Here is a 72,089-nt window from a genome sequence, read left to right as displayed (position 1 = left end):
TGTGTGACTAATTGGGATTCAGGCAGGCTGCAGTGGATAAAAGGCTCTGTGGAAGACTGGAGTGGATGGCAGTGTGGAGGGAGGAGAGTGTAAGTTATGCATAAGACAAAATACACACCATTTGTGTACAGACACACACCCACACACACACACAAATGCACACACACAACGTTCATGCACAAACACACACAGCGTTCAATTCATACACAGTGACAAAACCATGTGATGAGGTGTGTATGAAGGAGTCAGGCGCAGGAGGTAAAACACCGAAGTCCAGAGTTTATTCCGTTTATATAAATAAACGCACCAAGCGTCAAAACGAAACTATCACAAGGGAAATATTCCACCTTGGCAATAACAAATGGAAGAGTAGCTCAACCGAGCTACTCGCTCTCACAAAGAAACAATCACTCACAAAGACAAGGGGAACAGAGGGAACACTTATACACATACTAATTAGGGGAATGAGCACCAGGTGTGTGTGATTGACAAGACATGACAAGTGGAGTGATGAGAATGGGGTCGGCAGTAGCTAGTAAGCTGGTGACGACGAACGCCGAAACCTGCCCGAACAAGGAGGGGAGGCAGCCTCGGCGGAAGTCGTGACAGTACCCCCCCCACCCTTGACACGCGGCTCCAGCAGTGTGCCGACCCAGCACCGTTCCTCCGGACCGTAGTTCTCCCACTCCACGAGATACTGAAGGCCCCCCACCCGACGCCTCGAATCCAGGATGGAACGGACCGAGTATGCCGGGGCCCCCTCGATGTCCAGAGGAGGTGGAGGAACCTCCCGCACCTCAGACTCCTGGAGCGGACCAGCTACCACCGGCCTGAGGAGAGACACATGAAACGAGGGGTTAATACGTTAATCAGGGGGGAGTAACAACCTCCTTTGTAACCTCGTTTATTCTCCTCAGGACTTTAAACGGCCCCACAAACCGCGATCTCAGCTTCCGGCAGGGCAGGCGGAGGGGTAGATTCCGGGTCGAGAGCCAGACCCGAAACCGGGGCCTCCCTGCGGTGTCGGTCAGCGTTCACCTTCTGACGACGCACGGTGCGCTGGAGGCGGACGTGGGCAGCGTCCCAAGTCTCCTCCGCGCGCCGAAACCAGTCATCCACCGCAGGAGCCTCGGTCTTGCTCTGGTGCCACGGTGCCAGGACCGGTTGGTAACCCAAAACACATTGGAAGGGTGTTAGGTTAGTGGAGGGGTGGCGGAGAGAGTTCTGAGCGTATTCTGCCCATGGCAGGAACACCGACCACTCCCCCGGCCGGTCCTGACAGTAGGTCCGCAGGAACCTACCCACATCTTGATTCACCCTTTCCACCTGCCCATTACTCTCGGGGTGAAATCCAGAGGTCAGGCTGACCGAGACCCCCAGATGTTCCATGAACGCCTTCCAGACTCTAGACGTGAACTGGGGACCTCGGTAGGACACTATATCCTCTGGAACCCCATAGTGCCAGAAGACGTGAGTAAACAGAGCCTCCACAGTTTGTAGGGCCGTGGGGAGACCGGGCAGAGGAAGGAGGCGGCAGGACTTCGAAAAGCGATCCACAATGACCAGGATAGTGGTGTTACCTTGGGAGAGGGGAAGATCAGTAAGAAAATCAATACTAAGGTGAGACCATGGTCGTTGTGGAACTGGTAAAGGTTGTAGCTTACCCGCTGGGAGGTGCCTAGGTGCCTTACTCTGGGCGCACACCGAGCAGGAGGAAACATATACCCTCACGTCCTTAGCCAAGGTAGGCCACCAGTACTTCTCGGTCAGGCAGCGCATTGTACGACCGATACCTGGATGACCAGAGGAGGGTGACGTGTGTGCCCAGTAAATCAGACGATCACGGATAAGCAAAGGCACGTACTGCAGCCCAGCTGGACACTGCGGTGGAGATGGATCTGTGCGTAATGCCTGCGCTATATCCGCGTCCATCGCCCATACTACCGGTGCCACAATGCATGAGGCCGGGAGTATGGGGGTGTTGTCTCTGGGCCTCTCCTCTGTTTCATACAGCCGAGTGCGTTTGCCTTCACGTTCTTCGTACCCGGAATGTATGAGAGTGTGAAATCAAACCGGGTGAAGAAGAGGGCCCACCTGGCCTGGCGAGGATTCAGCCTCCTCGCTGCCGAATGTACTCCAGGTTACGGTGGTCTGTCCAGATGAGGAAAGGGTGTTTCGCCCCTTCGAGCCAATGCCTCCACACCGTCAAAGCTCGGACAACAGCCAGCAGCTCCCGATCACCAACGCCGTAGTTCTGCTCCGCCGAGCCGAGCTTCTTCGAAAAGAAGACACAGGGGCGGAGCTTGGGTGGCGTGCCTGAGCGTTGGGATAAGACAGCGCCTATCCCTACCTCGGACGCATCCACCTCCACTACGAACGGTAGTGATGGATCGGGGTGAGCCAGTCCCGGGGCGGAGGTGAACAGACCCCGCAATCTACTGAATGCCAAATCAGACTCAGCAGACCAGCGGAGCCGGGACAGCCCACCCTTCAACAAGGAGGTAATGGGAGCTGCGACCTTGCCAAAGCCCCGAATAAACCTCAGATAGTAGATGGCAAAGCCAAGGAAGTGCTGCACCACCTTCACAGTGGTTGGAGTCGGCCAATTATGCACGGCTGAAATGCAATCTCCCTCCATCTCCACACCTGTGGTAGTAATGCGGTATCCGAGGAAGGAGATTGACTGCTGGAAAAACTCACACTTCTCTGCCTTGGCATAAAGATCATTTTCCAGCAGTCGGACCAGTACCTTGCGAACCAGGGACACATGCTCGGCGTGCGTAGAGGAATACACCAGGATGTCATCGATGTAGACCACCACACCGCGACCAAGCATGTCCCGAAACACCTCGTTCACAAAGGACTGGAAAACGGATAGAGCATTCATCAAACCGTAGGGCATCACCAGGTAATCATAATGCCCTGATGTTGTGCTGAATGTTGTTTTCCACTCATCCCCTTCCCGAATACGCACCAGGTTGTAGGCACTCCTGAGGTCTAATTTGGTGAAAAAACGGGCCCCATGCATTGACTCAATCACTGAAGGAATGAGGGGAAGAGGATAACTAAATCGTACCGTCACCTTATTCAGCAGTCGATAATCAATGCACGGGCGTAAACCGCCATCTTTCTTCTTCACAAAGAAGAATCTCTAGGAAGCAGGTGAAGTGGAGGGACGTATTTACCCCTGCTGCAGGGACTCGGTGACGTATGTTTCCATAGCCTCCGACTCAGCCTGCGACAGAGGATACACATGACTCCTGGTAGGTACAGCGTCTACCCGAAGCTTTTATCGCGCAATCCCCCTCCCGATGAGGTGGTAATTTAGTCCCTTGCGTCTTGGAAAACGCGAGCGCCAGATCATGGTATTCAGGGGGAATGCGCACGGTGGGGTTACCGTCTGGACTTTACACCGTGGTCGCACCAACGGAAACACCTAGACACCTATCCGGACACTCACGCGACCACCCCGTAAGAACCCTCTGCGGCCATGAAAAATTGGGGTTGTGAAGTGCTAGCCACGAAATACCTAAGACTACAGGGTAAGCAGGAGACTCAATAATCAAAAAGTGATCTGCTCAACATGCGTCTCCTGTGTAATCATGGTGACTGGTACAGTAACCTCCTTAACCAACCCGGACCCTAATGGTCGACTATCAAGTGCTCTGATGGGGAGTGGAATGGATAGGGGAACCAATGAAATGCCTTGACGGCGTGCAAATGCCCTGTCCATAAAGTTCCCAGCTGTGCCTGAATCGACTAGCGCCTTACACTGGGAAACTACCAGGTGATCGGGAAAGGAGATAGATAAGGTACAGTGCGCCGCAAAGAGCTCTGAACAAGTTTGGGTGTTCGTTACCTGGGGTGATGCGTGAGTACCCTGCCTACCGCCTCCAGATCCAAAGGAACGTTGACTGCGACGTGAGGTGGATTGTCCCTTCGTGCCACCAGAGTGGCACTGTCGCTGTCCTCCTGCGCTCTCTCGACCGACGGCTCACCCCAGCTCCATCTGCTCGGGGTTAGAGTCGTCCGGAGTGGGAACGGGCAGACCCCTACCAGGACGTCCTCTGGCTGCTAGCAGATTGTCCAGCCGGATGGCCATGTCCACCAGTTGGGAGAACGATAGCATGGCATCACGGCAGGCTAGCTCCCGTCTGACGTCCTCCCTTAGGTGGCACCGGAAATGGTCGATCAGTGCCCGCTCGTTCCACCCGGACCCCGCTGCTAGCGTCCGGAACTCCAGCGTGTAGTCCTGTGTGGTCCTCGTCCCCTGCCTCAGATGGACCAGTCGTTCGCCCGCCTGAGGAAAACGGCCCGAAAACGGCCCGAAAGAGGTAAGCAAACTCCCCGTAGTCCTCCAACGCGGCACCTCCCTCGTTCCACACCGCGTTGGCCCACTCCAGGGCTCTCCCATAAAGGCAGGAAACGAGGACGGATACCTTCTCCCGCTCCAGTGGCGCCGGCCTGATGCTGGAGAAATACAACTCTAGTTGGAGCAGAAATCCCTTACATCGCGCAGCCGTCCCATCAAACGCCGGTGGCCGGGATATCTGGATCCCTCCAGGGGCTGGGTTGTAGGTGGCTGGATCCGGTTGACCAGCTGGTCTTGATAGATCGGGTCTTTTCCTCTCCAGGCGTTGTACTACCTGAAGAACCCGATCCATCGCTTCCCCCAAGCTGGCCAGCATCGAGGAATGCTGCTGGACCCTTGCCACAACTCCAGGCAGGCAGTCTTCTCCTGCTGACTCCATTCAGTGGGTGAGTGATTCTGTGACTAGGTGTGAATGAAGGAGTCAGGCGCAGGAGGTAAAACACTGAAGTCCAGAATTTATTCTGTTTACATAAATAAAACGCACCAAGTGTCAAAACGAAACTATCACAAGGGAAACATTCTACCTTGGCAATAACAAATGGAAGAGTAGCTCAACCGAGCTACCTGCTCTCACAAAGAAACAATCACTCACAAAGACAAGGGGAACAGAGGGAACACTTATACACATACTAATTAGGGGAATGAGTACCAGGTGTGTGTGATTGACAAGACAAGACATGACAAGTGGAGTGATGAGAATGGGATCGGCAGTAGCTAGTAAGCCGGTGACGACGAATGCCGAAACCTACCCGAAGAAGGAGGGGAGGCAGCCTGGGCGGAAGTCGTGACAGGTCAAGTCAAGAGCAAACATTTGGTACAAATACAATCTACTATTACCATGTATCCATGATTCTATTACGGTTACATTTATATTAAATGTTTTATCTTTGCAGGCCATTTGTCGAGTAATATCTTCCAGTGAATGTGTGTTTGGTTCTGTCTCCCTGTCTGCCTCCCTGCCGGTACCAAATGTCTGATGCTTCTCTCTCTATAAACAGTCTCACACTAGGATGCATTCATTCATTTAAGTGTAAAATGTACTGGCAGGGATTCTTGCGACCAGATGCAGTGTGTGTGTGTGTGTGTGTGTGTGTGTGTGTGTGTGTGAAAAGAGAGAGAGAGAGAGAGAGAGAGCGAGACAGACAGACCGAAAGAGGAGAGCAGTGAGAGACTGGAAGCGGGATAGAGAGAGAGTGAGAAGAGAGGGAGAGTTTGTGTGTACATCTGGGCCTGCTGGCTAAGGGGCAGACGGTGGATGTCAATGTTGAAAAATTCATGATGCTATGTTTGGAAAATCCTTGGGGAGCTGTGTTGTTTAACTGGCCCAAAACAGCTGGGATCTGGAGCACAGGAGAGTGTGTACAGGAACAACACTCCCTGAGTGTGTGTGTGTGTGCATGCGTGTGCATACATACAATATGCACACATGTAATGAGAGAGAAAGACAGTAGTTGTGTTGTAGTGCATGTCTGTGCGTGACTATCCGTGTGAACAAAAGGAGAGAGGAACTCAGTGCATTACACCAGATACATCCCTGAAATGTCCTTTGTTCAACAGAAAACAGCATTGAGAAAGGCTTACTGTGTTCTACCCAGCCAATACATGAGTCAGGCTTTGTTCTGGACCTGGTAATGGAAACTGGCTATAAAGAGACAATCTAAGGCCACAGACACTGCTGACTGTGTTGATATTTTCATTGAAACTAGATTCAGCTCTTTTTAGATCAAATCTCTACAACAAGCTGAAATAAATCTCCAATAAAGATTGGAGATACTGTATGTGTGATGAGGTGGTGTTGAAGGAGTCAGGCGCAGGAGGGTAAATCACAGAATAACAGGCTTTAATCCGCAAAATACAGGTTTACGCAGAAATGCGTCAAACACACTCCAGGGCACAAAACAGGCGCACTGGAAAATACAAGGCACACAGGAAATACTCCCGTCAATACACAATACACGAGCTCCACCGAGCTTCACAAACCTCCACAATAAACAATCACCCACACAGACAAGGAAGCAGAGGGAACACTTATACAATGACTAATGAGGGAATAAGGACCAGGTGTGTGTGATTGAAGACAAGACAAATGGAGTGATGATAAATGGATCGGCAGTAGCTAGTAAGCCGGTGACGCCAAACGGCGAAACCTGCCCGAACGAGGAGGGGAGGCAGCCTCGGCGGAAGTCATGACAGTATGTTACATGTTTACATTTTTAGATTAACCTAGATCAGTACATTCCTGTGGAGGTCAGAGGAAAGGTTCCATCCACAAACCTGTAACAGATTAACACTGCAGGCTCTGTAGAATGAGATACCTTTTTATCTTCATCTCTAATGAAGTCTCTACTTTAGTGTGAGTCAGACAGTTGATTCAGAGCCATCCTAGACTCAGAGTTTGACCCCAAGCCATATCGCTACTCCCCCACACACCATATCCCTCCTTCCCCCTCACACCGTATCCCTCCTTCCCCCACACACCGTATCCCTCCTTCCCCCTCACACCGTATCCCTCCTTCCCCCACACACCGTATCCCTCCTTCCCCCACACCCCGTATCCCTCCTTCCCCCACACACCGTATCCCTCCTTCCCCCACACACCGTATCCCTCCTTCCCCCACACACCGTATCCCTCCTTCCCCCACACACCGTATCCCTCCTTCCCCCTCACACCGTATCTCTCCCTCCCCCACACACCGTAAACCTCCCTGGCCGACACACCGTATCCCTTTCTCCCCCACACACTGTATCCCTCCCTCCCCCTCACACCTTATCCCTTCCCAGCCGTATCCCTCCCCCAAACACACCATATCCCTCCCCAGCCGCATCCCTCCCCCAAACACACCGTATCCCTCCCCAGCCGCATCCCTCCCCCAAACACACCGTATCCCTCCCCAGCCGTATCCCTCCTCCCCCACACACATACATGATGAGCTGTTTAATCGTTACATGCAAATCATTAATATTGTTTTGTTTTACAGAATGGAAGTAAAGATGAGTAAATGGAAAGATAGGTCTGACAAACAGATTAGGTATTATACCCCCCACCCCTCATCTCTTTCCCTCTCTTTTTTCTCTCCTTATCTCTCTTTTCTTCCCCATTCTTCCTCTCCCTATCTCTCTTTCTCCATATCCCTCTCTCTGTGCCTCTCTCCATCCCTCCCTCTCGCTCTTCCTCCTTCCCTCCCTCCCTCTCTCTCTCTCTCCACACACAGCTGTGGAATGGCCAGGCAGGTTGGCTGGGTGCCTGGGCCATGTCATGCCAATTAAGTTCAGCAGCTAAAAGTCTTCCATCTGGGAATTCCTCCTGTTACTGACAACATTAACCCTTCCCTGAACTGAGAGTAACGAATACACACACACACACTGTGACGAACATGCAAATACACATACATAAATATTTATGCACATATACATTTAGAACACACGTAAACACAGCCACAGCAATTTATACTCAAACTGACACATACAGTTGAAATCGGAAGTATACATACACTTAGGTTGGAGTCATTAAAACTCGTTTTTCAACCACTCCACAAATGTCTTGTTAACAAACTATAGTTTTGGCAAGTTGGTTAGGACATCTACTTTGTGCATGACACAAGTAATTTTTCAAAGAATTGTTTACAGACAGATTATTTCACTTATAATTCACTGTATCACAATTCCAGTGGGTCAGATGTTTACATACACTAAGTTGACTGTGCCTTTAAACAGCTTGGAAAATTCCAGAAAATGATGACATGGCTTTAGAAGCTTCTGATAGGCTAATTGACATCATTTGAGTCAATTGGAGGTGTACCTGTGGATGTATTTCAAGGCCTACCTTCAAACTCAGTGCCTCTTTGCTTGACATCATGGGAAAATCAAAAGAAATCAGCCAAGACCCTGGTTCATCCTTGGGAGCAATTTCCAAACGCCTGAAGGTACCACGTTCATCTGTACAAACAATAGTACGCAAGTATAAACACCATGGGACCACGCAGCTGTCATACTGCTCAGGAAGGAGTCGCGTTCTGTCTCCAAGAGATGAACGTACGTTGGTGTGAAAAGTGCAAATCAATCCCAGAACAACAGCAAAGGACCTTGTGAAGATGCTGGAGGAAACAGGTACAAAAGTATCTATATCCACAGTAAAATGAGTCCTATATCGACATAACCTGAAAGGCCGCTCAGCAAGGAAGAAGCCACTGCTCCAAAACCACCATAAAAAAGCCAGACTACGGTTTGCAACTGCACATGGGGACATAGATCGTACTTATTGGAGAAATGTCCTCTGGTCTGATGAAACAAAAATATAACTGTTTGGCCATAATGACCATCGTTATGTTTGGAGGAAAAAGGGGGTCGCTTGCAAGCCGAAGAACACCATCCCAACCGTGAAGCACGGGGGTGGCAGCATCATGCTGTGGGGGTGCTTTGCTGCAGGAGGGACTGGAGCACTTCACAAAATAGATGGCATCATGAGGAAGGAAAATTATGTGGATATATTGAAGCAACATCTCAAGACATCAGTCAGGAAGTTAAAGATTTGTCGCAAATGGGTTCAATGTTTGCCTTTTCGACTGGGTTCAATGTTTGCCTTTTATTCAGTGTGTGATTTAGTTAACAGTAAGCAGATGCCTGGACTTTGTGGTGTTGAGTAAAGCTTAAACCATGTATTTAGATCGTAGGTAGGTAGTTTATTTGGGTGGTTGTTGTAGGTTTCCGTGGGCAATTATTGTAGGTAAGTATTGTTTACGTATTGTTTAAGTATTGTTATGGCGAAGCACGAGGCTAGCTAGCTAGCGGGTAGCTACTGGTAACGTTTATTGGTTATTATCTGTTTAGTGCAATGGTGGAGAGTGGTTTCCAATGTTAATGTGCTAGCTAATGTACTAGCTAGCTAGCCAACGTTATTTTTTTTTGCTGCGTTATGAAAGGAACTTGACACGGACATGAATGATCTGTTTTGTGTGTTAACACACTCTCGGTATGCTAGCTAGCTAGCGGGTAGCTACTGGTAACGTTTATTGGTAATTATCTGTTTAGTGCTACGGTGGAGAGTTGTTTCCAATGTTAATGTGCTAGCTAACCAACGCTTAATTTTTGCTGCGTTACGAAAGAAACTAGACACGGACATGAATTATCTGTTTAGTGTGTTAACACACTCTTGGTGGTTTGTTGTAACCAAGTATTGGTGCTAAACTGTGTGTTATTGGATGCTAGCATGCTAGTTAGCTATGGCGTCATAGCTAGGCATCGTGGGCTGTTGTGGTTAGTTACTGTGGGTTGGCATTGTTGTTCGGCGGTGCCGGGTAGCACGAAGCTAGCTAGCTAGCCGTTCTTCAAACAAGGTCAACACAGTGGCCATTGCTAGCTAGCCAACAGACACGGACACGAATTATCTGCTTAGTGTGTTAACACACTATTGGTGGTTTGTTGTGACCAAGTGTTGGCGCTAAACTGTGTGTTTTTGGATGCAAGTGTTGGTGCTAAACTGTGTTTTTTTGGATGCTAGCATGCTAGTTAGCTATGGTGTCATAGTTAGCTAGCTGAATAAAGTGGGTTGAGTCTATTCCTTTAAACATTGAACCGCTGTGGTTCACAACAATTCTGATTTCTAAAGGTGGAAGTTGGTAGAGTTTTTGTTCGGGTGGTTCAGTGAAACAATTATAGTTGTTAGAAGTAGAAGTTTTTGGTGAGGGAGGCCCTGCTCTCTACTGTCCCAGATGTTTAGTTCATTTCATTCCGATCTCCTCTGCATTATTGTAGCCATTTGCTACAGCCTGTCAACTATGCCTCTGCCTATCCCTGTTCTCTCCTCTCTGCACAGGCTACACAAACGCCCCACACCGCGTGGCTGCTGCCTCTCTAACCTGGTGGTCCCTGCACGCACCCCCACACCTGGAGTTCCAGGTCTCAGGCAGCCTCTTGAACTGCCGTTCTGCTGCCAACAAAGCTGACTTCATCCCAGCCTATGCTAATCTCCAGTCCCTCGACTTCCTGGCGCTGACGGAAACATGGATTACCACTGAAAACACTGCTACTCCTACTGCTCTCTCCTCGTCTGACCATGTGTTCTCGCATACCCCGAGAGCATCTAGTCAGAGGGGTGGTGGCACAGGAATCCTCATCTCTCCCAAGTGGACATTCTCAATTTTTCCCCCTAACCCATCTGTCTATCTCCTCATTTGAATTCCATGCTGTCACAGTCACTAGCCCATTTAAGCTTAATATCCTTGTCATCTATCGCCCTCCAGGTTCCCTTGGAGAGTTCATCAATGAGCTTGACGCCTTGATAAGTTCCTTTCCTGAGGATGGCTCACCCCTCACAGTTTTGGGGGATTTCAACCTCCCTATGTCCACATTTGACTCATTTCTCTCTGCCTCCTTCTTTCCACTTCTCTCCTCTTTTGACCTCACCCTCTCACCGTCCCCCCCTACTCACATGGCTGGCAATATGCTTGACCTCATCTTTACTAGATGCTGCTCTTCTACTAATCTCACTGCAACTCCCCTCCATGTCTCCGACCACTACTTTGTTTCCTTTTCTCTCTCGCTCTCCTCCCACACTACTCACTCTGCCCCTACACAGATGGTAATGCGCCGCCGCAACCTTCGCTCTCTCTCTCCCACTACTCTCTCCTCTTCCATCCTATCATCTCTTCCCTCTGCTCAATCCTTCTCCCTCCAATCTCCTGATTCTGCCTCCTCAACCCTCCTCTCCTCCCTTTCTGCATCCTTTGACTCTCTGTGTCCCCTATCCTCCCGGCCGGCTCGGTCCTCCCCCTCCAGCTCCGTGGCTTGATGACTCATTGCGAGCTCATAGAACAGAGCTCCGGGCAGCGGAGCGGAAATGGAAGAAAACTAAACTCCCTGCCGACCTGGCATCTTTTCACTCCCTCCTCTCTACATTTTCTTCATCTGTTTCTGCTGCTAAGGCCACTTTCTACCACTCTAAATTCCAAGCATCTGCCTCTAACCCTAGGAAGCTCTTTGCCACATTTTCCTCCCTCCTGAATCCTCCCCCCCCGCCCCCCCCTCCTCTCTCTGTGGATGACTTCGTCAACCACTTTGAAAAGAAGGTTGACGACATTCGATCCTCGTTTGTTAAGTCTAATGACACTGCTGGTCCTACTCACACTGCCCTACCCTATGCTTTGACTTCTTTCTCCCCTCTCTCTCCAGATAAAATCCTGCGACTTGTGACTGCAGGCCGCCCAACAACCTGCCCGCTTGACCCCATCCCCTCCTCTCTTCTCCAGACCATCTCCGGTGACCTTCTCCCCTACCTCACCTCGCTGATCAACTCATCCTTGACCGCTGGCCATGTCCCTTCCGTCTTCAAGAGAGCGAGAGTTGCTCCCCTTCTCAAGAAACCAACACTCGATCCCACTGATGTCAACAACTACAGACCAGTATCCCTTCTTTCTTTTCTTTCCAAAACTATTGAGCGTGCCGTCTTTAGCCAACTCTCTTGCTATCTCTCTCAGAATGACCTTCTTGATCCAAACCAGTCAGGTTTCAGGACTGGTCATTCAACTGAGACCGCTCTTCTCTGTGTCACGGAGGCTCTCCGCACTGCTAAAGCTAACTCTCTCTCCTCTGCTCTTGTCCTTCTAGACCTGTCTGCTGCCTTTGATACTGTGAACCATCAGATCCTCCTCTCCACCCTCTCCGAGCTGGGCATCTCCGGCGCGGCTCACTCCTGGATTGCGTCCTACCTGACCGGTCGCTCCTACCAAGTGGCGTGGCGAGAGCTGTCTCCGCACCACGTGCTCTCACCACTGGTGTCCCCCAGGGCTCAGTTCTAGGCCCTCTCCTTTTCTCCCTATACACCAAGTCACTTGGCTCTGTCATATCCTCACATGGCCTCTCCTATCATTGCTACGCTGACGATACACAACTAATCTTCTCCTTTCCCCCTTCTGATAACCAGGTGGCGAATCGCATCTCTGCATGTCTGGCAGACATATCAGTATGGATGACGGATCACCACCTCAAGCTGAACCCTGGCAAGACGGAGCTGCTCTTCCTCCCGGGGAAGGACTGCCCGTTCCATGATCTCGCCATCACGGTTGACAACTCCGCTGTGTCCTCCTCCCAGAGTGCGAAGAGCCTAGGCGTGACCCTGGACAACACCCTGTCGTTCTCCGCCAACATCAAGGCGGTGACCCGCTCCTGCAGGTTCATGCTCTACAACATTCGGAGAGTACGACCCTGCCTTACACAGGAAGCGGCACAGGTCCTAATCCAGGCACTTGTCATCTCCCGTCTGGACTACTGCAACTCGCTGTTGGCTGGCCTCCCTGCCTGTGCCATTAAACCCCTACAACTCATCCAGAATGCCGCAGCCCGTCTGGTGTTCAACCTTCCCAAGTTCTCTCACGTCACCCCCCTCCTCCGCACACTCCACTGGCTTCCAGTTGAAGCTCGCATCCGCTACAAGACCATGGTGCTTGCCTATGGAGCAGTGAGGGGAACGGCACCTCTGTACCTTCGGGCTCTGATCAGTCCCTACACCCAAACGAGGGCATTGCGTTCATCCACCTCTGGCCTGCTGGCTCCCTTCCTCTGCGGAAGCATAGTTCCCGCTCAGCCCAGTCAAAACTGTTCGCTGCTCTGGCACCCCAATGGTGGAACAAGCTCCCTCACGACGCCAGGACAGCGGAGTCACTCACCACCTTCCGGAGACATTTGAAACCCCACCTCTTTAAGGAATACCTGGGATAGGATAAAGTAATCCTTCTACCCCCCAAAATTGTAAAGTGGTTATCCCACTGGCTATAGGGTGAACGCACCAATTGGTGAGTCGCTCTGGATAAGAGCGTCTGCTAAATGACGTAAATGTGCCCTTGAGCAAGGCACTTAACCCTAATTGCTCCTGTAAGTCGCTCTGGATAAGAGCGTCTGCTAAATGACTAAAATGTAAATGTAAATGTTCTAAATGGTCAATGACCCCAAACATACTTCCAAAGTTGTGGCAAAATGGCTTAAGGACAATAAAGTCAAGTTATTGGAGTGGCCATCACAAAGCCCTGACCTCAATCCTATAGAACATTTGTGGGCAGAACTGAGAAAGCGTGTGCGAGCAAGGAGGCCTACAAACCTGACTCAGTTACACCAGCTCTGTCAGGAGAAATGGGCCAAAATTCACCCAACTTATTGTGGGAAGCTTGTAGAAGGCTACCCGAAATGTTTGACCCAAGTTAAACAATTTAAAGGCAATGCTACCAAATACTAATTGAGTGTATGTAAACTTCTGACCCACTGGGAATGTGATGAAATAAATAAAAGCTTAAATAAATCCTTCTCTCTACTATTATTCTGACATTTCACATTCTTAAAATAAAGTGGTGATCCTAACTGACCTAAGACAGGGAATGTTTACTAGGATTAAATGTCAGGAATTGTGAAAAACTGAGTTTAAATGTATTTGGCTAAGGTGTATGTAAACTTCCGACTTCAACTGTACATATTTCTTCTCCAAATGGAAACACACATTTCTGTTACCTACCCTTCCCCACATTCTATTTAAACATGTTCTCGATATCATCAAAGCAGAACGGAGGAAAGGCGATACAGTACATTCAAAAAGGAGGTGAAAGATATAGAAAGAGAAACAAAATATGAATGTGGGGTGGATGGATGGATGGTGGTGGGGTATGGAGAGGGGGAAGGGGGTGTTGAGAGAGGGAACCAGAGAGACATCTACATCATTTGGCCAAATGACACCATCTGGTGGATAGCTGGGACATCATGTTCACACTCACACAGCGAGAAGAGGAGGGGAGGGGTCGATGTGTAATGTTGGCTAGAGAAAAGGACTCATATGAGAAGATTGTGGTCAAAATATACCTGTATAGTGGCCTTTTTGTTTTGTATTGAATTGTTATAAGCATGTGCTGCCATTTTACATTGAATTCCCTTCAGTGTGGATGTTTCCCTGTGAGAGTAAATGTCAGACTGACATTGAGCGGGCAGTAGCAGCAGGAGCAGCAGTGTGAGGCTCTGTGGGTAGGACCAGCCAGTGATTCCCTCAGGACTGGAGCACTGTGACTGCATGTTCCATAGCTGTCAGCAGCCATTGACTCAGCACTACACACTCACTGACTCACACACACACTGCACACATACACAGTACTCAGGCGCAAATACAAATACACACGCCATGCACACGCACACGCACACACACACACACACTCTATGACTGCAGAATGACACCCCTTGCCACAGTAGTGACCTCCATCCTCACACATCAGACCCCAAAGCCCTCACACACACACACTCACACATGGAGACACACACCATACACAGGACACATTCTCCACCCCAGAATGAGACTAAACCTACCCAGACTATGACAATGAGGTATCATCTCGGTAGCTGTAGACATATGGTACTTTCAGGAGGCTTATGGGCTTTGTTGAAGACTCTGCACATAAAACTTTACAAATATAATTAAATCAAATCAAATTAAACACACTACGCTCTTTATTACATCCTGCTCAATCTCTCCGTTTCCAACTGCCTCCCAGCTGTACCTCTCCCCTCTCTGTGACCCTCACATGCCTCCCTCTCCCTCTCTCCCCATCCCTCTCATTCTCTCCCTCACACTCTCTCTCCCTCTCTCCCTCCCCACCCCTCTCTCTCTCTTCCTCCCTCCCTCCATCTCGCTCTCCCTCTCTCCCTCCCCACCCCTCTCTCTCTCTCTCTCTCTCTTCCTCCCTCCCTCCATCTCTCTCTCCCTCTCTCCCTCCCCAACCCTCTCTCTCTCTTCCTCCCTCCCTCCATCTCTCTCTCCCTCCCCACCCCTCTCTCTCTCTCTTCCTCCCTCCCTCCATCTCGCTCTCCCTCTCTCCCTCCCCACCCCTCTCTCTCTCTCTCTTCCTCCCTCCCTCCATCTCTCTCTCTCTTTCTCTCTCTTTCCCCATCCTCTGCCCTGTTTCTGACCTCACAGTGTGGCGTCTCTGTGCTGCACCTGACTTCCTGGCCGTCTGTCTCACAAATCTCCAATAGAGCTTCTTATGGCTTCTACACATGCAGCAGAGGCTTGGACAGGAAATTAAACATGACTACACTACCTGTACACATGAGACCCTAACTGCTGCTGTGCAGCAGTTAGTCCACTGTGGATAAACTGGAGCTATAGTAGTGCATGGCTCTAGTCGCACCTGTCTTCACTGTCCTAAATCACGCTGTTACCTAGGACCAGTTTAAAAACGTATCAAATAAATTATTCCTTCCTTCTTTCATTCCTTCCATCCTTCCTTGATTGGCCCTAACAGATCATTACTAATCAGTTATTACATAAAGGAAGGGAGTGAGGAAAGATGCACTTTAAACTATTGGAAGTAGGCCCTAGTGTTCAGTCTAGCTTGGATAAGATGGTTCCTTCTACTGGGGGAGATAATCAATCAATCAAATGTATTTATAAGCCCTTTTTACAATCAGCAGTTGTCACAAAGTGCATATACAGAAACCCAGCGTAAAACCCCAAAGATCAAGCAATGCAGATGTAGAAGCACGGTGGCTAGGATAAACTCCCTAGAAAGTCAGGAACCTAGGAAGAAACCTTGAGAGGAACCAGGCTTTGAGGGGTGGCCAGTCCTCTTCTGGCAGTGCCGGGTGGAGATTTTAAGAGTAAATGGCCATTAAGGTCAGATCGTTCTTCAAGATGTTCAAACATTCATAGATGACCAGCAGGTTCAAATGATAATCACAGTGGTTATAAAGGGTGCAACAGGTTAGCACCAGAGGACTAAATGTCAGTTGGCTTGTCATAGCCGAGCCTTCAGAGGTCGAGACAGCAAGTGCGGTAGAGACAGAGATCGAGAGAGAGAGAGAGAGAGAGAGGGTCGAAACAGCAGGTCCGGGACAAGGTAGCACGTTCGGTGAACAGTTCAGGGTTCCATAGCCGCAGGCAGAACAGCAGACACTGGATCAGCAGCACGACCAGGTGGACTGGGGACGGCCAGGAGTTGTCAGGCCAGCTAGTCCTGAGGCATGGAGAGGAGAATTCACACCACCAAAGAGATCAACAGACCACTAACTTACTACCCTGAGACATGGCCGAGTATAGCCCACGAAGCTCTCTCCCACCGCACGAGCCCGAGGGGGAGCAAAACTGGACAGGAAGATCAAGTCAGTGACTCAACCCATTCAAGTCGAGTATAGCGAAAAAAGCATGACGTGATGCACCCCTCCTAGGGACGGCATGGGAGAACGCGAACAAGCCAGTGACTCAGCCCCCGTAATAGGGTCTGAGGCAGAGAATCCCAATGGAGAGAGGGGAGTCGGCCAGGCAGAGACAGCAAGGGTGGCTCGTCACTCCAGTGCCTTGCCGTTCACCTACACTCAATCAAGAGATGAGTCTTCAGTAAAGACTTAAAAGTTGAGACCGTGTCTCTCACATGGATCAACAGACCGTTCCATAAAAATGGAGCTCTACAGGAGAAATGCTTTTTCTCTGTATACAAATTAACAACAGACTTTCAGCATGCTTATAGAGAAGGGCACTCAACATGTACAGCACTGACACAAATGACTGATGATTGGTTGAAAGAAATTGATAATAAGAAGATTGTGGGAGCTGTACTGTTAGATTTCAGTACAGCCTTTGATATTATTGACCATAACCTGTTGTTGAAAAAACGTATGTGTTATGGCTTTTCAACCTCTGCCATATCGTGGATTCAGAGCTATCTATCTAATAGAACTCAAAGAGTTTTCTTTAATGGAACCTTCTCTAATGTCAAACATGTAAAGAGTGGTGTACCGCAGGGCAGCTCTCTAGGCCCTCTACTCTTTTCTATTTTGACCAATGACCTGCCACTGGCATTAAACAAAGCATGTGTGTCCATGTATGATGATGATTCAACCATATACGCATCAGCAACCACAGCTAATGAAGTCACTCAAACCCTTAACAAAGAGTTGCAGTCTGTTTTGGAATGTGCTAGTAACCGAAAGGTCGCTGGTTCTAATCCCCGAGCCGACTAGGTGAAAAATCTGTCGATGTGCCCTTAAGCAAGGCACTTAACCCTAATTTCTCCTGTAAGTCTGCTAAATGACTAAAATGTAAATGAATGGGTGGCCAGTAATAAACTGGTCCTGAACATCTCTAAAACTAAGAGCATTGTATTTGGTACAAATCATTCCCTAAGTTCTAGACCTCAGCTGAATCTGGTAATGAATGGTGTGGCTGTTGAACAAGTTGAGACTAAATTACTTGCCGTTATCTTAGATTGTAAACTGTCATGATTCAAAACATATAGATTCAATGGTTGCAAAGATGGGGAGAGGTCTGTCCGTAATAAAGAGATGCTCTGCTTTTTTGACACCACACTCCAAAAAGCAAGTTCTGCAGGCTCTAGTTTTGTCTTATCTTGATTATTGTCCAGTCGTGTGGTCGAGTGCTGCAAGGAAAGACCTAGTTAAGCTGGCCCAGAACAGCTGGCCCAGAACAGAGCGGCACGTCTTGCTCTTCATTGTAATCAGAGGGCTGATATAAATACTATGCATGCCAGTCTCTCTTGGCTAAGAGTTGAGGAGAGACTGACTGCATCACTTCTTTTTATAAGAAACATTAATGTGTTGAAAATCCCAAATTGTTTGCATAGTCAACTTACACACAGCTCTGACACACACACTTACCCCATCAGACATGCCATCAGGGGTCTTTTCACAGTCCCCAAATCCAGAACAAATTCAAGAAAGCGTACAGTATTATATAGAGCCATTAATGCATGGAACTCCCTTCCATCTCATGTTGCTCAAATAAACAGAAAACCTGGTTTCAAAAAAACAGATAAAGCAACACCTCACGGCACAACGCCTCACACCTATTTGACCTAGATAGTTTGTGTGTATGTATTAATATGTATGCTACGTGTGCCTTTAAAAAAATGTTGATGTAGTTCTGTCCTTGAGCTGTTCTTGTCTATTAATGTTCTGTATTATGTCATGTTTCATGTTTTGTGTGGACCCCAGGAAGAGTAGCTGCTGCTTTTGCAACAGCTAATGGGGATCCTAATAAAATAACAAAAAACACAAAATAACAGCTGTTTGCTTCAAAATTTTAAGAACAATAAGGAGGCCTGCGTCTTGTGACCGTAGTGTACGTGTAGGTACATTATGTACGGCAGGACCAAATCGGAGAGATAGGTAGGAGCAAGTCCATGTAATGCTTTGTAGGTTAACAGTAAAACCTTGAAATCAGCCATAGCTCTAACAGGAAGAGTGTAAAGAGGCTAGCACTGGAGTATTTTTGATAAAATGTTTTGGTTCTAGTCAAGATTCTAGCAATCATATTTAGCACTAGCTGAAGTTTATTTAGTGCCTTATCCGGGTAGCCGGAGAGTAGAGCATTGCAGTAGTCTAATCTTGAAGTGACAAAAGCATGGATGTTACAAAGATGGAAAAAAGCTGCTCATTAAATATGTTTTATATGTTTGTCAAAAGAGAGATCAGGGTCCAGAGTAATGCCGAGGTCCTTCACAGTTTTATTTGAGACGACTGTTCAACCCTCGAGATTTATTGTCAGATCCGACAGCAGATCTCTTTATTTCTTGGGACCTAGAACTAGCATCTCTGTTTTGTCAGTTTTTTAGTTAAAAGTAAAACATTTGCCGTCATCCACTTCCAAGTAATATTCAGTGTAAACTTGTAAAGCCTTTGGGAGAAATGCATAATTTCTGCAAGATCATTTACAATATTTATCATTTTCTCTAAAATCATTATAACTTACAGGCTAGCCTCATGGCAGGATATGATAAATTACTTTTCTCAGCTCATTGTCAGATTATTCAGGATGTGGAGAACACTAGTTCTCATAGTGTTGCAATGAGATGATTGACACAGTAGGAAAGAGCGCTATGAAAAGTCTAGAGTAGTGTGTAAAGAGAGAGAGAGAGTATGCGTGCGTTAGTGTGTGTACACTGGCTTTCTAATCACACCCTATCAGAACCACAGAGGGTTTTATTGGGAAACACCAATCAGCAGACAGACTGACAGACAGGGTCACAGGCCTCAGTCTGAGTGAGCGAACCGCACTGGCATTGCGAACAGACCACAGTATGACCACACACCACTCGCCCAGAGACCACAGCTCAGAGGCAGGCCAGAGCACGGCCCTCTGGGAGTGGAGAGGAGAGAAGAGGGAGGGCAAACTGGGACAACACACATACTACTATACAGTACTAACAGACTGACTGAAAGGAGGGGATTCAACTAGAAAAGCCTGTCTGTAAGTGTTTACAACAATAATAACCCTATCATTATCATGTCATTGACACACTGTTGCTTACTATCTGGGACAAGGGAGCATTAGAGGTAGAGTGAGTGAGAGAAGAATGTGAGATAAAGAGATAGTGAGGAAAGGGCACTATTGTACTTGTAGCCTGATGTTTTCCCCTACCTCAGAGTCATGATAGATGGAGGTTGTAAAGGGATGAATAAGAGATGATGCAAGTGTGCGCACGCAAACACACACACACAATCATACATAGTAACATCCACACACAGAGGAGAGTGCTCGCTACATGAATTTGGCTTTCAGCAAGGGGGAGTCTACACTGCACCAGCAGTGTGTGTGAATGTTAGTCAGTGTGTATGTTTTGCACCACTGTGTGTGTGTGTGTATGTGTGACTGTACTGTGAGTATGCTTCTGTGTGAGTGTGTGTGCAAGCATATATGCGTGTGCCTGTATGTGTGTGTGTCTATGAGAGCAGGTGGTGGAGAGGAGGGGTGTGTGTAAGGGCGGGGCAAGGTGGAATGCTAGCTAGCTGTGTGTGTTGTAGCTGTTACTGGGATTGGAAGTTACAGGCAGGAAGCCCCACAGACAGCTGGATAACAGCCCACTACCACACTGGGGGAGGGCTTTACACTGAACACCATTAGTACGGTCTCTACTTTCTCTCTCACATTCCCTATCTCCTTCCCTCCTTTCTTATCTCACTAGCACTGGAGGGAGAGGAGGAGGATGATTCATAAAGAGAGGGGGAAGAGAGAGAGAAGGGAGAAGGAGAGGGATAGAGGGTGGAAGAGTGAGATGGGGAGGGAGGGATAAAAAGACAGGAGAGATTGGGAGGAGGGGGGAGACAGGGAAATGAGAGAGGAAGGTGTTGAGCAAGAGAACAGAGATACAGAGAGATGATGAGAGGGAATTATAGAGGAGGATATGAGAGAGAGGGGAGCTAGAGCAGGAAGGGCAGTGAAGGAAAGAAAGGATAGGCAGAGAAAAAAAAGGGGAGATGTTGTTTGTATCTCACATGACTCTATTAAACTTTTAATAGTCCCCATTTCTCCAACTAGGTTTCCTGCTACTGTATCACAAAAACAGCTGCTGCAAATCCCACAGCAGACCACCGATGAGACACATTGCCCTTTCACACACACACGGACGGACACGCACATGGACTGACACACGGACGGACATATACACGCTGACGTAAAGGACAGAGTAGCGAGGGAGTGAGAGGAGGATATGCAGAGGAAGACCAGATTAGAAAAGACGCAGACAGACATGGGTTCCCATGGTGGGTCTATGAGAGTGTCTGCATCAGACTGAGCTGCTGTGTCAACATGGACTCCTCCAGCTGGGCTGGGCCATTCAATACATCACTCACACTGAGACTGGAGATGAAGACAGACACACAGAAATGAGATAGAAAAAAGAAGAGCGAGAGATTGGCAGGGAGAAAACAAGGGTTGAAGTGTGACTGTGTGTGTAGAAGACGAGAAAGACAGAGAAAGAAATGAAGATTAAGATAAATAGCGAGGCGTTTGCAGGAAAACTAAGAGGGTGAGGCTACCACAGACATAAGAGAGACAACAAAAGAGAGGGAGTCAGTGAGGATTGACAAGAGGAGGGATGGAGGAGAGGGGGAGGATGGAGGAGAGGCAGAGATTGACAGGCTCCGTTCCCTGGGACACATGAATAAACCAGCACAGCATGTATCGCCTCTGAGAGAGAGGTATGAGAGACAGAGGGAAGGAGAGGGAGAGTAAGAGAGAGGAGACAGCGGGAAAGAGGTGAGAGAGAAAGGAGACAGAGAGGGAGAGATAGAGGAAGAAAGAGAGCGTCTCCATAATCAAGCAATAAAGTAGAGCAGGAGTGAGGGAGTGATGGGGGAAGCAGCGATGGCTTTGAATGAGTCAATCATGATTAATCAAGACGCTTCTCGCTCTCCATTCAGACGCTCCACTCTATCTCCTCTGCTCAGTAAATGCACACGGTTAATTAACCAACATTCGTTTCAAGTTTTATTAGTCGTATGTACGGGATACACATGGAATACACTGTCCAATGAAATGCTTACTTGCAGGTTCCTTCTTGACAATGCAACAATAAGAAATAATAAGATAGGAATATGAAGTAAATGGCTCAGTAGAATATAATACATTTTTAGCATAAGTATAGTACAGGAAGCCACAATCTATAGTCCAATATTTACAGACGTTTTGGGCAAGTGTTTAAATTGTGCAGTATTTAGCAAGCATAAATCATTACAATATGCTAATGTTTTCTTGGGCCTACAGTGTGTGGTGGCTTTGGTGTAGCTAATAACCATTCAAGTGAAATCAATGATTTTCTCAGCTTTTCCATACAATGTGTTGTGTCGCAGAGAAAAAAAATCCCCACCACATCAATGTTTCTCCAAGGAGTCTGTATCCTGACACAGAAAATAGGGCACTTTCATATTTATTTAAATGCTGGGCTCAGATCCAGAGCAGTCCATGGGGTGAGACAGAGCAGAATGGGAAGGAGAGGAGGAAGAGGGCTGGAACCACACACACACACAAAATAACCAATAGGAAGAGGGTGTGTGTAACCGCCCGTTTGTGCGTAACACTGCATATCTGTGTGTGTAATGAGAATTAACTGTGAATGCGGTGACACAAGTTGTGTATTTGATTGATAGATGGAATAACTACACAAGGGTTGTGCGGAGGTGCCAACTGGGGCATGTCCCAATGTCTCCAATGTTATAACAATAAACAGAACATGTGTTGGAGAACAGCTAACACTAAATCAGGAACGCTATAGAGCAGACATCCCATTCTTCAAATATTCCATGCATCTGTGACAGAGGAGTACATTGAGGAATACCAAACCTCAGAGCAATTATTCAGGCCAGTGTAGAAATGACACAGGATGTTTTGAAATCAACACTTCCGCCTTGTGGAGTTACAATGAACTACAAGGACCTCAAAGCTCCACAGGCATTGACATTGTCCATATTATACTTTAGTTAGATGCTACTGTACATCACTAGGCTGAGTAATAGTCATGTGAATGTCATACTTCATATAGTAGTAATACTGAAAACATGCTTGAGCTCCACTGCATTTTCACCATGGCCTCTTGGGAGTAGTAGATACATAATGACAAACACGCACGGCTGATTTGATTGACTTTATTTGTAAGGCACCAGAAGTACTTCCTTACTGCAGAACATTTCAGTTATGTATAGTAAATGTTTGTTACTTTTTATATTTCACCTTGTTTAAATGAAGCTATGATTTCATGACATTTTTTATTTTTTTGCCAAAGTACACACTTTAGGTTTTACATTATACACAAAATAAGTATTTAAAAAAATGACCTTTACAAAGCTCAAAATGCTTACAATGCTTCACGCTTCGGGGAAAGGGCAAGCGATGGGTCAGGTATAGGTCAAAGTAGGAAGGTATAGGTCAAAGTACTGCAGTTCCTCTAGTGTCACATCAGTACTGTAGGACATAGCACAGGAACCATCCAGGACAGACAGAAGATGCAGCCATATACACGTAAAGCTTTATATGTATAACTGTATACATAAATTGGTCCTCCACTACTAAACAAATACATCGTTAATTTGTATCAGAATTTAACAGCTTTTTGCTCTCATTCTATTTTATAGCGATAATATTCAAACAAGTGCATTGATCACAGAGAATGTGGACCAAACTTTTTTTTTTACATTTCTTCGCTAATAGAAAGGAATATAGAGTTCCCCAAGAGACATGCGTTTGTGTGCATCTAGCTACTCACACGCGTTGCATATCACTACTGTTTATGCGATAGGAGTAAGTTGTGCTCACAAGCAATCCCAGATTCTCCCCTGACTGACCAACGTTCAAATCTAATATTACAGAGGTTTATGAATGCATTCACATACGGATATGGAACCATCTCAGAGTTATCTAGGAAATTTACACAGATCTATATACCCTCACAGTGTAACCACCAAAAACAGAAAGGAGAATGTATATTAATATAAGGGAAATACAAAAACATACAGTACATCACATGCTGTATCACAGGCTGGGATCAAAACAATAGTCAGACAATAACACCAATTCCCTCCCAATTAATCTTACAGTAAAACCACCACAGTCACCATCACACACGTCTTCTATAGCTCTAGGGCTGCCTTGACATTCAACCCAAGGTTCTAGACCTTAGTCCTAGCCTGAACCAGTACCTGGGTAATGATGAATATGACGAGATCGCCTCCGACGACCAGGATTCTTCAACTCAAAGTCCCATTAACCAGCTCTGCAAACGTTGTAAAAAATATGTTTGGTACTCACCAAAATAAGGAGTTTCGCGGAGCAACTATTGTCATTACTGATGATACACACAGTATGTACTTCCAAAAACAGCCTGGTCTCAGACTAGAAGTAACATAGTAAACGTAAATCCAGGACACTCAAATTAGTATGATATGTTATGTTTGGTATGGTTACATAACACAGAATGTTACTTAAGGCAAAAGGAGGGAGGGTGGTGGTCGGGGTGGATGGGTGGGCGTATAAAGCGAACATCTAGCAACCCAAAAGGTTGCGCATTCGAATCTCATCACGGACAACTTAGCATTTTAGCAACTACTTTTTAGCTACTTTGTATGTTAGCTAACCCTTCTCCTATCCTTAAGCCTTTAACGTAACACCCAACCTTAACCCTAACCCCTAGCCTAGCTAAAGTTAGCCACCTAGCCTACATTAGCAACAACAAATTGAATTCTTAACGTAAGTTTTGCAATTCATAACCTATCATATGAATTGCAATAAGTAACATATCATACGAAATGGATGAAGGACACCCACAAATGAATACATACCATACGAAACGTAACATATCATATTAAATGGAGTGCCATATTTAGGTGAGTACCGAACGTATTTTGAGCTGGTTAATCACCACATCACCAACAAAATAACATGGTCCAAGCACACCAAGACAGCCGTGAAGAGGGCACGACAAAAACCTATTCCCCCTAAGGAGACTGAAAAGATTTGGCATGGATCCTCAGATCCTCAAAAGGTTCTACAACTGCACCATCGAGAGCATCCTGACTGGTTGCATCACTGCCTGGTATGGCAACTGCTCGGCCTCCGACCGCATGGCACTACAGAGGGTAGTGCGTACGGCCCAGTACATCACTGGGGCCAAGCTTCCTGCCATCCAGGACCTCTATACCAGGCGGTGTCAGAGGAAGGCCCTAAAAATTGTCAAAGACTCCAGCCACCCTAGTCATAGACTGTTCGCTCTGCTACCGCACGGCAAGCGGTACCGGAGCGCCAAGTCTAGGTCCAAGAGGCTTCTAAACAGCTTCTACCCCCAAGCCATAAGACTCCTGAACAGCTAATCAAATGGCTACCCAGACTATTTGCATTGCCCTCCCCCCTCTTTTACGCTGCTGCTACTCTTGTTTATTATCTATGCATAGTCACTTTAATAACTCTACCTACATGTACATATTACCTCAATTACCTCGACTAACCGGTGCCCCCGCACATTGACTCGGTACCGGTACCCCCTGTATATAGCCTCGCTATTGTTATTTTTACTACTGCTCTTTAATTATTTGTTACTTTTATTTCATATTCTTTTATTGTGTTTTTTTGCGTGTTTTTTGGGGGTATTCTATCTTAAAACCACATTGTTGGTTAAGGGCTTGTAAGTAAGCATTTCACTGTAAGGTCTACACCTGTTGATTTGATTTAATGGGACTTTGAATTGCAGGATCCTGGGCGTCAGAGGAGATCTCATCATATTCGTATCATTTTTCTTCAAGCCCAGATACTGCTTCAGTTCTAGCCTACAGCGGCACTCACAGGTCCAGCTAATATCGCATCAAGCTGTCGTTTCTTGCTCTTTGTTTCTCCAATAGGTTGTGAGAAACATGTTTGGGTTTAAAAAAATATAAAAAATAAACATAAATGCACATCAAACTGTGGCTATTTGTGCTTTATCTACTCAAAGAACTGATCAAAAACATTACATTAACTATTCATTGGCCATGGACAATAGATACAAATATGTGAGTGCTGTATATGTATTGTATACAAGAGAAAGCTCAATCATGTATAATTGTTTCTTATACAGAGATTCATCTTTAAGTAAAAAGATAGTCTGGGCAGAGTGGACATTTTGCACATTATGTTCAATGTTGCTGCCTACCAATAAGGGTTGACAGAGATGTCAACCCGTTTCCTAAAATAGACCGGAGGACTCCTGTTCAAAGAGGTGACTCAGTGGACATCAGAGCTGCTTTCTAAAACCTTTACTGCCCTCTAGTATTGGAGGCAACTACTCTCCCCTACTGCATCACCGCCAAACATAATATTAGTGCACTTTACAGAAAGGAGAGAAAAGATTTGCAGGTCTTTTCTACCTTCCACAATGCTATCATCACTGCGATCTGGACATTCGGACAGTTATTATAGTACTGATAGCACGCCTTTCATGGAAGCTGCTGTGTGTGGATATGTCTAAAGTAGCTCAGTGGGTTAGACCGGGTTCTTTGGGGAATTTGTCATAGCGGGTGGATTTGTTTGGAGGACTGATAGCACAGACTTGAAGAGAAACAGCATGAAAGTAGCTCTAAGAAGGTGTTTTTAGTTTCCCATATACAATTTTTATTATACATATCTCTACTTATCTAGAGGTCTTTTTTCAATACGTCCTGTTTTCTTAAAACGACTAAAAGCAGCACTAGTTTGACTATGTAAGAGCACAGCTTTACATGGCATTAAGACAGGAATGCTTCTTTCCCACCTATAGCCATCAGGGACTGGAGTTACCTAGTTACACTATTCCCCAAGAAGACAGACGTCTTTCAACTACACTCCTTCACCTTGGGGACGAATACTAACCTGAAAATCGAAGTGCGCCCAACTCAAAGTGCGCCTAACTATCAATGCAGGATTTTCAAGTTAGGATGCAGACGTTCATAGACCTGTTTCGCTGTAGCTCACCTAAGAGTCTCTTTACGATGGAGAAACGAAGTTGTGTGAGTTACCACACACACCAACCGATCGAATCAAGTTGACACAACAGAGGCTAGAGAGCTGTGTGATGCGAGACTGTCTGTTGGATCTCTTCTGGTTTGTTATTCCAATTATACTATGTGACATTCAGGGTCCCAGATGGGCCCTGGTTAAAAAGAGAGGAATGAGACGCTCAGCGAGGGTGGCGTGCAAACAAATATCCACTTACGAGAGAGAGAGAACACAAATGAGCAAAATCGAGGAGGGGAGAGGAGGGAGGAGCGATTAAAGGAGAAGTTTCCTTTTTATTTTACAACCAAATCTCTATTTTTGATGTAAATGGCATGTTATAGTAGGGTCCAGACAGCTTTGTGATTTCAAGTTTGAGAAACTTACCCCAAACAGCAAATCAATTCTTTGTCCTCATTGTATTTTTAGAAATGGCAAAGCCCACAGTATAGTGATGCAGGTCTTTAGATGTTGTACACATGAAATTGTGTCATTCCGAACTTTATCCGGAATGTTATATTCCCTTTTGCATGACTCAAGTAGTTTGCCCTATCCAGCTGTTCCATTTCCCGTGTAGCTTGCTGCATGTAACTGCCAAAATAAAGGAAACCCCCCAACAAAGCGTCTAATTGGGCGTTGGGCCACCACGGCCACTAGAACAGCTTCAATGCGCCTTGGCATAGATTCTACAAGTGTCTGGAACTTCCTGTATGGAAGCACCCCATGCTTTCAAAATACTTTGTATCCCTCATTTACTCAAGTGTTTCCTTTCTTTTGTCAGTTACATGTGAATGGATGGAGAGTCGCAACAAAATGGAATATAACGTTGCGGATAAAGTTAGGAATGACAATTTCATGTGTACAACATCTAAAGACCAGCATCACTATACTAAAATCTTTGTTTCTCGAAAAATGTGAAATCACAAAAAAGGTGTCTGAACCCTTCTATAACATGCTATTTACATCAAAAACAGAGATTTGGTTGTAAAAAAATGAAACTTCTGCTTTACAAGAGGGAGAGTGAAAATGTGGTCAGAATGGAAGGAAAAGGGACAGGTGGTCCGTGACAAGAGTACACAATTAACAAAAAGAAGTCAAGCTCAAATCACAAACGAAAACGATATCTGAAGACATTGTAAAAAAAATATCAACACTGTACACAAATCTGAAGCAGTTGGAATGACGGCAAAAGCATCAGATAGGAGGAGAGAGCGAGAGAGAAGGAATAGAGTATAATTCAAAACCAAGCATGGCAAATATAAGTAGGACGATTAGAGAGAAGGGTGCAGGGGAGAGGAGGGAGGCTGGCATGGATACATAGCAGGTATACAGGACCAACAGGACCACAGCCCTCCGATGCTGCTGATATGCGGTGGAGGGAGAAAGAGAGGGAGCCCTAGTCGGACTTGTCCCCGTCCTCCTCACGGTGGTTGTCGGCTCCCTCGCGGGACGCCTTCTCTTCCTTGGCCAGCTGGGCCTGCGAGGCAAGGATGGAGGAGAGGGAGAAGAGGCCTGAGGAGGAGGTGACGGCTGGCAGGGTTGACTGGCTCAGGCCCAGGGGCATGGGGGTCATGGGCAGGGCCAGACCCTGGAGCTGGGACAGCTGGTGAGCCTGGAGCTGCTGCTGCGGACAACACACACACAGCTCAAACACAGGGGAGGTACAGAAGGGTGCATATGGCTCTCACACGCACGCACACACACACAGAGTATATGATATACATATATGTACACACATATTATACATAAACCACAGGAGGCTGATGAGGGGAGGACGGCTCATAATAATGGCTGGAATGGCGTGAATGGAATGGTATCAAACACATGGAAACCACATGTTTGATACCATTCCAATGATTCCGTTCCAGCCATTACTAAGAGCCCATCCTCCCAATTAAGGTACCACCGGCCACCTGTGACATATACATATATACACACTGAGTGTACAACATTAGGAAAACTTGCTCTTTCCATGACCGACTGACCAAGTGAATCCAGGTGAACGCTATGATCCCTTATTGATGTCACCTGTTAAATCCACTTCAAATCAGTGTAGATGAAGGGGAGGAGACAGGTTAAATAATAATGTTTAAGCCTTGAGACAATTGGAGACATGGATTATGTATGTGTGCCATTCAGAGGGTGAATGAGCAAGAAAAAATATTAAAGTGCCTTTGAAGGGAGTATGGTAGTAGGTGCCAGGCGCACCGGTTTTAATGTGTCAAGAACTGCAACGCTGCTGGGTTTCACGCTGAACAGTTTCCTGTGTGTATAAAGAATGCTCCACCACCCAAAGGACATTCAGCCAACTTGACACAAGCTTTCGACACCTTGTACAGTCCACTACCTGACAAATTGAGGCTGTTGAGGGCAAAAGGGGGTGCAACTCAATATTAGGAAGGTGTTCCTAATGTTTTGTACACTCAGTGTAATACACACACACACACACACACAAAGATCATTTATCATCATCTTCAATACCTAAAGCACTAGACCAAGCTATAGAAAAACCCAGAACAGCAGATGTATCATAATAGAGTGATAGATAGCGCTGTTAAATAGTGATAGAGCAGCAGTAACCCCACAGAGGAGGGGCTGGAGGGAGCAGCCTACCCGGATGATGGAGTTCATCTCTGGAGGGGTGACCTGCTTGGCCCTCTCGATGGCCCCCAGGACCTGCTGCTGGTGCTGGGGGACAAACACACACACACAGAGGGGGGTTAGATGAATCAATACTACCAACACTGACCCTGTGCTCCTCACCCATTCAGTTATTCAGCCAGCTACCACTAACAGAACACAGGGCTCTGATGGAGAATCAATGATCTACTCCCATGTTTGAATGGGTCAGGGTCAACTCGTCATGGACACAAATGAGCACATCTTATCTGGATCACAGCAGAGCGCTCTGGACCCTTTCATTACAGGGCTCTCAATGATGAATGGAGGGAGGACAGAGACAAATATAATACAGGAAGGGAGGGAGGGAGGAGAGAGAAGTCAAATGAGAATGATCTCATTCCAGGCTAAGGGTGCCACGTGGGGTTGGGTTAGGGGTTAGAGGGTGGTCTTACCTCCTGGGACAGATAAGGGAGGACTTGGGCACAGATCCCGTTTAATCTCTTCACAATCTCAGCCTGAGGAGATAAAACACATCAACCCTTTGCTTCATTTAACAACCCTCAGTCTCACATCAACACAGACCCAAAGCACCCAAAGGGCACTTCACAACAAGCACACACACATTCAGAATGTAGGATCTTAATTTGATCACTTTTTTTTTGCTGAGAATTTTCCTGCACTGCAGGAAATGCAGACGAGCTTCATGATTTACATAAATTCACTGAAAATCCACGGTTATATTAACAGTATTGCACTTTTCAAGTAGCCTACTTTTGGCCAGCTAATAGCCTAACCACCAATCAAGCAACATGCAGGATTATTTTGCTGTGACAATGTAGGTAAAATTAAGATCCCACATCTGTACACGCACACACATTACATCTTGTTCGGGCAGTGATTATCATAACCAATTCAGATATGCAAAGCAGTATTAACTGTGTTACTTTCTAATTCAACGTGATATCTGAGAAGAGACCTCATCACACTCATTACTATGCACCGCAGCTCCAGATGAACCATTACACTCTTATCACTATCATGCACACCGACATCTCTCGCTCTCTCCTCTAAACATTTATTTTGTGTCTCCTCTCTTCTTTCTATACGCACACAAGTTCAAATCGCACACACACACACACACAAATAAGAAGAGATGCCGAATGTTTTGTCAGGCGGGAGCACAATTCATCTAGGCTAACCGGAGAGAGGGCTCGCAACTGGCAGGGACAAAAAAAAAAAAAACTGAGAGAAAGAAGAAATAACAATTTCAATATCTCCCTGGCACAATCCCTGACTAAACTGTCTGGAGCTCCTCAGCTGAAGAGAACATACAGAAGAACGCGAGGGAGGAGAGAGAAAGCGAGGGAGAGTGGGAGGAGGAAGAGAGCAGGCTGAACACAAAACCCAGATGTGAATTCTCCTCGACATTCAGTTCTACACATCCCCTTCAATTTCAACTCTCTAATGCTGCCGCAGTTCATCTGCACCCACTCACACACAAAGGCACACCAAGCACGCACGCACACACACACACAAACGGGCTAACAAAACTGTGGATACACACACACAGGCAAACATAAGTGGGGATACACACACGCAGCTCCCCTCTCTCTCGCCTCTGAATTTCGAAATAGTTCATCCCCGTCAAATAAAGGAGTAGGGGTGATGAATTGTGCTCATGAGGCAGAGTGGGGGCTGTGTATGCGCTTGTGAGTGTGTGTGTGCGAGCGAGTTCGTGACTCAATTTTTCACTGTGTGTTCCGTGCTGCCGGTGTGGCTATCAGGGAGAAGCCGTCAATCTTTTAGGGTGGCCACCACCGCCAGACGAGGTTGCAGATAAGGCCGGGTCCACAGAGGCCCACCGCTCTCCCCCGCAGCCTGCCCATAAATTACCCCCCCAGCAACACCCACTGATCTATGGGCACTGGGCACCAGATGAGCCCCTTAAGACAGTAGTACGCTACTCTTCCACTGACCATGTAGGAATATACCTAGATTAGAGCTTTCACCTGTGCAGTACTGTACTGCTCCTTCCATTAGAACAATCCCTCATGCGAGTAAAACTGATCGGGTGAAATTATGAAGCAAGTGGACGGAGAAATACAGCTTTCCTCTATCCAATCAGGGCAGCAGGATCAAGGTACAGCCTGCCCTTCTCTTTATAGCCAGTTGAGTTATTTAGACCACCTAGAACCTTGCACATGACTGATTGACATGAGAAAGATGCGTGCTGGCACCTGAAAGTAACTTTTTTCCCCGATCACGGATAATTACAAAAAAATACTTGGATCATAATCGTACTCCGGAAACTGCCCATATCCGTTACGATTCTTGTTTTGTCCGACTACTCGGCACACCCCTAATGAGAAGAACAGATTCCCATCTCAGATATCACTGCTGAAGAAGGGGTTCCTATTAACGTAGAGGGGGAGACTTACCTGCTTGTGCATTTCGATGTTCAGCCCATAGGACATCTCATAGTACTGTAAAGCAGAAGGAAGATGAGGCGTTATTATATACAGTATAATAAATGGAAGGAGGGAAATCACATCATGTCCTGTAGACAGATTGTCTATATGTATTTCTGACTGTACCACAGAGCAGTCTACAGCAGCCATCTCCTGGGTGTCATGTATCATGTCATTACACCAGATAAAACCCTTCACACACACATCCTGGTATAGGTGTCCTTCTGTGTGTCACTGTGAGAAGACAAGGGATGGTGCGTGTGTGTTAATGAGCGGGCCAGTGGCTCTGCATTAGCCCTGTTAAATCACCCGCTCTGTCTGTGAGGGCATGGGCTCCAGCGCTCTAAAACAAACACACACACACGAGAGAGAGGGAGAGCAAGCCTTCCGCCCCAAACGGCATGTCCCTAAAGCAATTACGGTGCTGGGGAAATGGAGGTGCTTGCGTTAGCAGGCGGCGAAGCGGGGGAACCCGATAGGCAATTAGGGGAGGGGGAGCCAGGCTGGGCTGGGGCTACACACACACTGACCCGCTGATGGATACGAGTGCAGCACAGATTAGATGAGATTAAGCCAGTCAACGGATCAATTAGAGACAGAATATCAGACAGCTACACAGGCCTGGCCAGAGACAATGAGATTAGCTAGAGGTGGAGAGTATGGGTCGGGGGGAGGAGGGGAGGATGGGGGGAGGATGACATAACGACACCAGAGACAAAAAGACCACAGATGAGATGAGGAGGAATCATAAGAGGGAGGAGAGAGAGAACAAGGACATGGAAATACACAGAGAGGAGGGGGAGGGAGGAGAAAACGAGAGCGATAGATGGGAACAGGGCTACAGAGAGGAGGGGGTAAAATAGAGTAGAGACATGAGACAAAGGTAAAGGAGAGAAATCATATGTTCAATATCGCTGTATACTTTAGCAATACTGCTATATGTTGTAGTTGCAAGACTAAAATGGTGCCAAATTCAATTACGCGTTGCAAAACTATCCTATAATAAAAGGTGAAAATATGTTTTGTAGAGATTTCATATCATTTCAGTGTTTAACATCCCCCTGCCTGTACAGTAGGTGGTATGAATGTGATTCCATGTGACTGGACCAATGGGCCCTGGGGCAGACTTTGACAGAGCAGGGTCACTCACTCCACACGGTCACAGCACAGAAACACACACAGACTCTCACCATGATATAATGACGCTGCATCTCAGACTTCTCACTTGCCAGCTTGTCACACTCCAGCTTCAAACTGCGGAGAAAGGAGAGAAAAACAGAACATATTTTTAGTCTACAGGAAGCATCTCTTCAGAGAGCCAGGAAATGACTTCATCCTTCCCTCAGCAGATCTAACATGGTGTCAATCCACCAAAGGATCCCAAATAAACCCCAATAAAAGGCCAATATATGCACCCAGAGTGCTTTAAATGTCCTGCCTATAAATAGTGGCTGGTTGGTGGATGTGCAGCTCTGTGACGCGTCGCCGACAGCCATTAGCTGTAATCATGTCAGCGTGCTCGCTGCAGATGTCACAGGTGGTGAAAGGACAAAGGAGGCCAAGTCACACCACTTGTCACAAACTTGGCTACCATATTGGAATGGTTCCGGTGTTGACGTCCCCCCTGGAAAGTATTCTGATCAATACTGATACACGGAGGGAGAAAGAAAGGTTTATATCAGACAAGGGTCTATAATGGTGTATTTACATTAAGATAGTCTTTGGGCTCTGGATCTGTGCCGTCAGTGTCACTGTGAATGACGGCTCAATTAGGCAGAGCGTTAGCTGTGGCGAATTCTCATCATTGGTCCTAAATGGGAAACTGCTGCTCATAGCCACCACTGATTCTGTCACTTACACTGAAAAATTGTGGATGCAAATGGAATCATAAAAGTGGCGCTGTTAACCCAGCCCAAAGTGAAAAAGGTTAAAAGAATAAACCACCTCATTACAATTCAAGAGCAGTCCTCAGATTCCCTGACCAAACAAGTGCTCAGGGGGCGCATTTCATTCAGACAGCTCTCTCCATCCGGCCCTCCATCTCTACTCCTCTTTCGCCTGCAGTCTCCACTTAGCCGAATCGCTTTTCCCTTCTTAAAAAAAAAAAAAACTCCAGCAGCAGCCACACACACAGGGGTTGGTTGTCATGACGACCAGCCTCCCCTGCTGCCACCCTACCTGAGACCCTATTGGGATTGTCTTTGTGCGCCAGTGATTGGTGGAGGCGGCCCAGGGGTCCGGAGTGACGCTCTCAAACGACACTTTGATAGAGTTTTATTGCCGCTCCTTCCGCCTCTAAATCGCTCCTGCTGTCATCTTTATTTTGATTTATGTATTCCCTGAACTATTTATGCATGTGAAGGAGGGGGGAGCGACAGTTACAATGCTCGCTACTATGCTCAGGAGACCGACTGCAGAACATTTCCCTTTAAAAGTGCTGAATGCAGCGTTCTACAAAGCCTTGTCTACGACACTTCAGCTCAAATCAATAGGCGCCGCGTATGCATGCTCCGAATACGACGTAGAGAAAAGGTATTCTTTCAACTGCTTCTGTCTGTCTCTGAAGGGGGTTAAACGGTGGGGCGGTGGGTTGTCAGGGGAATTACACACCAAAGCCCAGGCACTGAGGTGTTCATGCTATAGGAACAGACTGATGATCAGACAGAGAAAATTTCACACAACGAACGAACATGGCCTTTTATCTCGCGCTCCTCTGATGAAGCTCAATGGAACAGGGAGGAAAGAAAACCTTAGCCAATACACTCTAGTTCCTATACCACAGGTAAAGAGAGGGGGAACCAGATTAAGTCAGAGCCCTGAAGCTGCTGCTTCAAAGGCTAAAAATCCATAAAGAATAAACCTTCCTTAGGAAACGAGATCCATGAACTCCATTTCAGTCATGAATTAAACAGCAATACACTGTACACTCCGGTACATCTCAACTAATTACCTCATACCATCTAGCAATTGGCAATCTTGTTGGGTTGTGGCTATAGTGGTACATCATAACACTGCTTTCTATTACATGAAAGAGAACTAAGTTGTAGACTAGGGTTCCAAATGGAAGTGACACACACATCTATTGGTCTGCTCCTAAAACAAAATAGCCTATTTTCATGTATTTTCCTTCTCTGGTGCAGCAGAAGACTACTAGAACAAAACATGTATTTGTCTTGCTGTGATTTATTTGGCATTCTAATCATGTAGGTTATTCCTGTTTGATTTTGATAAAATAACCATGTGGTGCAGCAGTGTATTTTAGTGCTGCACACTACATAAACACTTACGGCAAATAACTGAATTTCAAACCCTGCAATGAGTTTCTAGTCCAAGGGAGGGTATTATCTTGATCCCCACATCACCACAAATCTCATAGGTGTTTGAAAATCACTCTTTTTAAAATGTTTTAACTTTTGATAATGTCATCAGGTAGAACGTTTTAATGTGCCATTTTTACATATGTTGACACTGGTATTGTGCTGGAGATAATGAAAATGAGGTTGAAAGTTGGAGGAGTTGCCTTTTAACTACAGATACTAGTTCCTATGATAAGCTGTGGTTGGAGGGCGTGAGTGTGATAAGTGTTAAAAAAACGTACCTGTGGTATTGTGCTTGGAGGAACTGGAACTCATCCTTGATTCGGTCACACGAGTCGGAGGTCGTGAATTTCAGCTGCTGCGATGAAGCCTGCGAGAGGGATAGACAGAAACACCATCAAACAAGTCAGTGAAATCAAACAGATCTGGCCTGGCTCACACCAGTAGGAGTGAGTTTTGTATTACATTTACTTTACGTCATTTAGCAGACGCTCTTATCCAGAGCGTATTGTCATCAGAATAGAATTATATATTTTTTTTTTGCTCCATTCCACTGTTCCGACCAGCAACAGCAAAATACATGTTCTAAACCGGTTCGAAACAAAAAGTACCGGTTTATAGTGTTCCTTTTTTAAATTAAGCGTGACATTAAATGACTTCACCAATCAGTGCTGAAAGAGCAGCTTGCTATGAAGGGGGCAAGCTACAGCCTAGTTGTTTGTTTGTTTATATGCGTGATGCAGACACATGTAGGGCGCGAGATGCGACTGACATTATGTGGATGGGGAGGAGAGCGAATTTGGCCAACAGAATTATACCTACAGAGGAGCGGCTTCTATGGAGGAACTTTGAAAGTCTGAACTTCCGACAGTTGGCTTAACATTGGACCAGAGCTAACATTAGCTAGCTAGCTAAAAAGGTTATGTGTGTAGAGCATAGGCATTTTTTGTGGGACTTGAACATAAAATACATGTTATTAAGAGGTTCCCATGCTTATAAAATAACAGTATAGATCACTTTGGTTCCTGGTTCGGATTCTGTTCCTCAATATAGTTATTTTCCGGTTTTCGGATCCGTTCCCTGAACCGGTTCCAACACGATTGTCATTACAGTCACATTACTTTACAAACAGTAGTGGTGGTAGATGGACTCTGTGTCTTTGTGCCAAACTCACTTCAGCTTTAAACCCAAATAGGAACAAAACCTTATTTTTCAGCTGACCACATAATGGGTCGAGTGGGAAATCTCTTAATTAAATATGTGGAGCATTTAATTTAAAATAAATAACTGTAGGCCTATTATATAGTTTACTCAATAAAAATCTATACAAAATAAATTGTGATTTCCCCACTCCCGTTGACTCACTCCAGTTGTAGCCATTGCCAAGGCGCAATCTCTACTTTCCCTCCGATGCCAACGTACAGTATGTCAGTGAATGAAGCCAAAGACAGTACAGTATGATAGAAATCCCTGATCACACTTATACGCAGAACTGCGCATGTGCATGCCGTCAAATCAAAAACACTCCTTCGATATAGGGTTTTTGATGAAAATGAAAACGCGTGTCAGTTTGTCACTTTCACGAGGTTGGAGTACTAACATGTTTAACTACTTAAGAATCTAGGTTGTGCCTTTACATTTCAAGAAAATTAACAACTAACAAATCATTTTTCACTTCTCTCATTGACTTCTCAAACCCCAAACCCTAGCCTGGTCTGCTTCGCAAGGGTTCCCGGAAGTCTCGCGATGTAAAAAATCCATATTACAGCCTGTGTTGTGATAATTACGTTGTTTGCTTTATAACCCATTCATTCATACGCCAGCGTTATATAGAATAAGGCAGTGACAACAAAAAGACAACAGTCACACAGTGGCAGAATAAATTCAACTACACATACGTTTGTTTCATCACAAAACCGGAGAGCAACATCTGTCCGGTGAAGTACAGAAAGCAAATATTGCATGTAACAAACAGTTATGACCTGCAACATGGTCAAGTTCGTTAATGTTTGACAGTTTAGTAAACAACTACTGATTTACAACCACAGAGTTACCGCAAGTCAGCACAAAGACAACAGGAGCACTGCCTCAGCTATTTCAGAACAATTTCAACTTAAACATTTAAACGTCAAATCATCAAGGCTAAATATGCTTAGTTTAATACACTGAAAACAAACTTAAAAAGACACCAAAAACAATTTAGTCCAATCAATGTTGCTAAATATCATGTGGCTGTCCATGGTACTGATTTATGTCTCTGTGTGATGTGCAGTGGTGGAAAAAGTACCCAATTGTCATACTTGAGTAAAAGTAAAAGACACCTTAATAGAAACTGACTCAACTAAAATTGAAAGTCACCCAGTAAAATACTACTTGAGTAAAAGTCTAAAAGTATTTGGTTTTAAATATACTTTAAGTATCAAAAGTAAAAGTACAAATAATTACAAATTCCTAATATTAAGCAAACCAGACGGCACAATGTTCTTGTTTTTTTTATTTACGGATAGCCAGGGGCACACTCCAACACTCAGACATAATTTACAAACAAAGCATTTGTGTTTAGTGAGTCCGCCAGATCAGAGGCATTAGGGATGACCAGTGATGTTCTCTTGATAAGTGTGTGAATTGGATCATTTTCTGTCCTGTTAAGCATTTAAAATGTACTTTTGGGTGTCAGGGAAAATGTATGGAGCAAAAATTATTTTCTTTAGGAATGTAGTGAAATAAAAGTAAAAGTTGTCAAAAATATAAATAGTAAAGTGAAGTACAGACACCCAAAATAACTACTTAAAATCAAATCAAATTGTATTTGTCACATACACGTGTTTAGCAGATGTTATTGCGGGTGTAGCAAAATGATTGTGCTTCTAGCTCCGACAGTGCAGTAATATCTAACAAGTAATATCTAACAATTTCACAACATATACCCAATACACACAAATCTAGTAAGGAATGTAATTTAAGAATATATACATATATGGACAAGCAATGACAGAGCGGCATGGACTAAGATACAGTAGAATATTATAGAATAGAATACAGTATATACACATATGAGATGAGTAGTGCAAGATATGTAAACATTATTAAAGTGACTAGTGTTCCATTTCTTAAAGTGGCCAGTGATTTCAATAGGCAGCAGCAGCCTCTAATGTGCTAGTGATGGCTATTTAACAGTCTGATGGCCTTGACATAGAAGCTGTTTTTCATTCTCTCGGTCCCAGCTTTGATGCACCTGTACTGACCTCGCCTTCTGGATGATAGCAGGGTGAACAGGCAGTGGCTCGGGTGTTTGATGTCCTTGATTATCTTTTTGGCCTTCCTGTGACATTGGGTGCTGTAGGTGTCTTGGAGACTGCACCACCCGCTGGAGAGGCGGTGATACAGCCCGACAGGATGCTCTCAATTGTGCATCTGTAAAAGTTTGTGAGGGTTTTAGGTGCCAAGACAAATTTCTTCAGCCTCCTGAGGTTGAAGAGGCTCTGTTGTGCCTTCTTCACCACACTGTCTGCGTGGGTGGACCATTTCAGTTTGTCAGTGATGTGTATGCCAAGGAACTTGAAGCTTTCCACCTTCTCCACTGCGGTCCCGTCTATGTGGATAGGGGGGTGCACCCTCTGCCATTTCCTGAAGTCCACGATCATCTCCTTTATTTTGTTGATGTTGAGTGAGAGGTTATTTTCCTGGCACCACACTCCCAGAGCCCTCACCTCCTCCCTGTAGGCGGTCTCGTCATTGTTGGTAATCAAGGCTACTACTGTTGTGTCGTCTGCAAACTTGATGATTGAGTTGGAGGCGTGCTTGGCCACGCAGTCATGGGTGAACAGGGAGTACAGGAGGGGGCTGAGCACGCACCCTTGTGGGGCCCCAGTGTTGAGGATCAGCGAAGATGTTGTTTCCTACCTTCACCACCTGGGGGCGGCCCATCAGGAAGTCCAGGACCCAGTTGCACAGGGCGGGGTTCAGATCCAGGGCCTCGAGCTTAATGATGAGCTTGGAGGGTACTATGGTGTTGAATGCTGAGCTATAGTCAATGAACAGCATTCTTACATTGGTATTCCTCTTGTCCAGATGGGATAGGGCAGTGTGCAGTGTGATGGCGATTGCATCATCTGTGGATCTATTGGGGCGTTAAGCAAAGTGAAGTGGGTCTAGGGTGACAGGTAAGGCAGAGGTGATATGATCCTTGACTAGTCTCTCAAAGCACTTCATGATGACAGAGGTGAGTGCTACGGGGCGATAGTCATTTAGTTCAGTTACCTTTGCTTTCTTGGGTACAGGAACAATGGTGGCCATCTTGAAGCATGTGGGAACAGCATATTGGGAAAGGGAGAGATTGAATATGTCCGTAAACACACCAGCCAGCTGGTGTGCGCATGCTCTGAGGATGCGGCTAGGGATGCCGTCTGGGCCGGCAGCCTTGCGGGGGTTAACATGCTTGAATGTCTTACTCATGTCGGCCACGGAGAAGGAGAGGCCACAGTCCTTGGTAGTGGGCCTCGTCGGAGGCACTGTGTTATCCTCAAAGCGGGCGAAGGTGTTTAGCTTGTCTGGAAGCGAGACGTCGGTGTCGTGGCTGGTTTTCCTTTTGTAGTCCGTGATTGTCTGTACACCCTGCCACATACGTCTCGTGTCTGAGCCGTTGAATTGCGACTCCACTTTGTCTCTATACTGATGTTTTGCCAGTGTAATTGCCTTGCGGAGTGAGTAGCTACACTGTTTGTATTCTGCCATATTCCCAGTCACCTTGCCAAGTTTAAATGCGGTGGTTCGCGCTTTCATTTTTGCGCAAATGCTGCCATCTATCCACGGTTTCTGGTTAGGGTAGGGTTTAATAGTAACAGTTGGCACAACATCACCTATACACTTCCTGATAAACTCAGTCACCGTTTCAGTGTATTCGTCCAAATTATTTTCGCAAGCTACCCGGAACATATCCCAGTCCGTGTGATCAAAACAATCTTGAAGTGTGGATTCCGATTTGTCAGACCAGCGTTGAATAGTCCTTAGCACGGGTACTTCCTGTTTGAGTTTCTGCCTATAGGAAGGGAGGAGCAAAATGGAGTCGTGGTCAGATTTGCCGAAAGGAGGGCGGGGGAGGGCCGTATAACCATCCCGGAAGTTCGAATAGCAATGGTCGAGGATTTTAGCAGCGTGAGTACAACAGTCGATATGTTGATAGCACTTCGGCAGCCTAGTCCTCAAATTTGCTTTGTTAAAATCCCCGGCTACAATAAATGCAGCCTCAGGATATGTGCTTTCCAGTTTGCATAAAGTCCAGTGAAGTTATTTGAGGACTGTCGTAGTATCGGCTTGAGGGGGGGATACACACGGCCGTGACTATAACCAAAGAAAATTATCTTGGGAGATAATACGGTCGGCATTTGATTGTGAGGTATTCTAGGTCGGGTGAACAGAAGGACTTGAGTTCCTGTATGTTACTACAATTACACCATGAGTCGTTATTCATGAAAACACACACCTCCGCCCTTCTGCTTCCTGGAGAGATATTTATTCCTGTCTACGCGATGAACTGAGAACCCATCTGGCTGGACCGATTTCGACAGAATATCCCCAGAGAGCCACGTTTCCGTTAAACTAAGTATGTTACAGGCCTTGATGTCTCTCTGGAAAGAAATCCTTGCCCGGAGCTCGTCGAGCTTGTTAACCAGAGACTGAACATTAGCGAGTGGTATACTTGGAAGCGGTGGGTGGTGTGCGCGCCTTCTAAGTCGAACCAGCAGTAGTACTTTAAAGTATTTTTACTTAAATACCTTACAAAAAAGAAATTGGGACTCACCCTACTTGTAGACTAGTTGAACGCCAATGCCATCCTCCTCTCATGTTGGCAAAACGGTCTTTGGCTCTGTCATATAGTACGCTTTTAGTTTTTGTTGTCATAGGCTACCTAGCTAAAATGCTTGCTAGCCTAACTTCCTCACAAGGCAACAATGAACCAGCTAAGTTAGCTAGCTAGTTAACAGTTAACGTGACCCTAAAAGGGCTAGGCTACATCTAGGCTACATATTGAGCTTAAAATCGTCTGAGGACAGTGGTACAACATGCACTACATGACCAAAGGTATGTGGACACCTGCTCGAACATCTCATTCCAAAATCATGGGCATTAATATGGAGTTTGTCCCCCCTTTTCTGCTATAACAGCCTCCACTCTTCTGGGAAGGCTTTCCATTAGATGTTGGTGGAACATTGCTGCAGGGACTTGTTTCCATTCAGCCACAAGAGCTGGGGTTGAGGTCAGGGCTCTGTGCAGGCCAGTCAGGTTCTTCCACACAGATCTCGACAAACCATTTCTGTATGGACCTCGCTTTGTGCACAGGGGCATTGTCATGCTGAAACAGGAAAGGGCCTTCCCCAAACTGTTGCCACAAAGTTGGAAGCACAGAATAGTCTCAAATGTCATTGGAACTAAGGGGCCTAGCCCGAACCATGAAAAACAACCTCAGACAATTATTCCTTCTCCACCAAACTTCAGAGTTGGCACTATGCATTCGGGCAGGTAGCGTTCTCCTGGCATCCGCCAAACCCAGATTAGTCTGTCGGACTGCCAGATGGTGAAGCGTGATTCATCACTCCAGAGAACGCATTTCCACTGCTCCAGAGTCCAATGGTGGCGAGCTTTAAACCACTCCAGCCGACGCTTGGCATTGCGCATGGTGATCTTAGGCTTGTGTGCGGCTGCTTGGCCATGGAAACCCATTTTATGAAGCACCCGACTAACAGTTATTGTGCGGACGTTGCTTCCAGAGGCAGTTTGGAACTCGGTAGTGAGTGTTGCAACCGAAGACAGAGTGCTACAGTACTCGTGTGGCCTACCACTTCGCGGTTGAGATGTTGCTCTTAGACGTTTCCACTTCATAATAACAGCACTTACAGTTCACAGGGGCAGCTCTAGCAGGGCAGAAATTTGACGAACTGACTTGTTGGAAAGGTGGCATCCTATGACGGTGCCACGTTGAAAGTCACTGAGCTCTTCAGTAAGGCCATTCTACTGCCAATGTTTGTCTATGGAGATTGCATGGCATGTGCTCGATTTTATACACATGTCAGCAACGGGTGTGGCGGAAATAGCCGAATCCACTAATTTGAAGGGGTGTCCACATACTTTTGTATGTATGTGTATATATATATATATATATATATATTTAGGGCTGTCAAAAATAGCGCTAACGACGTTAATTAGTTGTTTGCTGTTAATTACGTCAATTTTTTTAACGCATTTCACGCATGCGCAGTGTGACAAATTATTCAGGTCAGGAAAGTGGTTGGGAGCTAGAGGCGAGATGGAGCAAGGTGAGCAAAGTGGGCCTATTGACGGATTCAAATATAAAAAGAATGATGATGGTACAGTTAACAAGTACAAGGTTATTTGCAAGATTTGTAAGAAGGAGTTTCAATTTCACCGGAGCTGTTCAAGCTTGAAGTACCATGTCAACGCCAAACATGCGTTTGCTGGGCCGTCAGATTCAGCAAGTGGTTTGCGCCAGACCACGCTGAATGTTTGCAGGCAATTAACAAAATCAACCTCAGATAATTTGACCAACACAATAGCAAAATGGATTGCAAAGGATTGTAGACCCATTAGCATTGTAGAAGACTCAGGTTTCCTTGATGTTTTGCAAGTGGCGTCTCAAGACTCATTCTATAAGCCACCGTCAAGAGCCACAGCCAAAGACAAATATTATGGTGTGTAGTATGTTTCAGCTTGATTTAAAACACCATTATTTGGCTGTGTTAATAAACAGACATAATATGAAAATTATGTATCTGTGTCCTGTTATTTATCTTTTGGTATGCATTTCAGAAAAAAAATGGTTAGGATTCAGGTGTAATTGCAAATAGTGATTAATCATGATTAATCCACTGAAAATTCTGATTAATTTGATTAAAAATTTTAATAATTTGACAGCCCTAATATATATATATATATATATATATAGTGTATTAACTTATGGTTAGATCAGAATCACAGTCATAATAAATTGGCCTGTATAGAGAATTAAGTCAAAACCACAAGTCCAAATCCCCATCCATGGCTTAGGAAAGGGCTGATTTAGCAAACTAGCTAGTGCAAGACATCAAAACAAGCAGACCAGAAATTAAAATGACATTTTGCTTAGGATGTGATTTGATTGGTATTGGGGGGGGGGGCAAATGCTTGCTGGCATCAATCAATCAAATGCCAAGGCCGCAACGTCATACTCTTTTGGTCCAGACAGCATCAGATACATGGGCTACACATACTGAGAGAGGGGCGCTGTTTCCCTCGCTCGGATGATTTCTTCAGTGAGATTCAGCCACTTGCGAATGGACAGAAAATTATGAACACGAAGATAAAAAAACTTTTTTTATTGGTCAAATATTTGGCACCCAAGAATACATGCCACTGTTCGTTGCCAAAACCTCGTAATGTGGTTATCAGCTGTCTGTGCAGGACAGGCAACTGCCTTGTGAGCGCTGAGCAGCAGTTGCTATGGCATTCACATGCAGAGTGGGGGTTAGACAAGCAGCTGACGAAGGGAAGTTATTTTGATTTCTGCTCGTACAAATTTGCAAGGGACGGAAATAATTTTTATTGGGACCGACAGGAAAGCTCCAGGGTTATAGAACTGTTGCGGGATCAGGACAGTACAGGAATTTCCTTTACAGGACGTGAATATGAAAATGTATGCACTCACTAACTGTAAGTCGCTCTGGATAAGAGCGTCTGCTAAATGACTAAAATGTAAATGGATTTTCACTCCTGTGTCAACCTCAACACTGAAAGAATTTTAGAGAAAGGCATAACTATAATTTTGCAGCAATAATAATAATAAAAGATTAGCTGTTACAATCACACACCCATTCAACACAGTGCAGCATTCAAGTTTGTTTTCAATCACAAATGGGCTACTTCACTTAAAATCTCACTCCATTGGGATTTTGGACAACGGCTTAGAACATTTCAAAATACAAAAATACAAATAATTTCCCCTCTGATTTCAATAATGGAACACAAGCACTAACAATGATGGATCTTAAAAGGTTCTGAGAAATGATTTGAAAAAACTGAAAATATAAATGTTTAATGGACGGCACTGTGATGACAGGAGGTAGCCTAATAATAGACACCTTTTCCTAAAAGCACACGGCTGGTTCCAGATCTGACAGACATATACATGAGGGTTTGCCAAACTTTTCATAACTTTAAGATTTCCTGACTTTTGATAGCCAGTATTCTAACAATCCTGAGACAAATCTAGGCTAAATGCTAAGCTACACATTCCCTTACTTACAAATCAAAACACTTGGAGACCAAGTGAAAACTGCTACATCTAAGCAGGCCTAATCCATTATCATTATAACTAAGCAAAATCTCTACACAAACCTAGCCGACAGGCTTCAAGTTCCAAGTGCTCTAACCTTTAACATTATCTATCCAGTCAACCGTGGCAAAGACACAGCAAACAGTGGCTATATTGCCTACACAAGACAAAGCCTGTGTCAACAAAAGGCACTTAGGGTCAAAACACTCTAGCTGGTTGTTCGCTGCTCTACCAGCCCCAGACCTGCAGCACTACAATGAAGTCAGCCTGGCCAGGTAGCCCCAGACAGAGTTGGAATTGGGTGGTGGTGGTGGTGGTGGGGGGGGTAATCTGGTTTCCTCAGTGTTTAGCACAGTATGCAAACATTTAAAATACCAAAGGTTATTTGAGTCAATAGCCTCAGGTGGAGCATTCCAGTGCAGAGAGAGAGAAACAGAACGAGAGAGAGATAAAGTAAGAGTGAGGGCCCCCAGTGTTTCTTCTCATAAGTTCCTCCCACACAGTAGTCTATCAGCCTCGCTCCGAACACAGCTCCACCCCGGAGTAGATAGAAGTTGCCCTTTAACCACAGATACAGGGTCAGATATATATTTTTTAATCCCCTAATGGTTAAGGTTAGGGTTTGAGGTAGGGTAATCCGATCCTAGATCTGTGGTAAGGAGAAACTTTTGCCTCGAGCCAGAGAAGGAGACGCAAAGCGAGAGGCCCTTTCTTCCGTCTTCTCCGGCAGGTGGCATTTTTCCAGTTTTTTCCCCCACCAAGCCAGGAGTTTTTGTATGGTCAAATGAGTCTGTGGAATTTGGTCAACAAAAAAATGTAATGCTTACTTTCTACGTGAGGCTTATTGGATCTAATAGAAGTTTTGTAATGCTTAGGTTGTTACGAGTGTACTGATAAGTAGAACACGTCACATCCTGGCAACTTTGGAAAAAAAACATTATATCGGAGTTGTGTCACACGCGTATCTGCCCTCTAATGGTCCCACCTGATCTCGCCTCCTCCCAACTGCCTTCCATCTTTGATGACATGTTTTTTCATTGTTAGAGCGGCCACTTGAGTATCTGGTCAATATAATGGATAATCTGTGCTCGAGCGCCCCAACTATGCAGGCCTCTGACCTTTAACCTCACCCACATGCGACCTTTGACGTACTCTAAGCTATATAAACATGCAGTATGGCTGAGCCTACTGTTGGCAGTGCAGTGCTGTAAAGTCACCAAAAAGAAAAAAGGTCTGTGGGGCCTCCGAGCACACAACAGATGGATGCACATAATGTTAATGAAATACTGCCGTAATATGGTGAAACATGCCATCTGGTGTGACGAAAAAGGTGCCTGCTCTGTGCGAGTGTAAAATGTGTGCGCCCGCGCGTGCATATTCGCCCGAATGTGTGAAGTAAGCACGTCTCGATCCAGAGAGGACATAAGCCTACATAAAGATGCTCTGCTGCCTGTGAAGATAACACATAGTCCTTGGAATTAATCATGCACACACACACACACACACACACACACACACACACACACACACAGTGGCTTGCGAAAGTATTCACCCCCCTCTGGCATTTTTCCCGAAAGTATTCACCCCCCTCTGGCATTTTTCCTATTTTGTTGCCTTACAACCTGGAATTAAAATGGATTTTTGGGGGTTTGTATCATTTGATTTACACAACATGCCTATCACTTTGAAGATGAAAAATATTTTTTTGTGTGAAACAAACAATAAATAAGACAAAAAAACTGAAAACTTGAGCATGCATAACTATTCACCCCCCCAAAGTCAATACTTTGTAGAGCCACCTTTGGCAGCACTTACAGCTGCAAGTCTCTTGGGGTATGTCTCTATAAGCTTGGCAAGCCACTGGGATTTTTGCCCATTCTTCAAGGCAAAACTGTTGGTGTACAGCAAGCTGGTGTACAGCAATCTTTAAGTCATACCACAGATTCTCAATTGGATTGAGGTCTGGGCTTTGACTAGGCCATTCCAAGACATTTAAAGGTTTCCCCTTAAACCACTCAAGTCTTGCTTTAGCAGTATGCTTAGGGTCATTGTCCTGCTGGAAGGTGAACCTCCGTCCCAGTCTCAAATCTCTGGAAGACAAACAGGTTTCCCTCAAGAATTTCCCTGTATTTAGCGCCATCCATCATTCCTTGAATTCTGACCAGTTTCCCAGTCCCTGCCGATGAAAAACATCCCCACAGCATGATGCTGCCACCACCATGCTTCACTGTGGGGATGGTGTTCTCGGGGTGTTGGGTTTGCGGCAGACATAGCGTTTTCCTTGATGGCCAAAAAGCTCAATTTTAGTCTCATCTGACCAGAGTACCTTCTTCCATATGTTTGGGTAGTCTCCCACATGCCTTTTGACGAACACCAAACGTGTTTGCTTATTTTTTCTTTAAGCAATGGCTTTTTTCTGGCCACTCTTCCGTAAAGCCCAGCTCTGTGGAATGTACGGCTTAAAGTGGTACTATGGACAGATACTCCAATCTCCGCTGTGGAGTATCTTTGGTCTCTTTGTTGCCTCTCTGATTAATGCCCTCCTTGTCTGGTCTGTGAGTTTTGGTGGGCGGCCCTCTTTTGGCAGGTTTGTTGTGGTGCCATATTCTTTCAATTTTTTAATAATGGATTTAAAATGGTGCTCCGTGGGATGTTCAAAGTTTCAGATATTTTTTTATAACCCAACCCTGATCTGTACTTCCCCACAACTTTGTCCCTGACCTGTTTGGAGAGCTCCTTGGTCTTCATGGTGCCGCTTGCTTGGTGGTGCCCCTTGCTTAGTGGTGTTGCAGACTCTGGGGCCTTTCAGAACAGGTGTATGTATACTGAGATCATGTGACAGATCATGTGACACTTAAATAAAGTCCACCTGTGTGCAATCTAACTAATTATGTGACTTCTGAAGGTAATTGGTTGCACCATATCTTATTTAGGGGCTTCATAGCAAAGGGGGTGAATACATATGCACGCACCACTTTTCCATTATTTATTCTTTAGAAATCTTTTAAACAAGTTATTTATTTCATTTCTCTTCACCAATTTGGACTATTTTGTGTATGTCCATTACATGAAATCCAAATAAAAATCCATTTAAATTACAGGTTGTAATGCAACAAAATAGGAAAAATGCCAAGGGGGATGAATACTTTTGCAAGGCACTGTACATACATACAACCCACTTTCACACTTACTCTGTCAGAAACACACACAGCTCCAAAATGTAGGACAATCCCTAATTTGATGCTGCCCCACTCCTTTGAGATGCAATTAAAGCATTAAAAAGCTTTATGCTCTGGTGGGGCAATAGAGACCGTTTATTGCCCCACCATCCCTTCCTCCCCAGCCCACAGATTTAAAAAAAAGAAAATCATTCAATCCGAGTTAAATCTACTTTGCACCATAATGTCTAGCTTAAACAAGGATTACAAACCCAATCCTATGTTTCTGCTCAGCAGATCAGACCACAATGGCAGGAGGAGAGAGAGATTACTCTGTGGGAGCGGCTATGCTTCACGCATGCACACACACAGGCGCGCACACACACACCGACAATAACACCGGGTATCATCAGAAAACATCCTCCTCAGTGTAAATCCTGCCTGAGGGGAACAGCAGTGTGGGGATTGCATTTCCTGGAGCTCCGGCTCCCTGTTTACATCGCCACTGGAGAGAGAGTGAGAGGGCGAGCGAGAGAGAGGAGGGGGGTGTTCTGAATCACCACATTCAGGGTGGAACTGAACCAGCAGGGAATCTCTGAGATGGGTAATTAGAGGGAAATGGAAATATGATACACAACGCAAATCTGTACTACAACACAAATCTGTACAAGAACGTCATATGGATTCATGAACATTAAACCTGCACACAAACCTACCTAAAACACAAAACAAACTACAATGAAACATAACAGTACCAGTTTACTACCTATGATGAACACATATAGGAACAAAACATAGCACACAGACCTACCTAACAAAGAACATACAACAGAACATAATATTCCATCCAAGAATAGCTCCCACAAACAATTCCATCTAAACACCTAAGCTTAGGCTGATTCCTCACGAAAATCAGGAAATAAAAAGACCATCATTTTGACGATTTTCACATTTAATCCATATAAAAATGGTCCTTTGGAGGAAGGATTGTTGACATTATCTAAAAGTATAATTGAGAAATAATTAAAAGTTGGCATATTTATGACATTTTGGCCTTAGCGGGCCTCCTTTAAAGGGATCCTTCGGGATTTTGTCAATGAGGTCCTTTATCTACTTCCCCAGCGTCAGATGAACTTGTGGATACCATTTTTATATGTCTCTGCGTGCAGTTTGAAGAAAGTTGCTAACTAACCTTAGCACAATGAACGGAAGTCTATGGTATCTGTTAGCATGCTACTAGATAACGATAGAGTTCCAGTCATTGCGCTAAAGCTAGTTAGTATTGGCTCACGAAACTACCTCCAACTCCACAAGTTCATCTGACTCCAGGGAAGTAGATAAAGGGCCTCTTCGTCAAAATCCCAAAGTATCCCTTTAAGACTCCATAATGTTTTATCTGTAGGTGCTACAAAAGCAAACATTGGTGTCATATGAAACTTTACAGCTTGCTTTAATATTAGTAGTATTATACCAATAATATTAGTAGTATAATACCAATTTTCTTTCATTTATGAATATTGAAAATATAAATCAATATTTTGTATAGATTGCTGAACAAGATTATAAACACAACATGCAACAATTTCAATGATTTTACTGAGTTACAGTTCATAAGGAAATCAGTCAATTGAAATAAATGTATTAGGCCCTAATCTATGGATTTCACATGACTGAATACCATTAATGGGCCATTAATTTAACTAGCAGAGATCCCACTCTGGAACTTTGATATGCCCGTAGAGTGAGTATATAAACTCAGCAAAAAAAGAAACGTCCCTTTTTCAGGACTCTGTCTTTCAAAGATAATTCGTAAAAATCCAAATAACTTATTCATCGTAAAGGGTTTAAACACTGTTTCCCATGCTTGTTCAATGAACCATAAACAATTAATGAACATGCACCTGTGGAACGGTCGTTAAGACAATAACAGCGTACAGACGGTAGGCAATTAAGGTCACAGTTATGAAATCTTAGGACACTAAAGAGGCCTTTCTACTGACTCTGAAAAACACCAAAAGAAAGATGCCCAGGGTCCCCTGCTCATCTGCGTGAACGTGCCTTAGGCATGCTGCAAGGAGGCATGAGGACTGCAGATGTGACTGCAATGTCCGTACTGTGAGATGCCTAAGACAGCGCTACAGGGAGACAGGACGGACAGCTGATCGTCCTCGCAGTGGCAGACCACGTGTAACAACACCTGCACAGGATCGTTACATCCGAACATCACACCTGCGGGACAGGTACAGGATGGCAACAACAACTGCCCGAGTTACACCAGGAGCGCACAATCCCTCCATCAGTGCTCAGACTGTCCGCAATAGGCTGAGAGGGGCTGGACTGAGGGCTTGTAGGCCTGTTGTAAGGCAGGTCCTCACCAGACATCACCGGCAACAATGTCTCCTATGGGCACAAACCCACCGTCGCTGGACCAGACAGCACTGGCAAAAAGCGCTCTTCACTGACGAGTTGCGGTTTTGTCTCACCAGGGGTGATGGTCGGATTTGCGTTTATCGTCGAAGGAATGAGCGTTACACCGAGGCCTGTACTCTGGAGCGGGATCGATTTGGAGATGGAGGGTCCGTCATGGTCTGGGGCGGTGTGTCACAGCATCATCGGACTGAGCTTATTGTCAATGCAGGGAATCTCAACACTGTGCGTTACAGGGAAGACATGTGGTACCCTTCCTGCAGGCTCATCCTGACTTGACCCTCAGGCATGACAATGCCACCACCCATACTGCTCATTCTGTGCGTGATTTCCTGCAAGACAGGAATGTCAGTGTTCTGCCATGGCCAGCGAAGAGCCCGGATCTCAATCCGATTGAGCACGTCTGAGACCTGTTGGATCGGAGGGTGAGGGCTAGGGCCATTCCCCTCAGAAATGTTCGGGAACTTGCAGGTGCCTTGGTGGAAGAGTGGGGTAGCATCTCACAGCAAGAACTGGCAAATCTGATGCAGTCCATAAGGAGGAGATGCAATGCAGTTGGTGGCCACACCTTTGTTCAGGGCCACATTATTCCATTTATGTTAGTCACATGTCTGTGGAACTTGTTCAGTTTATGTCTCAGTTGTTGAATCTTATGTTCATACAATATTTACACATGGTAAGTTTGCTGAAAATAAACGCAATTGAGAGTGAGAGGATGTTCCTTTTTTTGCTGAGTTTATATACAGTACCAGTCAAAGGTTTGGACACACCTACTCATTCAAGGGTTTTTCTTAAATGTTTCCTATTTTCTACATTGTAGAATAATAGTGAAGACATCAAAACTATGAAATAGTTTGGGTGAACGGATTATCTCCGCATGTGAAATTCCACCATAAAGCACAGAGGAGGAGGTGTTATGGTGTGGGGTGCTTTGCTGGTGACAAGGCACACTTAACCATCATGGCTACCACAGCATTCTGCAGCGATACGCCATCTCATCTGATTTGGGCTTAGTGGGACTATCATTTGATTTTCAACAGGACAATGACCCAACACACCTCCAGGCTGTGTAAGGGCTATTTGACCAAGAAGGAGCGCTGCATCACCCGACCTCAACCCAATTGAGATGGTTTGGGATGAGTTGGACTGCAGAGTGAAGGAAAAGCAGCCAACAAGTGCTCAGCATATGTGGGAACTCCTTCAAGACTGTTGGAAAAGCATTCCAGGTGAAGCTGGTTGCGAGAATGCCAAGAGTGTGCAAAGCTGTCATCAAGGCAAGGGGTGGCTACTTTGAAGAATCTCAAGTATATTTTGATTTATTTAACACTTTTTTGGTTGCTAGATGATTCCATGTGTTATTCCATAGTTTTGATGTCTTCACTATTATTCTACAATGTAAAAAATAGTTAAAATAAAGAAAATCCCTTGAATGAGTAGGTGTCCAACCTCTTGACTGGTGTGTGTGTATTTTATATATATACAGTGGGGGAAAAAAGTATTTAGTCAGCCACCAATTGTGCAAGTTCTCCCACTTAAAAAGATGAGAGAGGCCTGTAATTTTCATCATAGGTACACGTCAACTAGGACAGACAAATTGAGATTTCTTTTCCCAGAAAATCACATTGTAGGATTTTTTATGAATTTATTTGCAAATTATGGTGGAAAATAAGTATTTGGTCACCTACAAACAAGCAGGATTTCTGGCTCTCACAGACCTGTAACTTCTTCTTTAAGAGGCTCCTCTGTCCTCCACTCGTTACCTGTATTAATGGCACCTGTTTGAACTTGTTATCAGTATAAAAGACACCTGTCCACAACCTCAAACAGTCACACTCCAAACTCCACTATGGCCAAGACCAAGGAGCTGTCAAAGGACACCAGAAACAAAATTGTAGACCTGCACCAGGCTGGGAAGACTGAATCTGCAATAGGTAAGCAGCTTGGTTTGAAGAAATCAACTGTGGGAGCAATTATTAGGAAATGGAAGACATACAAGACCACTGATAATCTCCCTCGATCTGGGGCTCCACGCAAGATCTCACCCTGTGGGGTCAAAATGATCACAAGCACGGTGAGCAAAAATCCCAGAACCACACGGGGGGACCTAGTGAATGACCTGCAGAGAGCTGGGACCAAAGTAACAAAGCCTACCATCAGTAACACACTATGCCGCCAGGGCCTCAAATCCTGCAGTGGCAGACGTGTCCCCCTGCTTAAGCCAGTACATGTCCAGGCCCGTCTGAAGTGCATTTGGATGATCCAGAAGAGGATTGGGAGAATGTCATATGGTCAGATGAAACCAAAATAGAACTTTTTGGTAAAAACTCAACTCGTCGTGTTTGGAGGACAAAGAATGCTGAGTTGCATCCAAAGAACACCATACCTACTGTGAAGCATGGGGGTGGAAACATCATGCTTTGGGGCTGTTTTTCTGCAAAGGGACCAGGACGACTGATCCGTGTAAAGGAAAGAATGAATGGGGCCATGTATCGTGAGATTTTGAGTGAAAACCTCCTTCCATCAGCAAGGGCATTGAAGATGAAACGTGGCTGGGTCTTTCAGCATGACAATGATCCCAAACACACCGCCCGGGCAACGAAGGAGTGGCTTCGTAAGAAGCATTTCAAGGTCCTGGAGTGGCCTAGCCAGTCTCCAGATCTCAACCCCATAGAAAATCTTTGGAGGGAGTTGAAAGTCCGTGTTGCCCAGCGACAGCCCCAAAACATCACTGCTCTAGAGGAGATCTGCATGGAGGAATGGGCCAAAATACCAGCAACAGTGTGTGAAAACCTTGTGAAGACTTACAGAAAACGTTTGACCTGTGTCATTGCCAACAAAGGGTATATAACAAAGTATTGAGAAACTTTTGTTATTGACCAAATACTTATTTTCCACCATAATTTGCAAATAAATTCATTAAAAATCCTACAATGTGATTTTCTGGATTTTTTTTACTCATTTTGTCTGTCATAGTTGACGTGTACCTATGATGAAAATTACAGGCCTCTCTCATCTTTTTAAGTGGGAGAACTTGCACAATTGGTGGCTGACTAAATACTTTTTTCCCCCACTGTATATATATATAAAACATTTTTATTTTTTACTATTTTCTACATTGTAGAATAATAGTGAAGACATCAAAACTCTGGAATAACACATGTATCATGTAGTAACCAAAAAAGTGTTAAACAAATCAAAGTAGCCACCCTTTGCCTTGATGACAGATGACACACTCTTGGCATTCTCTCAACCAGCTTCATGAGGAATGCTATTCCAACAGTCTTGAAGGAGTTCCCACATATGCTGAGCACTTGTTGGCTGCTTTTCCTTCACTCTGCGGTCCAACTCATCCCAAACCATCTCAATTGGGTTGAGGTCGGGAGATTGTGGAGGCCAGGTCATCTGATGCAGCACTCCATCACTCTCCTTCTTGGTCAAATAGCCCTTACACCGCCTGGAGGTGTGTTTTGGGTCATTGTCCTGTTGGAAAAACAAATTATAGTCGCAGAATGCTGTGGAAGCGATGCTGGTTAAGCGTGCCTTGAATTCTAAATAAATCACTGACAGTGTCACCAGCAAAGCACCCCCAAACCACCTCCATGCTTCACGGTGGGAACCACACATGCGGAGATCATCCGTTCACCTATTCTGCGTCTCACAAAGACACGGCGGTTGGAACCAAAAATCTCACATTTGGACTCATCAGACCAAAGGACAGATTTCCACCAGTCTAATGCTCCATTGCTCGTGTTTCTTGGCCCAAGCAAGTCTCTTCTTATTATTGGTGTCCTTTAGTAGTGGTTTCTTTGCAGCAATTCGACCATGAAGGCCTAATTCACGCAGTCTCCTCTGAACAGTTGATGTTGAGATGTGTCTTACTTGAACTCTGTGAAGCATTTATTTGGGCTGCAATTTCTGAGGCTGGTAACTCTAATTAACTTATCCTCTGCAGCAGAGGTAACTCTGGGTCTTACTTTCCTGTGGCGGTCCTCATGAGAGCCAGTTTCATCATAGCGCTTGATGGTTTTTGCGACTGCACTTGAAGAAACTTTCAAAGTTCTTGAAATGTTCCGTATTGACTGACCTTCATGTGTTAAAAGTAATGATTGACTGTTGTTTCTCTTTGCTTATTTGAGCTGTTCTTGCCATAATATGGACTTGGTCTTTTACCAAATAGGGCTATCTTCTGTATACCACCCGTACCTTGTCACAACAAAACTGATTGTCTCAAACGCATTAAGAAAGAAAGAAATTCCACAAATTAACTTTTAAGAAGGCACACCTGTTAATTGAAATGCATTCCAGGTGACTACCTCATGAAGCTGTCATCAAGGCAAAGGGTGGCTACTTTGAAGAATCTAAAATATATTTTGATTTGTTGAACACTTTTTTGGTTACTTCATGATTCCGTGTTATTTCATAGCTTTGATGTCTTCACTATTATTCTACAATGTAGAAATAGTAAAAATAAAGAAAAACCCTTGAATGAGTAGGAGTGTCCAAACTTTTGACTGGTACTGTATACATACATGTATGTTTGTATGTATGTATAGTGGGGAGAACAAGTATTTGATACACTGCCGATTTTGCAGGTTTTCCTACTTACAAAGCATGTAGAGGTCTGTAATTTTTATCATAGGTACACTTCAACTGTGAGAGACGGAATCTACAACAAAAATCCATAAAATCACATTGTATGATTTTTAAGTAATTAATTTGCATTTTATTGCATGACATAAGTATTTGATCACCTACCAACGAGTAAGAATTCCGGCTCTCACAGCCCTGTTAGTTTTTCTTTAAGAAGCCCTCCTGTTCTCCACTCATTACCTGTATTAACTGCACCTGTTTGAACTCGTTACCTGTATAAAAGACACCTGTCCACACACTCAATCAAACAGACTCCAACCTCTCCACAATGGCCAAGACCAGAGAGCTGTGTAAGGACATCAGGGATAAAATTGTAGACCTGCACAAGGCTGGGATGAGCTACAGGACAATAGGCAAGCAGCTTGGTGAGAAGGCAAGAACTGTTGGCGCAATTATTAGAAAATGGAAGAAGTTCAAGATGACGGTCAATCACCCTCTGTCTGGGGTTCCATGCAAGATCTCACCTTGTGGGGCATCAATGATCAGTAGGAAGGTGAGGGATTAGCCCAGAACTGTAATTTTTATCATAGGTACACTTCAACTGTGAGAGATGGAATCTAAAACAAAAATCCAGAAAATCACATTGTATGATTTTTAAGTAATTCATTTGCATTTTATTGCATGACATAAGTATTTGATACATCAGAAAAGCATAACTTAATATTTGGTACAGAAACCTTTGTTTGCAATTACAGAGATCATACGTTTCCTGTAGGTCTTGACCAGGTTTGCACACACTGCAACAGGGATTTTGGCCCACTCATCCATACAGACCTCCAGATTCTTCAGGTCTCGGGGCTGTCGCTGGGCAATACGGACTTTCAGCTCCCTCCAAAGATTTTCTATTGGGTTCAGGTCTGGAGACTGGCTAGGCCACTCCAGGACCTTGAGATGCTTCTTACGGAGCCACTCCTTAGTTGCCCTGGCTGTGTGTTTTGGGTCGTTGTCATGCTGGAAGACCCAGCAACGACCCCATCTTCAATGCTCTTACTGAGGGAAGGAGGTTGTTGGCCAAGATCTCGCGATACATGGCCCCATCCATCCTCCCCTCCAATACGGTGCAGTCATCCTGTCCCCTTTGCAGAAAAGCATCCCCAAATAATGATGTTTCCACCTCCATGCTTCACGGTTGGGATGGTGTTCTTGGGGTTGTACTCATCCTTCTTCTTCCTCCAAACATGGCGAGTGGAGTTTAGACCAAAAACCTATATTTTTGTCTCATCAGACCACATGACCTTCTCCCTTTCCTCCTCTGGATCATCCAGATGGTCATTGGCAAACTACAGACGGGCCTGGACATGCGCTGGCTTGAGCAGGGTGACCTTGCGTGCGCTGCAGGATTTTAATCCATGACGGCGTAGTGTGTTACTAATGGTTTTCTTTGAGACTGTGGTCCCAGCTCTCTTCAGGTCATTGACCAGGTCCTGCCGTGTAGTTCTGGGCTGATCCCTCACCTTCCTCATGATCATTGATGCCCCACAAGGTGAGATCTTGCATGGAACCCCAGACAGAGGGTGATTGACCGTCATCTTGAACTTCTTCCATTTTCTAATAATTGCGCCAACAGTTGTTGCCTTCTCACCAAGCTGCTTGCCTATTGTCCTGTAGCTCATCCCAGCCTTGTGCAGGTCTACAATTTTATCCCTGATGTCCTTACACAGCTCTCTGGTCTTGGCCATTGTGGAGAGGTTGGAGTCTGTTTGATTGAGTGTGTGGACAGGTGTCTTTTATACAGGTAACGAGTTCAAACAGGTGCAGTTAATACAGGTAATGAGTGGAGAACAGGAGGGCTTTTTAAAGAAAAACTAACAGGGCTGTGTGAGCCGGAATTCTTACTCGTTGATAGGTGATCAAATACTTATGTCATGCAATAAAATGCAAATTAATTACTTAAAAATCATACAATGTGATTTTCTGGATTTTTGTTGTAGATTCCGTCTCTCACAGTTGAAGTGTAGCTATGATAAAAATTACAGACCTCTACATGCTTTGTAAGTAGGAAAACCTGCAAAATCGGCAGTGTATCAAATACTTGTTCTCCCCACTGTATGTATGTATGTATGTATGTATATATATATATATATATATATATATAAATATACAGCCAAATCATACCTTTTTTTGATATTCATAAATTAAATACCACTCATATTTCAGAGCAAGCGGTAAAGCTTCATATGACACCAATTTTGCTTTGTAGCACCTCCATAACATTATGAAGTCTTAAATGGTAAGGCTGTCCCATGTAGCTCAATTGGTAGAGCATGGCGCTTGCAACTCCAGGGTTGGGGGTTTGATTCCCATGGGGGACCAGTATAAAAAAAATAAACCGTATGAAAATGTATGCACTCACTACTGTTAGTCACTCTGGATAAAAGCGCCTGCTAAATGACTAAAATGTAAAGGCCAAAATATAATAAATATGCAAACTTTAATTAAATATTTCCAAATTATGCTTTTAGATACAAATGTCAACAATCCTTCCTCCAAAGGACCATTCTATGGATTAAATGTTGGTTTTGTGAGGAATCACCCTGATATGGTTGTAGAGCAGAGAGACAGAGGTGTCTGACTGGCTCAGGGCCAGGCTAACCCATGCATGTTAGGGGCCGAGGAATTGGATTGTGTCTTCAGCATTGGACCGGGCATTAGATACAGCAACAGGGAGCCTAATCCTGTTTGGGCCAGGAATTTGATTTTGATTATTATCTCCATGGACCAGGCCGGGCTTACCCCCATTCCTGAGATACGGTTATCCCCCACCCTGAGCCCAGCTGATTCGACCTTGTTAAAACGCTTTAAAAGGGGATTATTCTACTTTTATCACTTCTAGTGAAGTGCACTCGCAAACATAGACTGCAAGGCCGGCCAAGCATGTCAGTCAAAACACACACACAATGCATGGACATGGCAGCACAAACACAAAAACACCATACACAAACTGACATGGGAGGGCACACACACATATTAGGGTTGAATAACGGGAACCCGGTTACCGAGATTTACCGCCCAAAACCACTCCCTTTTCCCGGGATAAATAACTGCGAGAAACCGGTAAATTATAATACATTATTTATATGAACACCATGGCGTGAAATGGAACTGTTAAATGATATGCGATGTCCAAATCTGGCTTCTCTACGGCCTCTGTATGATTAATCAACGCTCAGGGTGGGGACAGACCATCTCAGTATGGAGCAGCAGTTCACAATGCATGCAGATCTATAATCTCATCATGGTCACTTTTTCCCCCCCTTGTGACAGGTAGGCCTACACTTGCTGCATCATAGCCTATGCTACAGTAATATAAAGACTGAATGCGCGTATACATTTACCCATCTCCATCTGGCTTTCGGGGGGCATCTAGTTTTTTTAATTGTAAAGATGTTTAATTTTTTTATTGCAGGTGCAGTTTTAAGACAGCCCATCACTCGAATATCGTTGCTTTGAATTCTCCCCCCCCCCCGGGATACATATGTTAACATTGCCAAAGCAAGTGAAGTAGATCATAAAAATATAAAAAAAAGTAACAGTAAACATTACACTCACAAAAGTTCCAAAAGAATAAAGACATTTTAAAATGTCATATTATGTGCAAATAGTTTAAGTACAAAAGGGAAAATAAATCAACATAACTATGGGCTGTATTTACAATGGTATTTGTTCTTCACTGGTTGCCCTTTTCTTGTGGCAACAGGTCACAAATCTTGCTGCTGTGATGACACACTGTGGTATTTCACCCAATAGATATGGGAGTTTATCCAAATTGGATTTGTTTTCAAATTCTTTGTGGGTCTGTGTAATTTGAGGGAAGTATGTGTCTCTAATATGGTCATACATTTGGCAGGAAGTTAGGAAGTGCAGCTCAGTTTCCACCTCATTTTGTGGGCAGTGTGCACATAGCCTGTCTTCTCTTGAGCCAGTTCTGCCTACGGCGGCCTCTCTCAATAGCAAGGCTATGCTCACTGAGTCTGTACATAGTTATAGATTTCCTTAAATTTTGGGTCAGTCACAGTGGTCAGGTATTCTGCCACTGTGTACTCTCTGTTTAGGGCCAAATAGCATTCTAGTTTGCTCTGTTTTTTTGTAAATTCTTTCCAATGTGTCAAGTAATTATCTTTTTGTTTTCTCATGATTTGGTTGGGTCTAATTGTGTTGCTGTCCTGGGGTCTGTTTGTGTTTGTGAACAGAGCCCCAGGACCAGCTTGCTTAGGGGACTTTTCTCCAGGTTCATCTCTCTGTAGGTGATGGCTTTGTTATGGAAGGTTTGGGGATCGCTTCCTTTTAGGTGGTTGTAGAATTTAACGGCTCTTTTCTGGATTTTGATAATTAGTGGGTACCGGCTTAATTCTGCACTGTATGCATTATTTGGTGTTTTACGTTGTACACTGAGGATATTTTTGCAGAATTCTGCATGCAGTCTCAATTTGGTGTTTGTTCCATTTTGTGAATTCTTGGTTGGTGAGCAGACCCCAGACCTCACAACCATAAAGGGCAACTGATTCAAGTATTTTTTAGCCAGATCCTAATTGGTATGTCAAATTTTATGTTCCTTTTGATGGCATAGAAGGCCCTTCTTGCCTTGTCTCTCAGATCGTTCACAGCTTTGTGGAAGTTACCTTTGGTGCTGATGTTTAGGCCGAGGTATGTATAGTTTTTTGTGTGCTCTAGGGCAACGGTGTCTAGATGGAATTTGTATTTGTGGTCCTGGCAACTGGACCTTTTTTGGAACACCATTATTTTTGTCTTACTGAGATTTACTCTCAGGGCCCAGGTCTGACAGAATCTGTGTAGAATATCTAGGTGCTGCTGTAGGCCCTCCTTGGTTGGGGACAGAAGCACCAGATCATCAGCAAACAGTAGACATTTGACTTCAGATTCTAGTAGGGTGAGGCCGGGTGCTGCAGACTGTTCTAGTGCCCTCGCCAATTCGTTGAAATATATGTTGAAGAGGGTGGGGCTTAAGCTGCATCCTTGTCTCACCCCACGGCCCTGTGGAAAGAATGTGTTTTTTGCCAATTTTAACACACTTGTTGTTTGTGTACATGGATTTTATAATGTCGTATGTTTTTCCCCCAACACCACTTTACATCAATTTGTATAGCAGACCCTCATGCCAAGTTGAGTCAAAAGCTTTTTTGAACTCAACAAAGCATGAGAAGACTTTGCCTTTGTTTTGGTTTGTTTGTCAATTAGGGTGTGCAGGGTGAATACGTGGTCTGTCATACCGTAATTTGGTAGAAAGCCAATTTGACATTTGCTCAGTACATTGTTTTCACTGAGGAAATGTACGAGTCTGCTGTTAATGATAATGCAGAGGATTTTCCCAAGGTTGCTGTTGACGCATAGTTATTGGGGTCAAATTTGTCTCCACTTTTGTGGATTGGGGTGATCTGTCCTTGGTTCCAAATATTGGGGAAGATGCCAGAGCTAAGGATGATGTTAAAGAGTTTAAGTATAGCCAATTGGTCTGTATATTTTATCATTTCATTGAGGATACCATCAACACCACAGGCCTTTTTGGGTTGGAGGGTTTGTATTTTGTCCTGTAGTTCATTCAATGTAATTTGAGAATCCAGTGGGTTAAGGTAGTCTTTAATAGTTGATTCTAAGATTTGTATTTGATCACGTATATGTTTTTGCTGTTTGTTCTTTGTTCTTGGTTATAGGGCCAAAAGGATTGGAGAAGTGGTTTATCCATGCATCTCTGTTTTGGATAGATAACTCTTCGTGTTGTTGTTTGTTTAGTGTTTTCCAATTTTCCCAGAAGTGGTTAGAGTCTACGGATTCTTCAGTTACATTGAGCTGATTTCTGACATGCTGTTCCTTCTTTTTCCGTAGAGTATTTCTGTATTGTTTTAGTGATTCAACATAGTGAAGGCGTAGGCTCAGGTTCTGGGTCTCTATGTTTTTGGTTGGATAGGTTTCTCAATTTCTTGGTTTTTGCATTCTTCATCAAACCATTTGTCATTGTTAATTTTCTTCGGTTTTCTGTTTGAAATTTTTTGATTTGATAGGGAAGCTGAGAGGTCAAATATACTGTTTAGGTTTTCTACGGCCAAGTTTACACCTTCACTATTACAGTGAAACATTTTGTCCAGGAAGTTGTCTAAAAGGGATTTAATTTGTTGTTGCCTAATTGTTTTTTGGTAGGTTTCCACACTACTTTCCTTCCATCTATAGCATATCTCAATATTATTCAGTTCCTTTGGCTTTGATGCCTCATGATTGAGTATTGCTTTGTTCAAGTGGACTGTGATTTTGCTGTGATCTGATAGGGGTGTCAGTGGGCTGACTGAACGCTCTGAGAGACTCTGGGTTGAGGTCAGTGATAAAGTAGTCTACAGTACTACTGCTAAGAGATGAGCTATAGGTGTACCTACCATAGGAGTCCCCTCAAAGCCTACCATTGACTATGTACATACCCAGTGTGCGACAGAGCTGCAGGAGTTGTGACCCGTTTTTGTTGGTTATGTTGTCGTAGTTGTGCCTATGGGGGCATATGGGAGAGGGAATGCTGTAACCTCCAGGTATGTGTTTGTCCCCCTGTGTGCTGAGGGTGTCATGTTCTTGTCCAGTTCTGGCATTTAGGTCAGCACAGACTAGTACATGTCCCTGGAAATTATTGATTTACCCCTCCAGGATTGAGAAGCTGTCTTCATAGTTAACACACAGGAGGACATTTTCTGTTGAGATAATTTCCTTTTGAATTTCTAGCCAAATGTAAAATGTTCCTGTTTAGATTAATCTAATAGAGTGAATTTGGTCTGCTCTATACCAAATTAGCATACCCCCTAAGTCCCTTCCCTGTTTCACACTTGGTAGTTTGGTGGATGGGACTACCAGCTCTCTGTAACCTAGAGGGCAACCAGTGGGGTGGGGGGGTCTTTCTCTCTCTCGGATCATTAAATGTCGTTAATGTAGGGCTCATAAAATGTATTTAACTAATGGCTCATCAGGCTCAGGTAGCATCAGGTTAGAATTTTCATGCTGATCAAATCCAGACATTTATATGCTTTATAATGACACTTCATGTTTTTGGCTGGAAATACCAGGTTACCCGGAAGAAAAGTATTTTATTCTCGGGATGGAACATTTGGAAAATACTGTGAAAATATTAAACCCTAACACAAACACAAGCCAGAGCAAGAGCACAGGGACTGCAACAAGCCAGGAAAGACTGCAAGGCAAGATGGGCAATTTGTCATGAGTGGGGAAAGCAGTGAGGGGAAACAGGGTTGCAGGTAGGGAAATCATAGGAGATAAAAAATGGCCTGGTGAAGGAGGCTGTGAGATTAGAGTGTGGTTATGCCTGTGATTGATGCCTGTTTGTAAAAACCCAGGTTATTACTTACAAGGGTCCAAAAGGGAGGTACGATGATTACTCCCACGTTGAGAAAGAAAATAAGTGGACAGACCTGCATTCTAAAATGCTCCCTCCTCTGCACCCTGACTCCTATTTTCTGAACAATGACCGTAGCTGGCTGGCTAGTTAGACCCAGCTGACCCACAGCCTAGACCTGGGCACCTACAGCTCAGTCTGGGAGGGCTACCTGCCGTAGATCTCTGGGGTTTTCAATGAGCTCCAGGATGAGGTGTTTTGTTGCTCCATTCTTTCTCCTGCCCTGCCTGTCTGGAGGGAGTACAGCTAATTCTCTTGTCTGGCCTCTGCAGTGCCTGTGTTCTGGCAGGTCTGGGGCCTGTGCCGGGGTTGGCCAATCAAAAAGCACCCCCGCCGAGACGCTTTGTTCCAGCCCAGCCCTGCTCAGGGGTGCGGTTTCCCCCCGCACACACACAGCCACCGCTGGAATACTGATGCAGCTGCCGCTCCACTTCTAAAGCTTAGTACAAGCTCTACGCAGACGCAAGCTTCGGAGTGTTGCAATGCCGTTTTGTCATAAAAGGGGGCGGGTCCTTTGTAATAGACTCCGACATTCAACATACCTTTTTATTACCTGAAAAATGTAGATGCGCCGTATCATTCCTTCCGCAGCCGTGGGGGCAGTGTTGTCGCTTGGTTCCTTGATCTGATCTATAGGCTATTCGTCAAAGTAGCCCATGTTGCATTGATAACCAAATATAATCTCAGCGACTGTTCAAACAGTAAACCAAACAAGAAGAATCCACCCAAAAAGGTATTTTGTTTAGAAGTAATAACTAATTATTACAGGCTATTGTGAAATGGTAGACCCTGCTATAGGCAACTAGCTAGCCATGTGCTTTTTTACTCCATGACCAAAACATGACGTTCTATTTTTAGCTGATATGGGAATGAATACACAAGCAGTATATCAAACTGGGATAATGTTTTAAGTTACACCGGCAAGTATAAGAATATTTGCCAGGGCATATTTCGGTATTATAAAATCTGATTATTTCACATGGAGATGTGGGAATCTAAAAAGGCTAGCTAGCTTGCTATGTTTTTAGCCAGGCCAACGCCAGCTAAACAGGCTGCCACTAGCTACTACTAGCAAGGGAAGGTGATTCTTTCTTGTTTTCACAAAATTAAAAGACAGAAAAAAAACATTGCTATCGCCCCCTTGTGAATGGGAGTGGGACCGGCAAGGATATCATGTTATCAAAAGGTGTCCCCTACTCCAAAAAATCCCACTCCACCCATGTGCATGCATGTAGATCAACTGAGTTATGCTTGTAGTAACCTTAACCGCCCTCCATACCCCTTCCTCCCACATACAGACCATCTCTGACACACACCATCCTCATCATGCTCTGCTTCTTCTCCCTCTTGCCAACATCCTCCACTTTGTCCTTTTCTCTACGGGATATACAGACAACAAAAGGCCAACCCACACAAAGCATGCAATCATTTATGAACACAAAACCGAGGCTCATAAAATCCACCTGCACAAATATCACTCACACAGAGTGTGGTCAGAAAGGCACTGGGCGGAGGGCTATAACAGGTGTCTCTTCATGCAATCTTCAAGTCTCGGAATAACAAGTAACAGAACCAATCCTCTTGGCAGCACAATAGCAATGCTTTTCACACATTCAACAAGGCTGTGGTTCTTCCACTACTCAGAGGATTTAAGAAGTAATGAATTCTAACCAGGAGCTAATCAGAACACCAAAAATTTTACACATTTGCAGCAGTGGCAAAGTAACATTTTCAACACCATTGAAATAAATGTTTTTTGGGGGGCAGAACCAGTCTTTTGTGTTAGTCCTCCAAAATTGGCAGGTATGAACTCTGACAGGAAGGGGAGGTGTGTGTGTGTGTGTGTGTGTGTGTGCCTTTCCTGCTTAGAATGTGTGTATTTATGATGGGGACTTGGAGACTGTCCCAATCCCACAGTCATTTGAAAATCAGCCAGTGTGGCCCTCCAGAAAAATCAATATCACCTGTGACCCGTGGCTTGCCCTCAATAGCTGTGCCCCCCGCAGAGTGGGGGGAGGTGGGGCTCTGGGCCCTCTGTCATGCTAATGAGTGACTCTGCCCTTAACAACCCAGACATCTGCTGGCTGTGTGTGTGTCAAGCCCCACATTCAATTTGTTCCCCAGAAACAAAACGCAGATAAGTCCCTTGAGGCCAGTCAGGACGTTTGTGTGTATGCGTGCATAAACTGTGTTATTTGAAGAAGTGTCTGTACCCTTGTTAATGACGTTGTGTATGGGAGAGCATGAAAGACATGGGCAACATTGATTTCATTTAAATGTGTGTGCAATCATTACTGCAATGATGAGTGGATGTCAGCTTTGGCTAGAGACAGGTGAAGAGGGTGCCCTTGTGTTCACTGTGTGTGTGTGAGTGAGTGAGTGTGGTGCACTGTGTGTGTAACAGAGCGATTGAGCAGGGGTGGGAGGGAGTTTGTTTAATGGGCGAGACAGGGGACCATTGGGATTAAGTTCCCCCAGCTGGAGGCTTTAGAGAAAAGGCTGGGGGCTGTTCTGTTAATTCAAGTGGGCTTAATAATGCCTGTGCACCCTCTTCCCCCATCCCTCCCACCACTACATCAAATCTGGGAGGAAACGCATGATAAAGGGCGACAAGCAGGGAAGATGTGTGAGTGTGTGTGTGTGTTCATGAAAACCTGTGAGTCACAGCCAACATTGCTGTATAGCCAATAGGTTTGTGAGATTTTACTCCCATACTGCTACATTTAGCAGCAGTGGTGACATGCTGTTCTGTGGGTTCTACTTAGAGCAGAAACTGCTTTATAGATGCATAAGTTTAAACAGGCTCCACACAATATGGTAAATGCAATCATATGGGTCAGACCGCAGCCACTTCCAAATGAAGATTTCTTCACTTAAACCAATGGATTCTATTGACCCATTATAGTGATTGAGCTCTTTAGAAAAAAAAATGCATATTCATTATTTAAACTGTGTTAATATTTTCCCTGGGTCATCTATCAACAGTCCATCATCATCTGCCATTTGTTTATCTGTGTTAGTCCCCCACAACCAAATGTATGCAAATACACCTGGGTCTAACCTGCCGTTGTCGCTGGTAACAGGGGTTTGAAAGATGAGTGATAGTGCTGTAACTGCTACACTCCTGCATGGATCCTACACCATTCAGTTTCTTAAACCCATTACAATTATAACACCTTAATTGCATGGGGGATGAAGGCAAAATATCTTCAATTGAATTGATTTACCATGATAACATGGAATATACTAGGCTAATTACTAAAATATATGAGGGGTAAATACTCTGCTTTAAGCACTCCTAGCTAAATCACCTTTGAGGCATTTCTGAGCTGGGTGAGTTTGAGAGATCCATCTCCCCTGTCAGGCTGCAGTTGAAGTCTTCCATCATGACGGTTCTAATCTCTGACAGTCATATCTATAGCTGTCACATATTTCCAACCACAGGGCCTGTGGCAGCACAGCCAGCAGCACTGTTCAGTTTGATTTGACGAGGGCTTCACTGGGTGGAGGTGCAACGTTGACTACTTATACTCCAAGGGTGAACAAACTGCTGCAGCTCTCGCAAAGCGTCGCACTAAATCCATTGTCACCCGTTTTTTTTATCCTGTGTGTTGGGTCTTAATACTCTAATCAGGTAGCATAAGGGCACTGAATTGGATTAGGGGGGAAACAAGCGACAAATGGCCAGGTTCTCACCTTGGTAAAGATGACTGAACTACAGTGCATCACATCAGAGATGACTGGCTAGCTACCGCACCAAGGCATCTTCTCCAGCCTAGGGTCATTGGAATTCCAGAAAAGGGTAATTGGAATTCCAGAAAAGTGGATGGAATCCCAGAATCAAATTTCTGGTTTTAGCAAAATCAACATTAAAGCAAATACACTGAACAAAAATATAAAACGCAACATGTAAAGTGTTGGTCCCATGTTTCATGAACTGAAATAAAATATCCCAGAAATGTTCCATGCGCACAAAAAGCTTATTGAGTTCAAATTTGGTGCACAAATTTGTTTACATCCCTGTTAATGAGTATTGCTCCTCTGCCAAGACAATCCTTCCACCTGACAGGTGTGGCATATCAAGAAGTTGATTAAACAGCATGATCATTACACAGGTGCACCTTGTGCTGGGGACAATAAAAGGCCACTAAAATGTGCAGTTTTGTCACAACACAACACCACAGATGTGTCTCAAGTTGAGGGAGTCCATAGAAATGCATAGATTAGGGCCTAAATAATTTATTTAAATTGAATGATTTTCTTATCTGAACTGTAACTCTGTAAAACAAAAATGAAATTGTTGCATGTTGCGTTTATATTTTTGATCAGTATACATGTTATTTTATTTATTGGAAGTTCTGCTTAACACCAGTTTGTTAGGAGGGTAAAAGTCAGTGGTCGTAGCCGAATACCCAAACTTGCGTCCTAAAATAGTAAGCCGTTTGTGTATGCAAAGTTCAATAGTATGCGATATTTTGAAAATCAAGTATAATTTAAAATGCCCGGATGTCATACTCATTTCGGCTTTGACAACAGCTGTTCAATTAGATATAGGGATGCCCTGCCGAAATCAACAAATTGCAGGAAATAACGCAATCGTGCATGATGCATTATCAGTATGGGAATTTTTTTTTATAGTAAATTAATTTTCGCAAATTGAGTATGGTTTAAATGCCAGGACGTTATACTCATTTCGGCCATCTGGTAGAATTCGATACACTTTCCCACAATGCATTGGAAGAAGTGGGCTGTGAATGTTAGGCCCAAGTTCTTCAAGTAGCCAAACAAAAAAAATGCTGAATGGGTGGTGTACAAATGTTGGCCAAATAGTTATTGTTCTCCTTAAAAAGATCGAGTATTGCATCGTAGGCTAAATCTTTGAAAGTATACGTATTTTTTTCTTCAAAGTGGATCTCTGTTCTCATTGAAAAGTGTTTCTTGTTCTCTTGGTCTTAGAGCTTTTAAACTAAACCATCTTTTGATTTTCGAATGTGTCGGTACCGGGTACTCAGGATGTGGCTGCGTTATTAATGTCATGTTAAATCAGGCCTTTTGATTTGAACATATAGATCGTTTTAGTTTTGTAGGCTACCTATTTCATTATTTAATTTATGGATCAAGCCTTAGCAGTCATTCTGATCTTGTTTCCAATGATCAGCGCTTTAGTTTATTATGTTGCTGTCTGGCGGTTCTGAATTTGCAATGCACCCGACTGTCCACGTTTCTGTGCAATAAATAGCCTTTTGATACATTTGAAAAATGTAAGGTGTGTGTATTAGGCTATTTGATTTAATTTATGTTACAGCACTTTGGTTTCACTAATAAATGTTGAAATAGAACCAAATGATCAGTTTCTGTCTTCAGTCTTTTTTAAATAGCAGATGGGCTATGGTATAGGTTGACTGTGATAGTCTGCCTACAACCAGCCTGAGTAGGCCTATAATTTCTATTCAGAGTTTAGAGCAATTAATCAAATTGGAAATGAGCCATTATCAGGCTGGTTAATGCATGCATGTCTGTTGAATTTGGAAAAATTCACACACACCTCTACCCCGCCCCACCTACTCAGCCAGTCAGGAGGTGCTACTTCATGGAATACTGCATAATTCTGACTAAACGGTACGTGCTAAATAGTATGAGACGTTGAGTCCATAGTATACAGTACGCTAGTATGGGTATTTTCATACACAGCCAGTCTTTATAGATGATAAATAGGCCTGCAACCCAAAAGTATCTCCAATCACACAAGCTGTTCCACTCCTGATGGGGGTGAGAGACATCGGGGAGACGTAAAGAGGCAACCCACCAACTGTAATCAGGTTGAACTCTAATGCTGAGTTTAACGCAGTCAGCGGAAGGGTTCTGGGGAGTGGGAGCCAGTAAGATCTCACACAATTAGGAGCTCTTCACTTCTCCTCTGCACACTGATGAGGTGTGAAGTGGCAGGAGCGGTCCTCTCAGACAATGCCAGCCTCAGATCAGAGCTGCATGCCGCGGCTGCACTGACTGATGCAAAAAGGCACACCATTCATGTCACGAGACATCCAGGCTCTAGCCTGAGCAAACAACTCTTACCCCTTCTGTGTTAGAACTGGCGACGACAAATCGTTGCTATGGAGCAAGTGCACCGTGGCAACATAGTCTTGCAATTGTATTTACCTACATTCTATTCCCAAGCTTTCCTTTTCAGTTATATTTGAGCTCAGTTTAGCATGAGTGATGTGAACATTTCAAATGGACGTTTACTGCAGTGTTCATTTTTTACCTAAATGTATACACAAATGTGTCAGTTATGTGACCATGGGGAGAGAGCCCGCTTTTTCCATAGACCAAAGTTTCTGTTACCATGGAAACTTGGGAAATAAACTGGATGTTGGCCTATTCCAGTCATCGAAGGCAACCGACCACCAAATAGTTATTTGTTTTCATGCTTGGAAATATGTGTTCCATTACCCACGTCAAGGCACTATATAGACCTGCTACATTTGGGTTGCAGGCCATGAATCACAAGCCAGTACCAGCTCTACCCCTCATTATTATTCTGCATACTCAGGTAGATGGATACCTCACTTATGAATTTTTATTGTCAAGAGCAGGGATGGGCAACTCCAGTCCTCAGGGACCTTATTGGTGTCACACTTATGCCCCAGCCCCAGCTAACACACCTGACTCCAATAATCAAGATCTTCAGTTTAGAATGCAATTACACTGAACAAAAATATAAAAACACAACATGTAAAGTGTTGGGGTCATGTTTAATGAGCTGAAATAAAAGATCCCAGAAATCTTCCATACGTGTGCACAAATTTGTTTACATCCCTGTTAGTGAACATTTCTCCTTTGCCAAGATAACCTATCCACCTGACAGGTGTGGCATATCAAGAAACTGATTTAACAGCATGATCATTACACAGGTGCACCTTGTGCTGGGGACAATAAAAGGCCACTCTAAAATGTGCAGTTGTGTCACAACGCCACAGATGTCTCAAGTTTTGACTGCAGGAATGTCCACCAGACCTGTTGCCAGATAATTTAATGTTGATTTCTCTACCATAAGCCGCCTCCAACGTTGTTTTAGAGAATTTGGCAGTATGTCCAATCAGCCTCACAACCGCAGACCACGTGTATGGCGTTGTGTAGGCGAGCGGTTTGCTTATGTCAACGTTGTGAACAGAGTGCCCCATGGTGGCGGTGGGGTTATGGTATAGGCAGGTATAAGCTACGGACAACGAACACAATTGTATTCGATCAATGGCAATTTAAAACGCACAGAGATACCGGGACAAGAGAGGAACTAAAAGCACAAGCATTTCACTACACTCGCAATAACATCTGCTAACCATGTGTATGTGACCAATACATTTGAGTTGAAGATCCTGAGGCCCATTGTAGTGCCATTCATCCGCTGCTATCACCTCATGGTTCAGCACGATAATGTACAGCCCCATGTCGCAAGGATCTGTACACAATTCCTGGAAACTGAAAATGTCCCAGTTCTTCTACGGCCTGCATACTCAAACATGTCACACATTGAGCATGTTTGGGATGCTCTGGATTGACATGTACAACAGCGTGTTCCAGTTCCCGCCAATATCCAGCAACTTTGCACAGCCATTAAAGAGGAGTGGGACAACATTCCACAGGCCACAATCAACAGCCTGACCAACTCCATGCGAAGGAGATGTGTTGCGCTGCATGAGGCAAATGGTGGTCACACCAGATACTGACTGGTTCTGATCCATGCCCCTAATTGTGTTTTTTTAAAGGTAGCTGTGACCAACAGATGCATATCTGTATTCACAGTAATGTGAAATACATAGATTAGGACCTAATACATTTATTTCAATTGACGGATTTCCTTATATGAACTGTACCTCAGTAAAGTCTTTGAAATTGTTGTATGTTGCGTTTACATTTTTGTTCAGTATAGTTTAAGTCAGCTGTGTTTGCTAGGGATGAGGAAAAAGTGTGATACCACTCTGGCCCCCAAGGACTGGAGTTTCCCATCCCTGGTCAAGAGGATCATGTTGACATCAGTCATTGTTGTTGTCAAAGGAAATAACATAAAATCTGGCAGTTCTGATTTCGGAAGTTTAATCAACATTGGACATGAACCAAGTCTCACTCAGAGGGTAAAATGAAGGGCTTATCCTTGAATGTTGCCATGGAAGGTACTTTTGGGCAAGTCAATAAGAACTTTTGGGGAAAGTTGATAACCAGCAGCCCCCTCCCAGCATCTCCAAAGCAAATCTGAGGTTGAATCCAAGGTCAAAATAAGAGTTGGGAATGTAGTTCCTGTACCATCCCTGCAAAGCCTCAACTTCTTCAATGTCATCTCTGCACTGCATACATGACTGTGTTGGGCTTGTGTCTAGAGTAAAATAGCCATCCTCTCTAGTTACATTACCCATCTGGCTTGCAATCCAAATGAATTTACAATGCAAATCATGTTGATTCTGTACTGAACAGAACAAATCTTGGAATTGTTTCACTGATGTTTGATGCAAAAACCTGGACGTGAGCATGATTATTAATTAGTGTAAAAGAACAAACTGTGAAATCGCATTCAACATAGGCATGCAAATGTATGAGCACAAGTAAATAGGCAAAATAAGAAACGCTGGTGGTTACGCATGAGTAACTATCTGGTTTGGTAATCAAATTACCCCGGGGGTGTCTGTTTAATTCAGAGCTTAAACTAAATTTGACAATCCTCTTTTCTTGGTGTAGTGACATGCTGAAAGCATAAAAACAGTAATGTCAAAAACATTTGATATAATACAAAGTAACACTGTCTGCTCATTGTAGCTACCTAGCGAGATACAATGTAACTAGCACGCGCACACAAACAAGTTCAGTGCAGAAAAGAATCCCCCAAAAAACCTGCAAGTGCGTCTGAATATTAAATGAAATCCACTTACTGAATGTCTGGATTGTGGAAACATCATGTCAATTCCTTGTTTATGGTTTTTCTTTCCAAATACGATGAATGAGGAAGATTCTAAATGCTGACAAAAATATTGGCTTACGTTGGTCCTCTCTTTGTCCGTTTTTGCAAGCTTGAATCTAGCCAAGAATCGCACGAGCTGACCAGATAGCTAGTTAGCTCGTCCCAAAATTCGTAATGCAGTTGGCGTTAGCTAGCTAATCAAGATATCTCGTTTGTCCAGGTGTATATATTTCGACAGAGGTAGCCTAACGTTACTAGTTGCCAGATTTAATTTCGCTTTCTCTTTGTTGATGAACTAGCTACAAACCTCAACCACTTGAATGGTCCTCGCTTATTTCTTCAAAGGCTGTCGCTCAAAATGATTCATCACTGTTGCTAGCTTTCAGCCTGTAGCTAGCTAGATAACGTTAGCTTACGTACTAGCTAGACAATATGCATATAGCTAACAATGCTATACTGATAGGTGTTGTCGTGGTTTATTTTGTTCAATCTTCTTTCGCCATGTATTTTAGCCCACGCAACAAAGCCAACAAGCTATATGTCCGCTAACACCATAAAAGCTTCAGAGGAAAAAACAGCTTGGTTCACAAAAATAACAAAATGGACCTCCGGAATCGCTGAAGTTGAATCCCCCCGTTTCTTCACAACAACCCCAAAATGCGAGTAAACAGTTGTCGCAATAAAACGATTCAAGCGTTAATCATTACAATAACAAATCGTATAGGAAACTTTAAAATGATACACTCGCTCAGCTTCAGTATCTCGCAGAGACCTAGCCGAACAGTCAGAATGTCTGGCAGTGGCGGGGTTGACGTTCCATTCCTGGGGCAAGGTGCGACGTTACAAAACGCCCAACGTAGAACTCGGACGCACAGAACAAATCATATTCTATGGGAGAATCTCAATTGCATACTCCTCGCGTCCTCTCTCCTCAAAACTCATCGAATGCGAATGCCAGAGTTCCCCACACCTCTGACCTTCTCCTCCAATGGGGTTTGAGGAGGCGAGAAGACGCGAGGAGTACGTAATTGAGATTCTCCCTATGTCAATTGGAAAAGTGTTCTAGGAAATATATTTCTATCTGAAACGTTCTACAACGTTGCACTTCTGAACATGCCCCAAACATCCCATTGGATGTCTAAAGAACTA

At 44.6% G+C, this 72,089-nt stretch overlaps 1 protein-coding gene across 2 annotated transcripts; it reads right to left on the bottom strand.

Moving 5' to 3' along the window:
• Positions 1-25,180: 25,180 nt before the first annotated feature.
• LOC121533503 (TLE family member 5) lies at positions 25,181-71,882 on the bottom strand. 2 transcript variants are annotated; one of them, XM_041839494.2, is made up of 7 exons: positions 70,912-71,882; positions 35,310-35,398; positions 32,902-32,965; positions 31,682-31,726; positions 29,696-29,758; positions 29,235-29,309; positions 25,181-28,245 (listed from the first exon to the last, which is right to left on the bottom strand). In XM_041839494.2, exons 1-7 carry the CDS (start codon positions 70,936-70,938, stop codon positions 28,018-28,020), a joined length of 591 nt encoding a protein of 196 aa, XP_041695428.1. In that variant the 5' UTR covers positions 70,939-71,882; the 3' UTR covers positions 25,181-28,017. The 2 variants fall into 2 exon arrangements, with proteins under 2 accessions (XP_041695428.1, XP_041695429.1); XM_041839495.2 differs by having other exon boundaries at positions 25,181-28,242; positions 70,912-71,880.
• Between the last annotated feature and the right edge of the window lie 207 nt (positions 71,883-72,089).

The sequence above is a fragment of the Coregonus clupeaformis genome, chromosome 20, assembly GCF_020615455.1.
Source record: "Coregonus clupeaformis isolate EN_2021a chromosome 20, ASM2061545v1, whole genome shotgun sequence".
NCBI lineage: Eukaryota > Metazoa > Chordata > Actinopteri > Salmoniformes > Salmonidae > Coregonus > Coregonus clupeaformis.
Note: the sequence above shows the minus strand (reverse complement) of the source record. Positions and strands in the feature narration are given on the sequence as shown.

What these genes read in the sequence shown, in the direction of transcription:
- LOC121533503 (XM_041839494.2), bottom strand. Translation starts at nt 70,938, where the DNA reads ATGATGTTTCCACAATCCAGACATTCA. An exon ending in TTCCACAATCCAGACATTCA is followed by an intron (nt 35,399 to 70,911) that starts GTAAGTGGATTT and finishes TCCCTCTCGCAG; the next exon opens with GCTTCATCGCAGCAGCTGAA. An exon ending in TGCAGCGTCATTATATCATG is followed by an intron (nt 31,727 to 32,901) that starts GTGAGAGTCTGT and finishes TCTGCTTTACAG; the next exon opens with TACTATGAGATGTCCTATGG.